The sequence below is a fragment of the Peromyscus maniculatus genome, chromosome 8 (assembly GCF_049852395.1).
Source record: "Peromyscus maniculatus bairdii isolate BWxNUB_F1_BW_parent chromosome 8, HU_Pman_BW_mat_3.1, whole genome shotgun sequence".
In the NCBI taxonomy this organism is placed as follows: domain Eukaryota; kingdom Metazoa; phylum Chordata; class Mammalia; order Rodentia; family Cricetidae; genus Peromyscus; species Peromyscus maniculatus.
Window position 1 is genome coordinate 75,965,646 of NC_134859.1, and position 60,948 is coordinate 76,026,593.

The 60,948-nt window shown below is 44.2% G+C and overlaps 2 protein-coding genes and 1 long non-coding RNA gene across 3 annotated transcripts in view; 2 read left to right on the forward strand and 1 right to left on the reverse strand.

Annotated features, from left to right (window-relative positions):
* Window positions 1–1,427, forward strand: part of Trim25 (tripartite motif containing 25) — a 22,738-nt gene extending 21,311 nt beyond the window's left edge. The window contains exon 9 of the mRNA XM_006972022.4: window positions 1–1,427. This exon is cut by the window's left edge and continues 2,788 nt beyond it. The gene's annotated coding sequence lies outside the window, so the exon portion shown is untranslated.
* Window positions 1,428–10,004: 8,577 nt separating this feature from the next.
* On the forward strand, window positions 10,005–10,920 carry LOC143274486 (uncharacterized). Its single transcript, XR_013053109.1, has 3 exons — window positions 10,005–10,137; window positions 10,410–10,510; window positions 10,624–10,920. It is a non-coding gene; the product is annotated as an uncharacterized LOC143274486 (long non-coding RNA).
* A 21,045-nt stretch (window positions 10,921–31,965) lies between these two features.
* Dgke (diacylglycerol kinase epsilon) lies at window positions 31,966–57,238 on the reverse strand. Its single transcript, XM_006972021.4, has 12 exons — window positions 56,596–57,238; window positions 51,748–51,907; window positions 49,553–49,672; window positions 47,528–47,671; window positions 47,083–47,240; window positions 46,408–46,459; window positions 44,319–44,432; window positions 40,940–41,011; window positions 38,502–38,629; window positions 37,795–37,906; window positions 33,825–37,519; window positions 31,966–33,725 (listed from the first exon to the last, which is right to left on the reverse strand). The coding sequence occupies exons 1-11, from the start codon at window positions 57,051–57,053 to the stop codon at window positions 37,340–37,342; spliced, it is 1,698 nt and encodes a 565-aa protein (XP_006972083.1). The 5' UTR covers window positions 57,054–57,238; the 3' UTR covers window positions 31,966–33,725; window positions 33,825–37,339.
* Window positions 57,239–60,948: the final 3,710 nt, after the last annotated feature.

Genomic DNA, 60,948 nt, shown 5'->3' on the forward strand with positions numbered 1-60,948 from the left:
TTGCACCATCAGGCAGGTGGGAAGATGGAGGATGGCTCTGTTCACCCCTCTTGTCATTCCAGGGTGGAAGAGATGCCTAACACGGGTGACAGGAAAACCCTGGGGCCCTGGGGACATACAGAAATTTCCAGAAACGTTGATGTAAAATCCTATCCTAGACCCAGGTGCTGGGCACTGTCTCAGTCACTCTGGCGTGATAAGCTGAAGGTCAAGTCTTTGTATTATTCGAGACTGGCTGGCTAATCTTTTTAATTACTTGGAGATTGATTTTCAGTCTATCACTAATATCGATATGTTATCTTTTACACCATTTACCTCCCTCTCGATTTTAATCGATTACTAATGTTTTAGCTAATGACTTCTTGGACTTTTTAGAGGTGATTCATTATCAAGATAATCATCATAAACAGGGCAAGGCTGGCTGTTGTACCTTACTTTGAATACAGGGAAGCAGAATTCAGTATGCCCTCTGGATTGAGGTGTGGGTGGAAGATGTCACTCAAGCTGAAATCCACTGATGAGGTACCCACCCCTTGAAAGCTACTGCTCAGGACCTCTGGGTGCTCAGGTTCCACTCCAGACTTACGATCCCTTGAAGTCTACCATAGTGTAGTGACTATTTCAGGGAACTTTGGGTAAAAAATGCTCAGAGAGAGGATGTGTGGACTTAGCTTCAAGGTAGTGCCAGGGCAGAACATTGATGAAAAGTAAGTTCCACTTGAGGATTGAGTAACCAGCAAGCAGAGGTGGGAACCCGGGGCTCATTTTCTTATTCTCCCTACCATTGCATAGGCTTGAACATTTCTATCATGAAAAGTTAAAAAGTGAAATGGAAAAATGGCCCAGACCAGAGATGGGCCCTGTTCATGATCTTTTCTACAAAGGAATAGGTGTCTCAGGAAACGTAGATACTTTGTTAGCTATTGAAGGATTTGGCTGGCCTTTGTTCCTGGTTTGGGGATGTGGAGGGTTGTTAAGTCCTTGGAATTTCCTGAGAGGATGGAGTGTCATTGTTATTTGTCTGCCTTGTGGGTCAGAGTGGAATTTTTGTCAAGAGAGGAGATGACCCAGGATGGCAGCTGGCCACTCTAAAGCCCAGCTTGATAATTGATCGGAGGGTTGGGGCATTGAGCTCCAAGGACCCCTGTAAAGAAGAAGAGAGAACTGGGGTTTGAGGTCAGTCCGAGACCTCTGGGAATCCTGCCAGTAAACGATGGTTCAGTTCCAGCCCCGGTAGAGACCTGATGCAACTTCTCTACAGATGAACACATACGTGCCTGTGCTTCAGGCTGATGCACTCTTGTCCTGGACAGTGAAGGACAAGGAAGCTCTGTGCTTCAGACCCTTCCAGACCTTGCCCTGTGTGTGTTTCTATGTGACTGTTTCTGATTTTTTTTCATTTCAATAAAGTTCAAATCATAAATACAGTACTGTCCTGCCTTCTGTGAATTCTAGCAAATGACCAAGCTGTAGGCAGGTCACAGCCACTCCCAGGATTTACAGTTAGTCAACAATGTGTGGAACCTGAGGCACCAAAGTGATGCTGGTGTCTGAGGCCACGCAAGGGGGCTCGGGAGAACTGTGTCTCTTAACTTGGGGTACCACATCTACCTCTTGGTGGCTGGCGCGGCCCCTGTGTGCAGTAGAGCAGTCACTATTGGAGCAGAGGTGATGGGACCGGCAAGCTTTGAGCAAGTCTCACTGGGCAGGCAGCCTGCCACACAAAACTACAAACTACCTCATCTTAAATTTGTTTCATCACTTAGCCTGGGATGTCAGTTACAGGCTCTTCGGAGACGCCACTTCGTCTGTCCCAGAACACTGACATTTCAGATAAAAGTCAGAGCGGCAATTCAGTCGAAGCAAGCCTTGTGTGTGAGTGTGGGAATGTGCCGTGTGAGTGCAGGTGCCCCTTAAAGCCCAGAAGAGAGCTGGGGTGATTGTGAGCCCCACCACCCAGGTGCTGGGAAGAGGAGGAGGAGGAGGAAGCTTAAGTGCTGAGCTAGTTCCCCAGCCCCAAAGTTGAGGCTCTGTTTGCAACAGAATTTCATTGAACCCAGGCTTAATTCCCGTGAAGCTGAGAGTGACCTTAAATTCCTGATCCCCCGGCTTCCACCTCCCAAATGTGGGGAACAATTTTAAAGTTGTCTGTGGAGTAGCCTCCGGCTGCGATTGTGTGATGGTGAAAATAAATGTGTGTTAAAATGAAGGTTGAAGTCAGCTTTACTCCATCTGGGAACAGAAGAAGGTGAGTGAGAAGGCTTGCAGCTGGGCATGAGACAGCCAAGCTGATCTGATAAAGAGGAAGGACAGGATTTGGGGGAAAAACAACAAGGCCGGTCTTGGCAGGCCCCAGCTGCCTGGGGAAGCCCCACAACATGCACAAGGCACTTTGACCTTTCGTGTATTCTTCTGAGAGATGGAATTGCAACAGACAGAACTGTGCATAAGAACACCTTCGAGGAAAGCCTCCACCTATTCCAGGAAGACCATTCCAGAGAGAAGAGAGATTAGAGAAAACTAAGGAAAACTTACAGCTACCTCTTGGGACCTATGTCCCCTGGTGGTCGGAATGGCCCATGGTAGTTAAGCATCCTTGCGGCCACAGACAGGTTGTTCCTGCTATACTAGGGACTCAGCTTTGTTAGATCATTTACATTTGTGGTTCTGATACCCATTCCCTTCTGTAAAGATCATGGGAAGAAATACCCTTGAGGCCGGGCGGCGGTGGCGCACGCCTTTAATCCCAGCACTCGGGAGGCAGAGGCAGGCGGATCTCTGTGAGTTCGAGGCCAGCCTGGGCTACCAAGTGAGATCCAGGAAAGGCGCAAAGCTACACAAGAGAAACCCTGTCTCGGAAAACCAAAAAAAAAAAAAAAAAAAAAAAAAAGAAATACCCTTGAAAGGGAGACCTGGTTCACCATAATTTCATACAGAAAAAGGGCCACCCACTTCATGAATATTCAAAAACAACTTCTTTAAAGGGCTGGCAGAATGCCGGGCGGTGGTGGCGCATGCCTTTAATCCCAGCACTCGAGAGGCAGAGGCAGGTGGATCTCTCTGAGTTCGAGGCCAGCCTGGGCTACCAAGTGAGTTCCAGGAAAGGCGCAAAGCTACACAGAGAAACCCTGTCTCGAAAAACCAAAAAAAAAAAAAAAAAAAAAAGGGCTGGCAGAATGGCTCAGAGGATAAAGGTGTGCTTTCAAGCCTAAATGGCCTGAGTCCAATCCCTGGAACCCATGAGGCAGAAGGAGAGAACTGTCTCCTGCACGTTTGTGCTCTGACCTTTTACATGTGCAAGCATGTACAAACTGAATAAATAAATGTCACTGATGTCTTTAAAATCCTCAACACTAAGCAGACTAAGCTGCTTCTCTGTCTTTGGGCAGCTCACTCCAGTCTGTCCTTAAAGTATTCACTTAGCTTAGCTTTGCTTGTTCTGTACACAGATTGAAAGAGTTTGCAGAAAACCAGAGTTCAATTCCAGCACTAACAGGGCCTCACAAACACCAATATCTCCAGTTTCAGGGATCCAAGGGTGTCCTGGCCCCCATGGGCCTGTGTAAACACATGGTGCACATACATACACTCAAGTGACCACAAACACACACACACACACACACACTCTAATAAAAAAAAACTTTTTAAAAACAAATAAGTCTTAAGAAGAAAAAAAACTTTTAAGCACAGGCATTAGTAGGGAGAAGGGTGCCTGGAAAAGAACAGGACACACCCAAGACATGGGTGTGAGCTTCTCAGAAGAGCTCTGGGCTTATGTGTCAACAATAGTCAAGTGCATGTTTTTGGTGGCTTCAGAAGCTAGCTTGTTTAAAGTGTTTCTAAGGAACCTATTATTTGTTAGAGCATAGGGTAATCCTGAAGTGCGCTGGGCAGGATTATATCAGAGATAAGACAAAACAGTAAGTCACAGCAAGAAAAGAATCCTTACTATGAGTGTCACAAGGGATTGTAAATGAAGCTTATAATCTTGTTTATGAGAATCTAAGGAAGTTACAGGGCAACTTTTTAGATCAAAACATGCTGGGGTCAGGTGGTGGTGGCACTTGCCTTTAATCTAACACTTGGGAGGCCAAGGAAGGCAGATCTCTATGAGTTCAATGCCAGCCTGGTTTAAAGAGCAGATTTCAGAACAGCCAGGACTACACAGAGAAACCCTGTCTCGAAAAAAACATTAAAAAAGAAAAAAATGTGTTGGGAGGGCCAGTGAAATGGACCAGTAGGTAAAGGTGCTTGCTGCAAGATTGCCAACCTCATTTGGGTCCCTGGGTCCCACATGGCTGGAGGAAACTGACTTTTGTAGTTGGAAGTTTTCCTTTGTTCTGCCTGGTCCCACAACCACTCGGTCCCAAGTAAATACACAGAGGCTTATATTAATTACAAACCGTATGGCCTATGGCTCAGGCTTCTTGCTAGCTAGCTTTTACAACTTAACTCAACCCATTCCTATTAACCTATGTTTTGCCATGTGGCTTCATGGCATCTGTTCTCTCACATCTTGCTGCTCTTCTTGGAGGCTCTCAGCAGCTGCCTGATTCCACTCTTCCTCATCTCTATCGTCAGTTTGAATGTACCACCTAACCTTATTTTGCCTCACCATTGGCCAAACAGCTTTATTTATCAACCAATGAGAGCAACACATATTCACAGTGTACAGAAAGATATCACACAGCACTTTTCTGTCTAATCAAAACAGAAGATTTTTAACTTTAACATAGTAAAATTATATGTAATAAAACAGTTATCAAGCAATAATTACATTTACAATATCTAGTCTATTTGTATTTAGTAAAATTAAATTATAACTATCTAGTCTTCAACTCCATCAAAGACACCAGAAGGATATATTACCTAAGTAAACAGGAAGTACATTGTAAGCAACTTTCAAAATTCTAGAAATGACAGAGACAACTGACTGCCTGGACAGTCACCCAAAGTTCCTCTGCAATGTTAGGGCATCCATCTTCAGCCTATAGGACTAGAGTCTCTGGCAGACTTTTTAGTAAAGCAAGAAATTTGAAGGACTGTCTCACCTATTGGCAAAGTTCATGAGTCAATTTCCTTTTTGTCCTGCAGAATGTCTGGCAGTATCTTCTGTGAAGCAGAAGGACCATCTCTCCTTGTGTTGGCAAAGTTTAGTGGTCAATTTCCTCTGGGTCATGTATGTCTGGTTTCTTGCCCAAATGGCCAGTTTTGCCAAGAAGAAGAGAACCTCCAAATGGAGAGTCTTTGATGCCCATTGGTGTTGCCAGGAACAGACGTGTCTCATTGTCCAGAAAAGTCTTAAGTTTTTAAAACATTTTAAATGCCATATTCTGTAGGTCTTTGAAGTGTTTGAAGATTACCCACCTAACTGAAATATATCTTTGTATACTTAAAAAACTTAACTAACATGACTGTAAGTTTGATTATCATAGATGACTATTAATATGTATTTCTTAATTATATATTACACCTTTAAATGAGTTGCATAAACATAATATCTTAAACAAGAGTAGAAATACACATATAGTATTACAAAATTAACTTTAAATTTGTATCAATACACCAAAATCCATAGTAATGTAAAATATTTCAAACAAGTTGTTGCTTTTTAAAAGTAGATTCAATAATCTACCCTTTTATCCTATCATATTTATATCCTCTTTTCTTCTTTAGAAAGATATTATATTTATAATCAACCCACTTTAAATAAAAATACATTTATAAACAATATTTTGGGAGTTTGGGCATAGCTTTTCATACTACTTCCTGTTGATTAGGGGCACTGGCAATCTTACGGGGATCTTGAGAAAATTCAAGATAATGGTCAAGTCCTATGAAGACTGGCTATAACCTTTGTTGATAGATACCATCTGTCAAGGTTTAGGAGGTCTTGCTTGATCAATCTGATCCATCTTAACTTGGAACAAATCCACAGCCTCTTGCTTCCTGTGGAAACAAAAGCAGAGCCTCCTTTCCAAAGCAACATATCCTTAGATCCAAATTTTGAAGTCAAGATATCTTTTCTTTTTCCTTTTTTTTTTTTTTTTTTTTTTTTTGGTTTTTCAAGACAGGGTTTCTCTGTGTAGCTTTGTGCCTTTCCTGGAACTCACTCTGTAGCCCAGCATGGCCTCGAACTCACAGAGATCCACCTGGCTCTGCCTCCCGAGTGCTGGGATTAAAGGTGTGTGCCACCACCGCCCAGAACAATCAAACATCTTTCTGCAGCTAGCTCATTAACAGTCAAAAATTTTAAAGAAAACACAATATACATAATCCAGGCTCTCTGTATTTTCCATCTTTATGTGGCTATTTCCTTTATATTACTTTTATTGTCTCTTTAAAGACTTTATTTTTTTTAACTTTTTTTTTTATATAACTTCCTATTCTCATTTCGCTCTCTCTTCCGAGCCTACATACATTTTTACACACACTCTAACTATTTAGAGGTTTATTTCATCTGAATCTGTCTTATTGTGTATCTATAATCCTTTTCTGACCTGGAGAGATTTTAAATTGCTAAGCTTCGAGGTGGCTTTGGCTGTTGATTCTGTCCCATTCGGTTTCCCAACATGGCAGAGGTACATTTACCACCAGCTCTGGGAGCCATGCTCATTGCCAACTCTGGGAAGCAATGGGTCAATGCCTCCATCAAGCAGAGTGTAGCCCAGAAACCCTTTTTTTGTCTCTACTAGCAAAAGATAAATCCACCCCACAGTGTGCTGCCCAGATTGGAGATGCCTTTGTGTACAGTGGCGGGAATCCACCATGCTGTGCTCAAGTTCAGATCCTCAGTGTCTCTGTGCTGTGGCCCACATGAGAGACACAAACTAGGAAGCTGCTCTTGGCTCTGTTTTAGGAACCTTTTTAAAAGCTTTCTCAGGTTTTGGGTGGAAATTCTTGCCCCATGTTGGGTGCCAGGTATAATGAGAACTCCAGGGGAATCTGCTTAAAGAATAAAGGAATTTATTAGGAAAGAAAACTCACTAAATCAGAATAGGAGAGTTGCCGCAGAATCCTGGAAGGCTGAGGTGCTGTCCATGCTGTTCTGCCGCTTGAGTCAGTCCCACCATCCAAGCTCACGAGGGAGAGAGCTCTCTGTGTGCCTCTCTGGTCTTAAGGGTAGCCTGAGGCCACAGTTATCTGCTACATCTCTAGGGGCTGTACTTCAAGGTCATAGGTAAAACAGATATTCACTACATCTTCCCCTTTTGTCTAAATAAGAAAATTCTAACCTAATACAAAACTATATACAATAGGAATGATTATCAAGTATTGTCCAGGAAAGGGGAATGGTAATAACATGAACAAAATAGAAATACAACCAACAAGAATGACATCAAGCAAGAAATACATACCAAAATGTTCAGAAATGTCCAGTCTTCTGACTTCCAGGCATATGTCCACCCCCTCCACCACCCCCCACCTCCCCACCCCTGCACTCATCTGTATACACACACAGCCTTGACTGCCAAGCAAGATCTATCAAAAAGAAGATGGGTGAGGGGTTGGGTGTGGGAGAGGGGAAGGGAGGAAGAGAGAGAGGAAGGGAAAAGGAAGAGGAGAGAGAGCTCACATGCAGGCAGACAAGAAAAACAAAACAAGGGTGTGTGTAGCTCATTTAGCAGGAGCCTGCCCAGCTAGTAAGAGGACTAGGATTCAGTCACCGGAACTAATACGATGGTGCCTATATTCCAGGCTTGGGTGGAGCCAATACAATAGCATCCTTGGCTACATAGTGAGTTAGAGGCCAGTCTGGGCAACTTAAACCCTGTCTCAAAAAAAAAAAAAAAAAGACAGTATTGTTGGACCCCAAAGTTTAGGGTCTCAAGTGGGCACCCCAAGAACCCAGACTCCAGTCCAGTTGATGCAATAGCAGGAGGATTTATTAAGCTTCTATATAGAAGGGCAAACCCTGCTCCTAAGAGCAAGAACCGCATCTTACTGCAGCCACATGGGGGTTTTTAAAGGAAAAACCCACAAAAGCCATAATATTACAATTCCCATACAATTCCATTTCACAAGATCATGGTCTGGGTACAGAGTGATCACAGAGGGGGTACAGTTACGTCAACAGGTATATTCTTCCTGAAACCTCAAGGGGGGTATCAGGGCAGGAGTGGAGTTTACACAAAGGTCACAGTGGTCCTTCCTGGAACACCTGCAACTATCCCAGTCACAATTGAGCACATCTCTTAACAGAAATCTCTTTACATTGTTATATGGTTGCAGGGGAGATTGAACAATGGCTAAGTCAGGTTCCCTTGGAACTAGATTTTTAGTTTCTCATTTCCTGGTGCTTAAAGTTTCTCTTTTCCTGAGGCTTGGGGGTATAAGCCTGAAGGGCTAGGGTCTTTCACTATTTAATCTCAAGCTTAATTTTACAAAATCTGGTTTGTACCTAGACATCAGAACTCTCTTATCAGAACAAAGCATGTAGACAGACCCCATACATACATGCACACACACACAATACACAGGCACATATACAGTATTAGGGGTTAATGAAAAGCTTCTGCTATGGGAGTCATTGGTGACATTCATGTAGCCCATGAAAAGTATATTTAATTTTACAATAAACTTTTTACAATAACTTTTTTTTTTAAAGATGGGCTTTCATCTGGATGGTGGTGGCACATGCCTTTAATCCCAGCACTCAGGAGGCAGAGGCAGGTGGGTCTCTGAGCTCAAGGCCAACCTGGTCTACAGAGCAAGATCCAGGACAGTCAGGGCTCACAGTGAAACCCTAACTCAAAAAACAAAACAACAATAAAAAAGCACAGAAACTAAATTCATAAAATACAAAAATTAATCAATGGTTCTTTAACAGAAAAAAAGAATGATCTTTTTGGGCAGCTCACAAAAGCCTGTAACCCTCACACAGCTGTGTATACATAGGTGTACAAACATTGCATATAAATAAAATAAAATCCCTCTAATTTTTTTGTTTTAAATATAAGATTGGGGCTGGATGGTGGTGGCGCATGCCTTTAATTCCAGCACTTGGGAAGTAGAGCCAGGAGGATCTCTGTGAGTTCGAAGAAGTCAGCCTGGGCTACAGAGCAAGATCCAGGATAGGCACCAAAACTACACAGAGAAACCCTGTCTCGAAAAACCAAATAATAATAATAATAATAATAATAATAATAAAAATTAATAAATAAATAAAACATAAGATTGACAGCAATTTCTGCTGTGTTTTCCCCTCGGGATATAAACACGCGTGCGGAAGTAAGAAGTGTCAACTGTGCAGTCTTGCATTGAGTAACACTCCAAGAAATGTAAACAGAAAGTTGGCCTGGTCTTGGAGGGTTGTGACTGCTGTAACTGAACTTCGTCCTATGAACCCAATGGAAACCTGCCAGTTTCTAGTTCCCGATTTCTTTCCCGTTTTGTTTCTAGTGACTCATAATGACTCTGTTTCATAGACCTCATGACAGATTTCTTTAAGGCACACTCTAGCAGCACAGGGTGGTGACCTCTCATCTGTCACCTGTCTGGAAGGCAGCCAACCAATCAGTAGGTCTGGATGCCACTGTTAGGAGCCAGCGGTCTGTACTGGGGAAGAAAAGGGAATTTTAGAACTGGGAGCTCCCAGCCTCTGGAGACTAAAAGTAGGTCAGAAGTCACTGTTAGAGTTCCATTTCATTGCTGTTTGTCATCCCCCCACCCACCTCTCCCCCATCCCCTTGGCTGTATTAGTGTTTGAAACTAGGGGCTTGAACAGGTCAGGCAAGCATGGTCTACTATTGAATGACATCCCCAGGGATATTTTATTTTTGAGACAGAGTCTCACTGATTTTTTTTTTTTTTTTTTTTTTTTTTTTGGTTTTTCGAGACAGGGTTTCTCTGTGCAGCTTTGCGCCTTTCCTAGAACTCACTTGGTAGCCCAGGCTGGCCGCGAACTCACAGAGATCCGCCTGCCTCTGCCTCCCGAGTGCTGGGATTAAAGGCGTGCGCCACCACCGCCCGGCTTTTTTTTTTTTTTTTAGGCAGGACTTGAATCCACTCTGTAGTCCAGGCAGGTCTTGGACTTGTGAACGTCCTGCCTCAGCTTCCAGGATAGCACCCATGACAGGCCTCTGCCATCAGACCTGATTCTTCCTTTTATATTTTTGATTTCTCCCTTCCCATCAGGTAATGCCTTCTCCCTGCTCTTAATGGCTGTGGTGTTTGGAATAAGAATGGACCCCACAGGCTCATATATTTGAATGCTTAGTCGTCAGGGAGTGGCACTATTTGAGAGGATTAGAAAGATCAGGAGTTGTGTGTGTCCTGGTTGGAGGAAGTGTGTCACTGGGGGTGGGCTTTGAGGTTTCAAAAAAGCCCACACTAGTACTATTAGGCTCCCTGCCTCTCCCTCTCCCTTTCTCTCTCTCCTTCTCCCCCCCCCCCCACTCTGTTTTCAGATCGGGATGTAGCTCTCAGCTACTGTTCCAGCCCCATGCTTGGTACCACGCATGCCTCCATGCTCCCTGCCATGATGATCATGGACTGACGCCATGAAACTGTAAGCGAGCCCCCAATTAAATGCTTTCTTTGATAAGAGTTGCCATGGTCATGCTGTCTCTTCACAGCAAGAGAACAGAGACTAAGACAATGGCCCTCTCTTCCTTCTTACAGCAGCAACATCGCTCAGAGGAAACCCCAGCTCCCACAGCTGTCAGCTGCTCTGTTTAGAACAGCTGCTTCTCCATGTCACACTCCATGTCCTGCCTGCCCGGCCAGCCCTCGTGGGTCTCCGTTGTGAACTCTGCCTTCTCCTCTCTTCATACAATGCCACTGCTGCTGCGGGACAGCATCAGAAGAGTGACTTTCTTAGCCAGCAAGTCTGTCTGGAGGATTGCCGTATGCCAGGCATTGTAGCCATTCTCGGGATGCAGGAGTGAAATGGCACCCCAAATAAATGCCTGGGGTGGGATGGGGGCTCTATATCCTATAGGGGAACGTAGGGAAAGGGGGGGCTGTAAAAAAAAAAAAGCAGGCAGGGCAGGCAGGGCTGGAGAGATGGCTCAGTGGTTAAGAGCACTGACTGCTCTTCCAGAGGTCCTGAGTTCAATTCTGTGACTGCTCTTCCAGAGTTCAATTCCCAGCAGCCACATGGTGGCTCACAACCATCTCTAATGAGAGCTAGGTGCCCTCTTCTGGCCTGCAAAGACACATGCAGATAGGACACTGTATACTTACTAAATAAAAATAAATCTTTAAAAAAAAAAAAAAAGGCAGGCAAGACTGTAGCATAACAGACATTGTGTGCTGCTCTAACTAAGGCACTAGGGAAGACCCCTTTGCTGGGGTGAGCCCTTTTGTCCCCAGCAGGCAAAGCTGGGGGAGAACATGAAGGCTTGGCGGTGAAGGTGTGTGTGTGTGTGTGTGTGTGTGTGTGTGTGTGTGTGTGTGTGTGTTTAAAACCTGACTTGTGGGCTGGAGAGATGGTACATCTGTTAAGAGTGCTTCCTGTTCTTGTAGAGGACTGGATGTTTAGTTCCCAGTGCCCACGCTCTGCAGCTCACAACTGCCTGTGACTCCAGCTCCAGGGGATCCATCCTCCTGACACTCTCTTCTGGCTTCCAGGATGACTGGACTCACATACACGTACGCCCTTGTCCCCCTCCACTCCAGTGCAAACATAATAAAAATCATCATCATCATCTTTGAAACTTGAGCTGAGGATGATGCTCCATACCTGAAATCACAGCACCCTTCAGGATGAGACGGGGGTGGGGGGGTGGGGATGGGGTGGGGGTGTGTGTCTTGAGCCAAGGCCAGCCTGAGTTACATGATGAGGTCCTGTTTCAAACACTAACAACCCCCGGATGCTAAATATGACTCTACCCAGAGTCCTAAGGAGAAAAGAGAATTAAGGTCCTCCCTGGAGTCGCCAGCCCACAGCCCAGGCTCTCTGTCTCCAGTGGCTCTGCTGGGGAGAGCATTGCCTTCAGTTTCTTGTGGAGAAAACTCTTTCCTCTCCAGGTGTCTGCACTGCTTTAGCAACAGGGATCATTCTTGCTGAGGATTCACTGTCCTCCACACCATCAAGGCTTTTCCCAAGGCCTCTCCGAGTTCCTGGGAGCAAATTTTCCATTGTTTAGGGTTTTAGTGACTTCTGAACCACCACAGGGGCTGCAGAAGTGACTCTCTCTCCACCCACAGCACCCGCTGATGTCACAGTGTCTGAGAACATCATTTGTGTCCCAGCACATCAGATTCTGTAGTGTCACACATGGCTCCCCTGAGGTCTCTCTCTCTCTCTTTTTTTTTTATTTTTTTATTTTTTATTGGTTTTTCGAGACAGGGTTTCTCTGTGTAGTTTTGGTGCCTTTACTGGCACTCACTCTGTAGCCCAGGCTGGCCTCGAACTCACAGAGATCCGTCTGGCTCTGCCTCCCAAGTGCTGGGATTAAAAGCGTGCGCCACCACCGCCTGGTGGTTTTGCTTTTTTTTTTTTTTTTTAAGATTTATGTATTTATTATGTATACAGCATGTATGACTACAGGCTAGAAGAGGGCACCAGATCTCATTACAGATGGTTGTGAGCTACCATGTGGTTGCTGGGAATTGAACTCAGGACCTCTGGAAGAGCAGTCAGTGCTCTTAACCTCTGAGCCATCTCTCCAGCCCTGGTTTTGCTTTCTTTTATTGGTTGTCATTTTACCTCTGGCGACCTGACCTGTCACCTCCACTGTTTAGGGGGAGTCTTCTCCATGGCTGTTTACACTGTACCACTGTGATTCCCACCTGGTATAATAGCAGTACCTGATAATGCATTTCCTCTTCCTGCTTTTTTTTTTTTTTTTTTTTTGTGGTCTCAGTTACCACCTAGCACTCTGCATAAACATGGCGCCAGGATGCTGCTAATATTATGCCCAGATCGCAGGCACCCCTCAAGAGACCACCACCATGTAAAAGCAAAGAACCTTTATTCAAGCTTGAGCTTGGACTCTACAAATGACTGGAGAGCAGAGAGCCCCAAACCTGGGTGGGGTAGGGTTTTTAATCATAGCAGAGGTTGGGGTGATTTCCAGGGCTCAGGACCCTGATTGGCTGACATTTGTCTAGGAATATAGGTGTGTGCTGGGAATGTTTGGAATGTCAGGTACTTCCCCTTCGGTGTTGACCCTCCTCGGGTGGAGTAGCTTATGGCTTTTCCAGGAGACTGGGTGGTATCTGACAGTGAGCCTGTCACGGCAGCTGTGTCTGGGCTCCTGAGCATGTGGTTAAGATGTTTTGGTCCCTCCCCCCCACAGCTTATGGTAATGAAACTATATTTTTTAAGTTACATTTTCTGTGTATCTATGTTTTAGCTGCATGTCTGTGCACTTCCGTTGCCTGCAGAGACCAGAAGAGGGGTTTGGATCCCCAGAAACTGGAGTTATGGATGGTTGTGAGCCACCACGTAGGTGCTGGGGATCAAATCCAGGTCCTCTGCAAGAGCAGCCAGTGCTTTTGACTGTCATGTCAGCTCTCCAGCCTTTCCCTCCTTAAAAAAGTTTGAACATTTCTTCTGGGTGGTGTGTGTATGCATATACACTGAGTACGTATGAAGGTCAGAGGACAACTTATCCTATTTTTTGAAATTACATTAATATGTGTTGGAAGGGCGTGATGCCAGGGCACACATGTGGTCAGGGGACAACTTATGGAAAATAGTTCTCTCCTTCCACCTGATTGGTCCTGGGAATCAAACTCAGGTCACCAGGCTTAGTATCAAGGGCCCGTTCTAAGGATTCTGTAAACGCACAGCTGGCGTCTTATTGCATCATCAGCGGGCGACTGCGTCCCAGGCTAAAAGCCCGCTGTGCATCCTCACGCTCTCTCTCTGCGCTTCTCTTTCTGTTTCCTCTCTGCCAGGCCTGACTTCTCCTGTCCTATCCCCTCTTCTCTCTAATAAAGCCCATTCTAACTCTGGTAACCATGGCTCGTGACTCCCGTCCCCGACCAAACCAGCGCCCCTTACCCACTGAGCCATTTTTGCCAATCTGGGTTTTGTTTTGTTTGTTTGGGGCCCAGAACAGCTTGGCCACACTGCTGCTTGATAAAAAACAGCTAAAAAGTAGGCCTAAGTTTTGGCAGGCAACACCTGGTTCCCAAAAAAGCCATAAAGTGGCCCCACTCAGGAATGGGCCAATCAGCATCCAAGGGCAAAATACCCAACATTCCAACCTAAGGGAAAGTACCTGACATTCCAAACATTTCCGACCATTATCACCAGATGTCTCTAAGCCCAGCATGCACCTATCCCCTTTCACCAAGACACCTCTAGACAAATGTCAGTCAGTCAGGGGTCCTGAACCTCAGAAATCCCCTCACCCCAACCTCTGTTATGATAAAAAACCCTATCCCAATCTCTCTGCTCTCACCACTGTGTCAGACAGATGGAGAGCCGAGGCTTGAATAAAGGCTCTTTGCTTTTTTTTTTTTTTTTTTTTTTTGTTTCTCGAGACAGGGTTTCTCTGTGTAGCTTTGCGCCTTTCCTGGAACTCGCTTTGTAGACCAGGCTGGCCTCGAACTCACAGAGATCCGCCTGCCTCTGCCTCCCGAGTGCTGGGATTAAAGGCATGCGCCACCACTGCCCGGCAGGCTCTTTGCTTTTGCATACAGTTTCGGTCTCTGTGGGGGTCTTTGAGGGGTCCCCAAGATCTGGGCATAACTGTTTGTTTGTTTGTTTGTTTTTCAAGACAGAGTTTTCTGTGTAGTTCTGGCTATTCTGGAACTCACTCTGTAGAGCAGGCTGGCCTCAAACTCAAGAGATCTTCCTGCCTCTGCTTTCCCAGTGCTGGGATTAAAAGCATTCGTCACCACTCCCCTTGAGATAGTGTTTTACCCAGTAGTCCTAGCTGGTTTTGAACTGTAATTTAAGACAACCCTCCTGCCTTAGTCTCCCGATTGCTGGAAAACTCAACTTTTAAAAATGAGGAAATGTTTCATCTCAAGAACTCTCAGTCTCGAGGCGGGGCGTTTCTGGGTTGATTCAGCCTGCATCAACTCTATGTAACAAACACAGCAAACCTTGGAGAATAAAAACAGGTGCATTCTGTTCCTGAATCTTTGATGTGTGCACAGTTTGGGAGGGACAGCTCATTTCTGTTCCGCCTGACATCTGTTGGGGTAGCTTGAAGGCTGGAGGCTTAACCTGCTCCCTTGCACCGGCCATTAACATGAACTGGGACTCGCCCAGGCATCTGTTTGCCCTCCTTGCAGCAGGGAGATTTTGTCTGAGTGAGACGGAAGAAAGGGGTGGGATCCAAGGGCAGCTGTCTCAGCAGAACCAGGCAGAAGCTGAGATGGAACCTCAGGAGCCTTTCTCTGTGCCACACTGGCTGCATTCTCCTACAGCATAAGACCGGCAAGGAAGTACAAACCTGTAACCCTAGTGATTTGGAGTAGAAGCAGGAGGATTGGAAGTTCAAATTCATTCTCAGCTACATGGCTAGTTTGAAACCAGCTTGGGTTGTGTGAGACCCTGCCAAGAAAGAAAGAAAAGGTAAGAAAGGTCAGTGTACCTATTCATAGAGAGGGGATTAGATTCACTTTTGATGGGAGTTGTATCAACACCATGCGAGGTAGGTTCTGTTACCCCACTTTGTAGATAATGAAACAGTCTCAAGAGGTCTTTTGAAAATATTATGCCAGTTATGAAAGGACAGAAACTGGATGGTCCCTGTATTCATTATTTTTCTTCCTCTCTTCCTTCCTTCCTTCCTTCCTTCCTTCCTTCCTTCCTTCCTTCCTTCCTTCCTTCCTTCCTTCCTTCCTTCCTACCTTCCTTCCTTCCTTTCTATGGTTTAGTGAGACAAGGTTTCTCTGTATAACAGCCATAGTTGTCCTGGAACTCACTTTGTAGACCAGTCTGGCCTCGAACTCACAGAGATTTGTCTGCCTCTGCCTCCCAAGAGCTGGGATTAACTGTGTGCGTCACTACCGCCCAGTGCTGTGGGCATCACTACCGCCCAGTGCTGTGGGCTGTCTTTCTGTATGCTGTGAATATATGTTGCTCCCATTGGTTAATAAACCTGCTTTGGTCTATGGCAAGGCAGCTTAGAGGCAGGCAGGAAATCCGAGTGGAGATACAAGGAGGAGAGAGATAGTCAGGGCAGATGCTGCAAACTGCCATCCAAGGAGCAATACATAATGGGACGCAAGTAAAGCCACGGAACACATGGCCATACATAGATACATAGATTAATAGTTATGGGTTGAGTTAAGTTATAAAGAGCTAGCTGGCAGGAGGCCTTCCACAGGCCATACAGTTGATAATTAATATTAAGCCTCTAAATGATTATCTTATAAGTGGCTGCGTGACTGAGGGGCTAGGCGGGACCTGAAAAAACTTACGGCTACAGCCTGGTTTCAGTATTTTTCTAATTGCTGTGACAAAATGGCAGACAGATGAAACTTCCAAGAAAGGGGGCTTATTTAGGCCCACGATTCTAGAAGTTTACTTCATTATGGTGGTATGAGGTTTGGCAGCTGCTCCCACACGGCAGGAGAGTATCACTGTAGCGCCTCATACCTTTGTAGACAGAACTCTGGGAGCTCAGGTGTGAAGCAGGGCTGGGTTACCATGCTCTACAAAGTCCCTACCCACAGTGACCCACAGTGACCCACCGCCACCAGCTACGCCATCTTCCCCAAAGGTGCCATCATCTCCAAGAACAGCCAGAAGTGGGGGGACAGGTCACATTCAAACCCTTTAGATGAGGTACCTGGAATAGCAACTCATACAGCTGGAAAGCAGAATGGTAGATCCAGGGAAGAGTGGGACTGGGGAGGGGAGAGCCATTGTTTGATGGGTACTGGAGTCCTGATTGGGATGTTGGGAAAGTTCCGGAAATGGATGGTGGTGATATTTGCCCAACTTTGTGGACTTACTGCAAGCAAATGTTTCATACATCTTGAAATAATTAAAACAGCCAGTGAGAGGTAAAGGCACTGGCTGCCAACCCTGAGGACCTGAGTTCGATCCCCAGAACATACAAGGTGGAAGGAGAGAACTGACTCCTGCATGATGTCTTCCCACCTCCACACGTGCCGGCACGCATGTGCAGGAACTAACTGCAGTAACTAAACGTAAAGCCATGCTGTGGGCCGCAGGAATATATCATAAGAACTCAGCTGGTTATGGCAAAGTCACTACCTGGAGGAATCAGGGAATTCCTCCAGAGGAAGCCAAATCCCAAGGAGTTTTTGGTGTTACTTGGCTTGTTATATATCAGCTGTATTCTGTTATGAAAATCATGTGTGCCTTCATAGTTTTTCCAATTGACTTCCCCCTAAGAAGGACTAACAGTGTAGACTGATCACTCTCTGGACATACACATTCCAGGTATTTGGAGAACAGCCTCAGGAAAGGCTTTCTTTGGAATCAGATTATCTCCCTTGGCCACTTTCAAGGACTACAGGAAACACCACCCAGGTGGGCGCCTATTGTTAGTCCCAGGTGGACTAACAATGATAACAACCCACATGCAAGTCTCCTGATTTATGATAAATTCCACAAGAAGACGCCACCTAGGAGAGGTGGACATTAAGTAATAGCTTTACACAATTTGGCTTGGACCCTCCCTTTTATATACCGGGACTTCCAGGGCACAAGAGAGAGAAGAGAAAAGAGAATGGAAGAACTAGATGGGTAAGAACTTGAGAGGGGCCTGGAGAGATGGCTCAGAGGTTAAGAGCACTGGCTGTTCTTCCAGTGGTCTTGAGTTCAATTCCCAGCAACCACATGGTGGCTCACAACCATCTGTAATGAGATCTGGTGCCTTCTTCTGGCCTGCAGGAACACATGCAGGCAGAATACTGTATACATAATAAATAAATAAATCTTAAAAAAAAAAAAAGGAACTTGAGAGGAACAAACTGAGATGGGGAAGAACTAGATTGAAGGGCTAAAAGAGAGGACTAGAGGAATGAGATGGAAGATGAGGAAGAGCCAGATGGGGAAGAACAAGATGAGGAAGAACCAGATGAGCGAGAAGGAGACGGGAGAGGAGCTGATAGGGGAAAGAACTAGATAGATGAGAACCTAGAAGGGACAGAACTAGATGAAGGAATTAAGATAGAACCTAGAGGGGGCAGTAGATAAATATAGAGAAATCAGGCAAGAAAGGAGCTAGACATGAGAACAGAACTGAAGCTGTGTATAAAGGATGTTATGCCAGAGGAATTAAAGCAAGTGGACTATAGAGCTCGGTGTGCTGAGATTCTATTTCCTGAAAATAGTCCTCTCCGTTAGTAGTTCTCTCTTGAGCCCCTGGGATGTATAATATTGAGGCTGGTTCCTCTAATATTATACAAGAAAGCCAGTCTATTAAAATATCACTAAAATGACGTGTTTCCTTACGTATACTTTGTCACAACAACAACAACAACAAGAATGACAGATACTATTCATAATGTTACACATGCATTTTTTAAAAAATGGCCAGTGCCTCTCTCTGGTCCCATGAGCTGAGCTTCTCACCTTTCCACATCTCCATGAAGAGGCTGAGGCTACCTCCTCCTTGGGGAGTCTGGGTGGGCCTTTTGTAATGATGCCACCATCATTTCTGAAGCTGTCACCTCAGGAGACAGGATTTCCCCTTGCAGCTTGCCTTCTCCAAATGCTTTCCTTGGAACTGGGATCCCATGCTATGAGGAAGCTAAAGCGGCCTGGCAGAGAGGTCAGAGGAGGTCGTATCACCTACCTGAACCCCAGCCTTTGGGTGGAGCTGGGAGAGAAAGTGTCACCTGAAAAGCATCTTGCCTCCCTCCCCCAAGAAATATATAACTACTAAGTTTTCAGGTTATTAGTAACACAATCATTGTATCTGTTACTTTGGTGTCGCTGTGACCGAAATACCCAGTTTCAGAGGGGCTCAGTTCAAGAAAGCCAGGAAGGCACGGTGGAATTCATCATGGATGGAGTCTGGGGGAGACACCTCCCATCATGGCGGAGAAGGAGGCAGAGTGAGCTGGACTTCAAAGCCTCACCTCTGGTGACTTTCTTTAACCAGCGAGGTCTCCTGTCCTTATGGTTTCACAGCTTCCCAAAATAGTGACACCAGCTAGAGAATAACCATTCAAAGCAGGAGTCTTGTGGGGGACAATCTCAGACTGGAAACCACAACAGGTGTGGTGGAGGCAAGACCTCAGGACTCGGGATGGTTCTCCAACAGGCAGTCATCACCACCAACTGCTCAGGACACACAGGCCTACACTTTCAGTTCTGCCCAGCCCCAGGCACTTCCCCTTAAATGTCCCCATTATCTCTGGTCAGTCTCTCTATCTAAAACCAAGCTTATCTGCCGTTTCCAGCTCCCATGTGTGGGGAGAGCGTCACCATGGCTTCATGGTGACCTTGCACGTACTCAGGTGAACTGGAAAGGCAGCCTATCCGAGTCTTGGCAGAACATCCTGTGACCTTCCTGGATGTGGGAGGCTGGGAGGCCTTCAAGGAACTGCCAGGAGTCCTTCTGCTAGCTGTCTGATCTGTCTGGAGAAGCTATCAAACAGGCTCTCATTTCTCAGGGCTGCTGGGGAGGTGGGAGGAAGTGGGGGAGTTTCCTGCCCAGTCCCCTCACAACAGAGCTTTTGAAGACCCAAAGCCCAGATGCAGCTTCTTAACCCACTGCTCAACCACATTCACTGTGGTCTTCAGGCCCCTTGAATTTTCAGTGCTGCACTTTCTGGTGTGTGTGTGTGTGTGTGTGTGTGTGTGTGTGTGTGTGTGTGTGTGTGTGACAGAAATGAAGGGAACCTGCCACATCCGGTTTAGTTTTGTGTAGGTAGAGTCTCTCACAAAGCCTAATCTGGCCTCAAACTCCGTAAATAGGTGAGGATGACCTTGAACTTCTGATTCTCCCGCCTCCAGCCTTCACTGCTGGATTATAGGTGTGTCACCACAGTTGGCATACTCATCAACTAAGCTACACCCCAGTAGCAGTATATTTTTATCATTAAAATTTTTTATTGCAATGCTTTATTTACTGTGCATGTATGAGCTTATGCATTCATGTGGAAGTCATCGGACAACTTTTGGGAGCTGGTTCTCACCTTTGTTTTGCTTTTGTTTTTAGAGACAGGGTTTCTGTGTGTACCCCTAGCCATCCTGGAACTCGATCTGTAGGCCAGGCTGACCTCAGACTCAATAGATCTGCCTGCCTCTGCCTCCCAAGTGCTGGGATTAAAGGTGTGTGCCACCACCGCTCAGTTTATGTGGGTCCTTGGGATCGAATTCAGGTCATTAGGCTTGGTGGCAAGCACCTTCACTTGCTGAGCTGTGTCACCAGCCCATCAGTGATGGTTTAAAACTCAGAGTGGCTCCTTGTAAGCCTACTGATTCCATCAGCCAGGCCTTGGCCTTGGCTGTGTTTGTGTGAGTTGGCATTCTGTGCTTCTGTTTCTACGACCCACTTAAGAGTGTGCACAAGAGTTATTGCGTAGATTCATTCTTCCAAGGCTCAAGCCCCGCACTGACTCCCCCTTGGAGACGAGGTCTCCTGGAGCCAAAGGTCTTCAAAGTTACTATGTGGGTGAGGATGACATTGAACTTCTGATGTTCTTGCCTCTATCTCCCCAGTGCTGAGATTACAGGCGCTGTAGCATACATGTCCTCCTCAATGAATACATGGATGAATGATAAGTGACTGAATGAGTGATTGTGTCGGAGGCCATGCAAGGGGACCAACAGGCAGCATTGGAACTCATGGAACATGGCTTGGCTGACAGCAAAGCTTTGTCAAGTGAGCCTTGGAGAGGCAGAGCCCTGAGGACTACCTGTGGTGGCATTTCTGCTGAGCTGCACCTGGCCTGGCTCCAGAGAGCAGCACCTAGCCCTAATCCACCTTTTGTTTAGCAGACACTTTTGGTTTCCCTTGTTGCCCTCCATCTGAATCCTGTTTCCCAAGGATACAAAGGCCTATGCACAACTTGATTCAGGAAACCTGGAAAACGGTGGTACCTGACAAATCGAGGAAGTTGCACTTGGCTTTGTATTGTTGGGAGCTCCTTTCAGGTTGTTTTGAGCATATAGAAATTAACTGGCTAAACTGTAATGGAGAGAAGTTAAAATGCCTGAGGCCAAGGGAAGATGCTTCAGTCCTTCGAGGCTGGAACCCCCTGCAGCCATGAAAGGCTAGATTCATTCTTAAGACGCCTCTGAATCTTCATTCCACGGATCCGTGTGAACCCATACACCTGTGTCGTGACCACACAGCTGCAACTACCTGTCCTGAGGACCTCATGCTGTTATTGAGCACAGCTCTGCTTACCGCCCTCACGGTCACGTCCCTCATAACCTATGGGTTGTATGAAAACTCGAGGGGGTCCTAGGCCCTCACTGGGCAGTGTCACTGGTACTTACAATAATAGAGATTGCCTTTTTCCAAGCATTGATGCTGGAGCAGATGAATGATTCAACCCCCACCCTTAGAAAGAATTTAGACATGTAGATTGTTAGCAAAGTTAGGTTAAGATGACTTTGAGGTAGAAAATCTTGGGGAACAATAAAGTCTAGAAAGGCACACGTTTGTTAGTTGAGCGAGGGACTCGTTGAGGTCAAGGAACAAGAACAAAGGCGGCCTGGTTATTACTAGCTGACATGCCTTTCTTGCTGAAGGTGGGTTTGGTGACCAAAGGCAATGATTAATTCCTTGTACCCGTTTCTGCCCTCAACTTCCTGATATGATTTAATAAGAAACTGTTGATGAGTGGGTATGCACCCCAAGGATTAAAAGTAGAAATGACTGATTGTTTTTCATACATAAAAGTTTAGATTTGTGATTTTTTAAAAAGACTTATTTATTATGTATACAGTGTTCTGCCTGCAAGTCAGAAGATCTCATTGCAGATGGTTGTGAGCCACCATGTGGTTGCTGGGAATTGAACTCAGGACCTCTAGAAGAGCAATCAGGGCTCTTAACTTCTGAGCCATCTCTCCAGCCCCTGATTTGCATTTTTTTTGTTTGTTTTTTGAGACCAGGTTTCTCCGTGTAGTTTTTGTGCCTGTCCTGGATCTTGCTCTGCAGACCAGGCTGGCCTTGAACTCACAGACATCCGCCTGGTTCTGCCTCCCGAGTGCTGGGATTGAAGGTGTGTGCCACCACTGCCCAGCTCTGATCTGTGATTTTTTTTTTGAAAGATTTTTTAAAATAAGATTACCTTTTGGGATAAATAAAATGATTGATCCTTTCTTTGTAACCACAAAATGCAGCCTGCCAGTAAAAGAACTGGCTAAGAAAAATACCTTGCTTGCTTACACTTTGTTAATCTATAACAAGTTGCTTAGCCATGAATTTATGTGAGTCCTTAAGAATAATTTTTCACCTGTAATATATAAAATGTTTAAGCATGTAAGAGAAATGAGAAACATGATGTTTTTTACTTGTATTCATTATAATCATTTACTTGAAAAATAGAATGTAACCACATTGTGATTTTTATACTGCTTGAAAGATTCTGGTCGAGTACATAAGCTGTAAGGGAAAAATAAAAATAGAAGGTAGACTCCAAAGGGGTGTGTTGATAGGGATTCACAATGTGCCCCCATAGTTGCGTATACCCGGCGGACCTAGACACTTCCACTTAGCCATTTCCGGGTCAAAATAGCCATTTCCAGGTCAAAATGTCTCATGTGACCAGGACCCCGTGGCTTTGTGTGGTTGTGTAAAGTGCACAGTGCAACCATGTGATCTACGCACATGCATGGAATAGCCACATGGCCCTGTGTGTGCAGGCGCAGCCCAGCCTTTAAGCCAGCGCCATATTCCCGGCTCCATCTCTTTATTCACGTGTGTTTTCACAGGCCTGTCATGTCTGTCTCTCTTTCTTATCTTAATAAAACTTTTTTTTAATTTATTTATTTATTATGTACATAGAAGAGGTGCCAGATCTCATTACAGATGGTTGTGAGCCACCAGGTGGGTGCTGGGAACTGAACTCAGGACCTCTTGAAGAGTAGTCGGTGCTCTTAACCTCTGAGCCATCTCTCCAGCTTAATAAAACTTTTGTTAGTGGATTCTGTTGTGTTTCGTAACATTTCCTCGCAGGGTAAGAGCGCCACGAATAATTAACATTTGTGTGTGTGTGTGTGTGTGTGTGTGTGTGTGTGTGTGTGTGTGTGTTTCCCTTTTTGGCCGGCCCCAGAGAATTAAGTTTATTCCCTCAGATAAAAAAAGTCAATTGAGTGATTAGTCCCCTGATTCCTCGTCTCTTCAGTTCTTGAGCTGCTGAAAGCTGGTCTTTACAGCACCATGAATGGTAAAAAAAAAATCTCTTCCTTAGTTATTTGCCATGTCTCCAAATTCATCTCCTGTTGGTCCTCCGCTAGCACCCCTCTCTTTCTGCTGTCTTGTCCAGCAGGACATCTTTGAATTTATTAGGCTGTCGTTTCCTTCTGTGCTCAGGTTAAGTATCACTTTCCTTTTCCTGCACTCTTTGGAACCTGTAGGCTCGCTCACCAGCTGTCTCTGTGGGCCTGTAGGTGAGTCAGAGCGAATGGCTGGAGACAGCAGCAGCAGCAGCTGCCCAGTGCTGCCCAGTGAGAACAAGCTCTCTGCACTGCCAGCATATAGTGACGCGTGTGGCACCTCTACCAGGAACTGCTGGGGTTTTCTTGGTTATTTTTGAGACAGGGTTTCAAAATTATTTTGAGACAGAGTTCAGCTGCCTGGCGTGAACTTGCTATATAGACCAGGTGACCTCAAATTCACAGAGATTCATCTGCCTCTGGGTGTGGTGGGATTAAAGGTGTGCACTATCATCACTCCAAGCTATGAAAAATCTGTGTTTTGTTGTTTTGTTTTTCAAGACAGGGTTTCTGTGTGTAGCTTTTGGAGCCTGTCCTAGATCTTGCTCTGTAGACCAGGTTGGCCTCGAACTCACAGAGATCCACTTGCTTCTATCTTCCAAGAGCTGAGATTAAAGGCGTGCACCACCACTGAATACAGGTGAAAATCTGTATTTTTTTATTTATTTATCTAGCACTCGTGTGTATGTGTGTGTGTGTGTGTGTGTGTGTGTGTGTGTGTGAACCACAGCACACATGTGGAAATCAGAGGACAATTTATGGGAGCTGCTTTCTTATTCTATCTTGTGCGCCCTGGGGATTAAACTCAGGCCATCAGGCTTGGCAGCAGGTGGCTTTCACCTGCTGAGTCATCATGCCAGGCCAGTTCCAATGAGGTTCCTACAAAACTTTGCTTTCTGTTCTGGGGAGATAATCCCAGTTGGTGAGGTGCCTGCCTTGTGAACCTGAAGATGTGAGTTCCATTCCATTCCCAAAAGCCATCTAAATAAAAAAGTTGGGTGTGGTGGCGTAGTTATAACCCAGCAGCGGGGGAGTGGAGACAACAGATCCCTCCGGCTTGCTGGCTGCCCAGCCTAGCCTACCTGGTGAGTCCCCCGCGTTAGTGAGAGGCCCTGTCTCAAAAGACAAGTGGACTGCACCTGAAGAAGGATACCTGAGTCTGAGGTTACCCTTTGGCCTACACACACACACACACACACACACACACACTCACACACTGTCTTAGGGGTGTTATTTTGATTATTAATTGATGTAGGAGGGTCCAGCGGTTCCACCCCCCAGATAGGTAATCCTGAATAGAAATAGACTGCATAATGCTCTATTAACTTTCAATTTTCTCAGTGCCAATGAGAAAGGAACAACAGCTGCAGAGAGACATTGGATAATAGAAAAAAACTACAGAATTAAATCAGCCTATATACTTTAAGGATGTGCTGACCTAAGAATCGAAACCAGGATATGTGTTACATTGGGGAGGAGGTTTTGCTTTTGTTTCTACAGAAGATAAGCTGTGGGTACCATCAGAATTGATAAAGGTTTGATTTGAACAAGAGAAACCTCTTAATTAGAGGAGGTTCATCAACCAGAATGAACATCCAATTTAAACTAACTTATACCAATAACACATGCCTTTTCATTGAATCAGATAATAACTTATCAAAAAGGAACATCCCCAAAATTAGTCTTGGGGAAAGGTTTTTGTTTTTGTCTTTTAGGAGAATGGAGGTTAAGGAATCTGAAGAACACTGGACAAATGAGACAACTGAAGAAAAGGGACAAATCATCTATCCCAGGATACAGAGTGAAATGGCGTATGGGTATATCATCTAAAAAATTTTATGTCTTCCTAAATGTTTGTTTCTGCTTTTCTCTAAAGATTTAACACTATTGGTCTTCTAATAGTCCCAGTTCAATTAAAATTTAAAGCTGACTTTGGAGTTGGAGAATGGCTCTCTCCCTCTTTAAACTCAAGCATGTTGTTAAAAGGAAAATGCAAACTCCCTGTTGTGGTGGTATTCTAATTGTACTGAAATGTGATTTTGATTGTATGTTAATAAATAAAGTTGCCTGGGGGTCAGAGCTGTTAGAGCCATAGACAGAGTGTGGTGGTGGTGGCGGCGGCGGCGGCGGCGGCAGCAGCAGCAGCAGCAGCGGCGGCGGCGTACGCCTTTAATCCCATAGATCTCTGTGTGTTCAGGGATACAGTCAGCATTGGAGACATATGCCTTTAAGACCTGGGGGGCTGTACATACAGACAGTGACGAGGCAGTCACATGTTTGGGTTTACAACCAATGAGAAGGCAGAATGACTATGAAACGACTTAGACACAGGGAAATAGCTCTCTTTCGGGAAGCTGGGACACCGCAGGAGGAAGGGTGAGATTTTAGCTCTGAGCTCTGACCTCTTGGCTTTCTTTTTTACATTGTTTCTGTGTTTCTTATTTAATAAGACGGTTGGTTACATCTACACCCTGTATCATGCCAGAAGAAAAGCGCCATCTTCTGCTATGGGACAGGAGAAAAGCCAAATTAATTAAGGAACTATTTTATTACTAATCTCAACTCTTTGATTCTATTCTGATTCTTTAAACTTTTCTTAAAGTATAAATTTTATATCAAAATTTACAAGATTTATATATATATATTTAAACTTTGTTAAGATATGAATGGTCATATAGAGTACTAACTAATTCTAGAAAAAAGGCTTCAATTAGCTGCATATATATGTCTTTGTGTTCGAGTCTCTTATCAGTTTTCTGCAGGAAATCACGGCCAGGCCTAACATCAACTGAAGTCTCCAGAAAGAAGATGGGGCCCCACAACAACAACAATTCCACATGGACAATAATAATATCACTAAGCTGACAAACATCATCTACAAATCAGCTTTGAACTACAAGGTGCTCTGAGCAATTTTGAGATGACTAGCTGAGATGATCCAGTCTCAAAGACTACTTGAATAAGGACTTGAGATAAACCCTGAACTTTGGCATTATACACAGACTGGATAACGAAGGATATAGTTACCTTTGACAATTACCTTTGACAATTAACCTAAAATTTTTCTTTCAGGATAAAGATAACTTTGCCCATACCCAGCAAGAAGCAATTTTAAGAATACGACGCCCACATTCCCAAAGAGGTGGTGTGGGGTGGGTGGTTTTTGGTCTTTTTAATGGGTTTTGGGTCTGGGATAATTTTCATTGTTTAGGCGGGTTGGTTACAAGTTGTTGTCAAGGGTTAGGAAAAAGGCTAAGCAAAGGAGATTAGATTTAAGGTTCTTGTTTTAAAAAACAAAAAAGAAAAGAAGAAAAAGACAATTACTAGTTTTAAGTACTTTACATTGGATTGGATTGTTTTATATTGTATACAAATTTGAAATTGATATTGTTAGAAAATGCTATATGTATATTTCTAATTGTACTTATACCGTTCATTTAACAATGTAATGCAATTTTCTGATCCTTGAATGTTATTATTACCAACTATTAGGATATAAAGAAATGAAAGTTAGTAGTTAGACATTACAATAGAACTTGTAGTCATATTAGATATGTTTTAAAAATTGAGCAGATATATTTTAGATAGACAGGTCATCTTCAAACCCTTCAGAGATCTACAGAATATGGCATTTAAAATGTTTTAATAACTTCAAAAATTTTCTTTTTTGTTATGACTATGAGACATGTTGGCTCCTGGTAGTACCAATCTACTTCAGAGAAAATATGGGCATTGAAGAAACTGCATATGGAGCTAACTTTCATTGTGGCAAAAGTTAGCCACTGGACAACAAAGTATCCTCGAATCAAGTGTTGACAAACAGGACAGACAGGACACGAAACAAAGGACTACTGATTCTTGCCAAAACAAGTGTGGTTATGGCTTTATCAAAAGGCATCTTCTGAGGCCAGGACGATATGGCACCATCCCTGAAGTGGCCTTCGCAATCCGGAAAAGGTACAGTGCCTTTTTCTTCGAAGGCAGCCGAACAGGCAGTGGGCTGATGGCTTCTGATGTGTAATGGAACAGCAGCTGAAACAGTTATTCTTGAAGAGTAACTAAGCTCACACCTCTCAATATAGACTGGCATTTAATAGAGGGATGTGGAGAAGAAGGGGATGCTGAGATGAAGCCATATATACACAGCCAAGAAGAATGGACAGCTGAATTAAAAAACCATCAACAGAGCCGGGCGGTGGTGGCGCACGCCTTTAATCCCAGCACTCGGGAGGCAGAGGCAGGCGGATCTCTGTGAGTTCGAGGCCAGCCTGGGCTACCAAGTGAGTTCCAGGAAAGGCGCAAAGCTACACAGAGAAACCCTGTCTCGAAAAAAAAAGAAAAAAAAAAAAAAAAACCATCAACAATTTCCAGAATTTAAAATCCTGAATCATGACATGACACTAGTGGAATTCAGGTGTTTCTGGTACATGGACTGCTCTCACCCAATGTGAGGTTGAACTGTTGACCTTGTGTACATCCTACTTCACAAATGAGTCTGTCAGATACGCTAAGCCTATAGGCTGAAGATGATGCCCCAACACTGCGGAGAAACCTCAGGTGACTGTCCAGGCAGCTGGCTGTTTCTGTCAATTCACAAATTTTTGGAAGTTGCTTGCATGCACTTCCTGTTTTTATTTTTGTTAGGTAATATTATTTCCTTCTTGGGTCTCTGAGGGAGTTGAAGATTAGTTATAGTTGAAGATTAGTTATAGTTGAAGACTAGTTAGGATAGAAAGTGAATCAGGTACATTTTGGACTTACCAAAATAGGATAGATAATGGAATTATTTTCTCTGATTTTGTCAAATACAAATGGATTAGACATTGTTTAGGTGTTTATTACTTGTATATATTGTATATAGTTATTGTACTTTTGTATATAGTTTTTCTTGTTAGTTATAACCTTCTTCCTTTTTTCTTTTTATTAAAATAGAAAAGGGGAAATATGGTGATATTTTAATTGTACTGAAATGTGATTTTATTTGTATGTTAATAAATAAAGTTGCCTGGGGGTCAGAGCTAGGCGTTCTTGGCGCACGCCTTTAATCCCAGCACTTGGTAGGCAGAGCTGGGTAGATTTCTGTGTGGTCAAGGATACAGCCAGCATGGAGACACACACCTTTAATCTCAATACCATAGAAGACCTGGAGAGTTGTACATACAGGCAGTGACAAGGCAGTCATGTGGTTGGGTTTACAACCAATGAGAAGGCAGAACAGAAAGTCTATATAAAGACAAACAGACAGGAAGTAGCTCTCTTTGAGAGAGGTCTCTTGGCTGAAGGGGCTAGCTGCAGCAGGCAGGTACGGCTCTTAGCTCTGATCTCCTGGCTTTCTTCTTTGCATTGGTTCTGTGTTTCTTATTTAATAAGACGGTTGGTTACATCTACATAGGAAAGCTAAGATGGCCTGTGAGCAAGCTAGCAAGAATCTCTTCTCCCTTCCATGATCTCTGCTGTACTTGTTTGGCTATGAAGTGAGTTCCTTGACTGGATGTGATGCTGTGTAAAACAGCAAGCAGGCTACCTCCAAGTTCTTGCTAAGTTCTCTCTCTTTTTTTAAAAGATTTGTTTTTATTTTATGTAACTTGGTGTTTGTACATGTATGTCTGTGTGAGAATGTTGAAACCCTGGAACTGGAGTTACAGATAGTTGTGAGCTGCCATGTAGGTGCTGGGAATTGAACCTGGGTCCATAGAAAAGCAGCCAGCACTCCCTTCCCCAACAGAGTTTCTCTGTGTAGTTTTGGAGCCTGTCCTGGATCTCACTCTGTAGACCAGACTGGGCTTGAACTCACAGAGATCCACCTGGCTCTGCCTCCTGAGTGCTGAGATTAAAGGTGTGCGCCACCACTGCCTGGCAGCAGCCAGCACTCTTTTTATTTTTTATTTTTTTAAATTTTATTTATTTTACATCATCATTCAGTTCTACATATCAGCCACGGGTTCCCCTATACTCCCCCCTCCCACCCCCTCCCCTTACTCCCCCGCACACCCCCCATTCCCACCTCCTCCAGGGCAAATCCTCCCCCGAGGACTGTGATCAACCTGGTAGACTCAGTCCAGGCAGGTCCAGTCCCCTCCTCCCAGCCTGAGCCAAGTGTCCCTGCATAAGCTCCAGGTTTCAAACAGCCAACTCATGCAATGAGCACAGGACTTGGTCCCACTGCCTAGTTGCCTTCCAAACTGATCAAGCCAATCAACTGTCTCACCCATTCAGAGGGCCTGATCCAGCTGGGGGCCCCTCAGCCTTTGGTTCATAGTTCATGTGTTTCCATTCATTTAGCTACTTTTTTTTCAATAATTGAGTAAAACCGAAATTTATTATAAGCCACAGTCATCCTAGGAACCTCCATGCTATATATATAGCTTTCATGGTTCTATGGGTTGTGGTCTGATTGTTCTTTATTTTATATCTAGAATCTACTTATGAGTGAGTACATACCATGACTGTCTTTCTGGGTTTGGACTCAGGATGATTTTTTCTAGTTCCATCCATTTGCCTGCAAACTTCATGCTTTCATTGTTTTTCTCTGCTGAGTAGTACTCCATTGTGTATATGTACCACATTTTTTCATCCATTCTTCCGTTGACGGGCATCTAGGTTGTTTACAGGTTCTGGCTATTACAAATAGTGCTGCTATGAACATAGCTGAGCATGTATCTTTATGGTATGAATCAGCATTCCTTGGGTATATGCCCAAGAGTGGGATGGCTGGGTCTTGAGGTAGTTCAATTCCTAATTTTCTGAGAAACCGCCATACTGATTTCCACAGTGGTTGTACAAGTTTACATTCCCACCAACAGTGGAGGAATGTTCCCTTTGCTCCACATCCTCTCCAACATTGACTGTCATTGGTGTTTTTGATCGTAGCCATTCTGACAGGTGTAAGGTGGTATCTGAGAGTCGTTTTGATTTGCATTTCTCTGATGATTAAGGATGTTGAGCATTTCTTTAAATGTCTTTCAGCCATTTGTATTTCTTGTTTTGTGAATTCTCTGTTTAGCTCTTTAGCCCATTTTTTTTAATTGGAGTCCAGTTCAGTATTTTGATGTCTAGTTTCTTGAGTTCTTTATATACTGTGGAGATCAATCCTCTGTCAGATGTGGGGTTGGTGAAGATCTTTTCCCATTCTGTTGGTTGTCTTTTTGTCTTATTGACTGTGTCTTTTGCCCTGCAAAAGCTTCTCAGTTTCGAGAGGTCCCATTTATTAATTGTTGTGCTCAGGGTCTGTGCAGCCAGCACTCTTAACCACTGAGCCATCTCCTAAGTTCTTGCCCCTAATTCCACAATGAATTCCATCGTGTGAGTGGAAACTCTGTCCTTGCTTCTGGTCACAACAAACAGAATGAAACTAAAAGCTACAATAGCCAATTGCATAGGGAAGTCTGCCTATGATCCAGTGAAAGCTAGAAACTCCTCACCGACCAGAAGATGGTCTAACTTAGTTGGGGAAAGGGAGGCCTAAACCCACTGAATTTCAGAGTCATAAGACTGTGGGTTGGGGCCCTTAATCTATGCAACACTGGCATTGAAATAAAGCCACATGAGAAAGATATGGACCACCACTCCAATCAAGCCAATAATCTCAAGACTGAGTCCTTTACATTTTTGGCCTGTGACTAAGAGCGGGCTAATACCTCAGTGTCTCTTGGTGTTGAAGCTCCAGGGCAGTGTTTTTAAAAGCAAGAAAGCACAATTACAACATCAATTACATCAATCTTAGATGAGGGTCAGACTAACCCTGCAACATTTTTTTTTTGATAGAACCTAATTATTTCAGACACATGACAATTTTGATTTATACCTTTTCCTGTTATTTTAGTTTATGTTTTGTTTGTATAATCATTACTTATTTTGGTTAATACATCTGGACCATGGTCAGGGTCATGGAAATCACCAATGTGTTGCTAAGGGAGACCTGGCTGGCAGGGGGTAGGGAGTAGAGGGCCGAGAAGTGTCTAAAGCAGTCTCAAAAATGGAGTCAGGACAAGTCAGCATGTCATTAACCTTTCTAAATGTCATGATTCAGGAAACAGATTTTATCTGTTCTGTTGATTTAATTGAATTTTTTGAAAGGAACAAATAACATACTTGATTGAAATTGCTTTATGAATGACAGATGCTCTGTGGATATTATTGTGCCACTTAACTGGGATGTATGCAGTGTTTTATATACTTACCTGGGTATAACAGATTTTTTTTTTTTTTTTTGAGATAGGGTATCACTTTGTAGCCCTGGCTGGCCTGGAACACATAGAGACCCCTGCCTCTGCTTCTTAAACGCTAGGATTAAAGGCGTGCACCACCATTTGTGGCCCTGTGGTAGGTAGTCAGTCAACTCCAGGATCCCTCCGTCTCCTGAACATTGACTAAGGTTTCAGGAATTTGAGAGACCAGACCAAACTGTTATGTGGGTGCCAGGATTTGAACTCAGCTTCTCATGGTTGTGCAGTAAGTGCTCTTAACCTATTGTGGCCATCCTCACTCAGACCACCATAAGATGTATGTCACCATAACCACAGGCATTATGAATTTTCCATTTTCCTTCGCATTCAAAATACAGGACTTAGAACTTGCTACAAAGTATGTTTGCCCTGCGGAAGACCAATGACGATTTGCTGTAGACTCACAGCTTCTTTTATATTATTGTCTGACAATCACACACCCACCACAAGATCAACTTTTAAGTGCTGAACTTTACATTTTATTTGAAAACAAGCAAACGTATTTTCAACATGTTGTATGCTCTCATTTATATTTCTGTTTGTAGGCAGTGACCACAGGGTGCAGACCCAACTCAACCAAAGCTGCAATGGACGCAGTAATTAACAGCGGCAGATGTTAGTACTGTGGTTAGTGTGGGGACAAGGTGAGAGAAGCCGGCTGGCTGCTCTGATGCAGGCACCTTATCCTCAGTGCCGAGGGTTCAGAGGGAAGTTCTCTCGTGAGAGAGCACTGAGGACCTAGCTAGGCTGCTCTGAACTTGCACAGAACACACTCACAGAACAGAGGGCCAATCTATTCACAGGGATCATTCAAGCGGATCAAGTTGTGAGGAGTACTAGTGGAACCCTGAATTTACGAGAAGATGTACGAGGCAGTTGCCATCCAAGACATGCGGTGCCGTATCTAGCCCTGCATTTTTCTTAGTCTGTCAAATCCGTCCATTCAATCGGAGAGCTATCTTGCTTGGACAATGCCAGAAAAAACTAGGAAAACAATCTAACATCCCAGCTCTCCCTGTTTCAACATTCTATGTCAGTCACCAAAGAGATCAGGGCTCCTTTCTTGTTGAATGTGTTCTGTGCTGGCATCTCCTCTGATGGGAGTATCCTTAACATCCAGGTTATCTTTATGGGGACTGAGGAAACGCCCTTGGTCTAGCATTAGTACCACCATTACATACTTCCTGGGCAGACTATAATCTATATTTGAAGAGTGCTAAATCTTGCCGATGTTTGTATTAAAACTTGACTTTTTAACATGCTTTCCTTGGAATTTTGGGATAAACCCTTTTGAGACCAGTAAACCTCATCCTCACTACACAGCTCGGGGCATCGGAGTAAACGTGCGTGTACGTACATAGAGTAACTGAATACACAGATAATTTCCACACTACAGTCACAACACAAGGAGCAGAGGCTGTTTGGATTTTATGTGCAACAAAAGTGCCACTGAAAGCTGGGACCCGGCCAAGCGACTATCCCAAGTGGCAACTGAGTCCCCCAAAAGAGTATTTTCAGAAAAATATGAAAGTGTAAGTGCATAAAAAAAATTAGAAAATCAACCATGTGACCAAGTCTTCAAAGAAAGTACTTTCCAAATCCTTTAAAAAAATAAAATAAAAAAATAAAAATCTTGAGCTGGAGAGATGGCTCAGCGGTGAAGGGCACTGGCTGCTCTTCCAGAGGCCCTGGGTTCAACTCCTAGTACTCACATTGCAGCTCATCACACACCCTCTTCTGGCCTCCCTGGCACTATCACTGTGTAGACATACATGCAGACAAAACATCTACACACACACACACACACACACACACACACACACACACACACACACACACACACACCTGTTTAAAAAAAAAAACCTTGTTTTTTGAGGCAGGGTTTATGTAGCTTTGACTGGCTGGCTGGCCTTGAACCCAGAGATCTTCCTGCCTGTCTCTAAGATGACTGACACTGTTACCACACCCAACTGAGAACTGTTTTGTAAACAGTGTAAATGCTTTCCATGCTGAAGTCCTATGAGTCACTCAATACAGTGCAGGGGTGGGGTGGGGGGGTGTCAGTGCAGGAAGAGGGGGAGGTCAGTGCAGGGGAGGGTAGTGGGGGGGTGTCAGTGCGGGGAGGTCAGTGCGGGGGCGGTCAGTGGGGTGTGTGTGTCAGTGCAGGGAGGTCAGTGCAGGGGGGAGGTCAGTGCGGGGAGGTCAGTAGTCTCCTGCGAGGCACTGACTGAGGTGGAGAGCAGGCGCTCACTGCCCCACCAGCTCCCCCTCCTCCAAGACTCCACACAGCAGTCTCAAGACTGCACTCACACCAGGAACCACCAATTTTCATGTTAACAGCCAGGTCACCAACTGGATTAGAATGCAAACCATTATTTATTTATTTTTTTGAGATTCTACTTGAGGCCAGGCTGGGCTAGAACTCCACCTCCAGGTGTTGGGATTATAACAGCATACACTACCTACCCAGTACAAACAAGGGTGGTGTTAACAAAAAGAGGCTCCTCTGTCCCATGACCATGCCTGGGCGGAGAATTCACCCCTCACCCCCACTCCTGCCTGGCCTTCCTGGCCAGAGAATACCTGAGATAGAGTGGCTAGGTCTGAGGCTTCTAGAAATACAGGGCATGCTTTGTAAAGGTGAGCCAAAGCAAGAGCATGTACTGTTGCTGAGTGTGACTTCACGATTGGGATGAAGCAACAAAACTATTTTTCTTTTAAAATATGACTAAAAAAACCCAAGTTAACCCAAACAAGAAAATTCTAAATAATAAACAAATCTACTTAACATTCCCTATCCTAAACTGTACAGAAGTTAAAAAAAGAAAGTCACAAAAACCAAATTAGCCCCCCCAACACACACACACACACACACACACACACACACACACACACACACACACACACACACACACAACCCAGCACAGCATTTCTGAATACAAAGTGCATCAGTATTACCATTTTGAACAAAAGTAACACAAACCATCATCTAATCTGTTGCCCTTTCTGGTCAGATTATATATTTAGGTCCACACTGATGTGCAAATTAACATAACCTTTCAAGTTTTCTAGTCAGTGCAAATTGAAAACCCTACAGTGTACATTAGAAATATCTGACTTCCTATCACAGATGAAAATGGTTCTTTCTTACATGCTGGTGGAAGTACTCAGTTTACAGCACAAATAAGAACTTTTCTGAGTCAGTCTATGTTACAACCAGGTACACAAATGTTCAAAAGGCAACTATTACAGATTTTCATACCCTAAAAAAATAAAATAAATAGTTTCACTATCAAATTTTTTATAAATACCAGCTACATTATAGGTTCACAGCTAAGAGTTACAGAAAATCTAAAACACAGAAATTCAGTTAGTTACTTTCCTCCTGGACAACTTCTATTCTAGACAGAAGTGCCTCTGACTCTATGAACTGTAACAAGCACTGGAAGCTACCTGTCTAAGGACCTAGAGGAGCTGCCGGGTATTTGGTGTTTAAGCCACTAAACTCATGAGGTGTCAGGAATGTATTAGGGGAGAAAAAGACAAGAGATGTGAAAATAGATGTTCATAGTTTTTCCTGAGAACATGTAAGTTATGTTGCTACTGAGACAACTTTAAACGGAACAGAGGATCTCATGGTGAACCAGTGTGTGAAGTACAGACCCCTGGTAAGGTAAGCTACCACTACCTAATATATAACTTGCAAACACCAAGTCTTACAAATTGTATTCAAACAAGGCACATGCCTATACATTTATCGGAATGCTGGGTGAACTAGTGTCTAAAAGTGTGAGCTGTAGTAAAACAGTACTGGTGTGTGTTGTGATACGGTACTGGGAAAGCTACACAATGAAATCTGAGTGACTAAGGCTTCAGAAAAACAACACGGTGTGTCATGGGAAGGGGACACAAGGCTGCTCTAACTAGAGTTCCCTAATGATTTCGATTGATAGCCCCAAATTAACGATTTGTTTCCACTACAAATGAGCACTATGAATTACAGGTAAATTCAAGAGTGTGCCTCCGAGGGAGGGTGACATCTTAACAGTCCTGACCATGAATCTAAGGATGAATTTCATTACACTCCAAACAGGATCAGTTCACAGGGGGAAGCTGCAAACCCTCAGTCCACACCCATGACTGGCTGCAGTTAGCCAGTGTGAAGGAGGTGCCTGAGCAAGCGGGGATAGACTTGTGGAACATCTCTCAACGATAGAATTTGGCATCACCTGGGAACAGGTGGAAGAGGTTAATTTAGTAGTGCAAAATTACTTTAGATAATGTACTCACTAATAGACATTACTAAGCTGTCCTTCCAAAAACATGGTCTAGGCCTAAGGTGACTCAGATCAAAGTTTATGGCAATTCACTGACTGTAGATCTATAATAAACCATTAAAAGGGAGATGGAGGTTTTGGGAATAGATTCTAGTCTTTTAGAAATTAATTCATGCAGGACCACCAAGTGCAAGCATGCCATTTGTCAGAAACCCATGGGACTAGATGCTCACTGGGTGTGGCTAGCTGCAGACGCAGTTCACTGTCAACAGCAGAAGAGCACCCTCTAATGGGGAGCCCGTGGAGCTGCAATGAAGCAAAGCTTCGTCACCTCAAGTTCTTCATCACGTGCCCTCCCTTTAGCGGCTGAGGAATGAGCATGGTGAGTATATATGCCATGGAAACCAAGGGAGAGTTCTATGTGGCTGTGACCAGGACGTATGTGACCACACACTAAATAAAGCTGTACAGTCCAGTGTAAATGCTAAACACAAGGATCATGCCTCAAGGTTAATAATAAATTAAGTTAAAAATATATATATATATCTTTCTCACTTGGAAATAAATATGATAAAAGCATCTTAACAGAGCTTCCCTCTCCGAGGGCAATGCTGCTGAAGCCCTACAGTATTTCACAACATAAGACCACTCACTCAATGTGAAGGCAGTCAGTCTGGAATTTTTTTTTTTGACTAAGTAATCTAACTCAGAAGTTTCCCTTATACGTATTTTTTCCCCATTGTCAACACCATCTTTTAATCAATAGAGAAGCTGGTGAATGATAGAGCTTCCAATCCAAAGTGCTCTAAATCTTACCTTAGATTCATCCACCTAATATATGTATACGTGCTAGGAGTGTAGCTCCATGGTAAAGCATTTGTCTAGACTTCCTTCTAGAGGACCCAGGTTCAATCCCCAGTACTGTCCAAACAAACAAAAACAATTAAAAAAAAAAAAAGATTTTTTCATTTCAGCTCAGTATGGTCATTAATACCCAGAGGCCTAAAAATGATGATAGAAAATACACTACTGTGAAAATTCTAAGTATCATCTCTCTTTCCCTTTTCTCCTCAGGGGCTCCTAGAGATCAGAAGGTAGGGTCCATTTGGTGTGGGGTGTGGGAAATCTCAGGAAGCACACTGCAGGGAAAGCCCAGTGTTAACCACGACAGTTCGAAAAGCGAGTTCATTTCTCCCAGGCTGTGTTGTCAGCGTATCAGAAACTAAGGGGGGAAGGATCTTTTCACCCACACCCTGTCTATCAAACATGTCACTCTGACAGTGCATCCTGCAGAGCAAGCCCGTCTTAAAACATCCAGTCAGGCGGAACATTTCATCTTCGTGCAACTTTGTGTTTTTTTTTCAGTTAGTAATAAACGACCAGAGTGTCTCGCAGATGAGTATGTGTTTGTGACACTCAGGTCTAGCTGTGGAAATGCTCTTTACACACCCACTACACTAGGAAGGAAACGAAGACTGGAGTGCTGACAGTACTTCCTGTGGCCGACACGTGTCTCCTGGTTTGAGCAGATGCTGCTTCAGCTCATCCTTCTACTCGGCTTCCTTTCCGTCCTCTTGATCGGAAGTGCTGGAGATGTCATCATCCGACTGCTCTCCAGAGAAGTAGAGCATCAAAGCATGTGTCTTATGTGTGATGGTGACAGTACAGGGTCCCTGGGCCCACGGCTCCCCATCTACCTGCATCGGCATCATTGAACACTTCAGAATCAGCTGAAACCAGGAAGTGATTAGGAAAATGTCAGTTCTAGAGACTACATGCAAGTTTTCCCATCTCCCACTATCTCCTACAGGTCCTCAACCTTTGACTTAAACAAAAATTCATCTGAATCTCCCAAAATACTGTCTGGGGATTTGTTTCCAGTGGGCATTTTCTTTCTTTAGCTGGCCGGCTCCTGCACACCCTGCTACAGTCTCTAGAGGTTAGAGGAAGTGACAGATTCATGCTGTCTTCTCCACATCCGGGCTTGGAAACAGCGGTTACCTACCCGCACTGTATGTGCTTGTCCGATTCGAAAAGGGTTGGCCAGTTTCACTTGGATTTGAGCACAGTGGAAAGACCCATACACTCCAACTACTTCCAGTAAACCATCATCATGCCTAACATTGGAATAAGAAGATATGGATTACAGAGTGCAATCAAATCAAATCATCCACAGAAAGCAGTTACTCTTTTAATAAGGTGGGCCATCAACTTATCTATTTATTTATTGGATTAAAGGCATGCGGCACCAGCACACGCACTCCATCAACTTATTAATGTCTACATTAACATATACAGAAATGAAAGCCTGAGGGAAACGTAAAAGTTTACAAAACAAAATGAAAAACCCAAAAAATCAACCAAACAAAAACCAGAAGGCTGGGTGTAGTGACTCACACCTTTAATCCCAGCACTTGGGATGCAGAGGCTGTGAGTTCAAGGCCAGCCTGGTCTACAGAGTGAGTGCTAGGACATCAGAGCTACACAGTGAGATCCTGTCTAGAAAAGAACAAAACTAAAACAAAAAATAACAAAAATCGGATCACTTCGAAGCAGAGTGAGGAACCCAGACTACAACTGGCTGTAGTGCTTAACAACTGTAATCCAGCTCTAGGGAGGCTGCCTCGGGAAGACTGAGTTCGAGAGTAACATGATTTACACAGGGAGACCTTGTCAAAACCAAACATTCCCAAACCAATCAAATGGACATACCTGGCTAGAGGGTAAGTCTCATCTCCCATTCCTTCCCACAGTCTGCAGCCACCGCCCCAGTATCCAATGTTCAGAACAATAATACCTTCCAAGTTAGGCAGTTCAACTCGCTCACCATCCAGTTCTAGCTTTAAAGAAATGTAAGTAGTTAGTTACTACAGGGCACCCTATTTCCACACCTGTCTACGTGGAACTTAATATGCATATTCACAGATGTGCGGCATGCCTGAGGGTAAGATAACCCCTCAAATTGAAGGCAACCTGCCTGTTCCTTCTCTTTATACAATGAAATGAATTTTTTTTTCTTTCTCCCAGACAGGGTTTCTCTGTGTAGCTTTGTGCCTTTCCTGGAACTCGCCTTGTAGACCAGGCTGGCCTTGAAGTCACAGAGATCCGCCTGCCTCTGCCTCCCAAGTGCTGGGATTAAAGGTGTGTGCCACCACTGCCCGGCGAAATGAATTCTTTTTAAAAAAGACTTATTTACTCATATATTTTATGTACTTGAGTGCTGTCTTTATATATACCAGAAGAGGGCATCAGATCTCATTATAGACAGTTGTTGTGAGCTACCATGTGGGTGCTAGGAACTGAATTCAAGACCTCTGCAAGATCAGTCAAGTGCTCTTAACTTCTCAGCAATCTCTCCAGCCCATGGAATCACTTCTTAATTAGTTTATTCCTGGTGTGTGCGCACACACGTGTGTGGAGGTCAATCTCAGGTGTCACTCCCCAGGTGCTATCCACGTTGGTTTCTGGGAGTGTCACTGCCTGGCTCGTATTTAACTTGGGTTCTGGGGACTGAATTATGGTCCTCACTTGCACTACAAGCCCTTTACCAACTGAGCTATCCATTCAGTCCCAAGTGGAACAGTTTTTAATCATGTTATCAACAACGTTCTTTTTTTCCCAATCCCTACTACCCTGCCATTATTTTAAAGATTTATGCTGGGTAGTGGCGGCGCATGCCTTTAATCCCAGCACTCAGGAGGCAGAGGCAGATGGATCTCTGTGAGTTTGAGGCCAGCCTAATCTACAAAGTGAGTTCCAGGACAGGCTCCAAAAGCTACACAGAGAAACCCTGTCTTGAAAATGGAAAAAAAGATTTATATATTTAAACATTTTATGTGTTGTGTGAATACCTACAAATATGTCTGTGTTCCACCTGCATGCCTGGTGCCGAGGGAGGTCAGAAGAGGGCTTCAGATCCCCCTGGGACGAGTTACTTGGGCACCTTGCTCTGTACAAAACAGAGAAAGCAGTATGGCACCTTACATTCCTAAACCAGGAGCCTGGCACTATCTATGTGTGTTCTCCACTGCCAATCAGTAGGAAACCAGATGACACTCCTCTGTCTTGCACTGCTGACAGTATTCTGTGGAACCCACTACCTCCTCTGTAAATCTTTCTAACAGGCTGTGTACTCCGTCCTCATTCCCCTCTCATTACATCAGCTGGCACAAAGCAAGACATCACTCCCTCATTACAAGCCTTCACCGGCTTACCCTGGCACCCGAGGCAGAACTCAAGTTCCAAACAGGCTGGTATGACACCCCATGGCTGGCCTCTGTCTGTCTGTCTTTAGCCTTGGCTCTTGCTCTCTCCCTTCCTGCAAGCCATGTTCTGCATTGAAGCTCTCTTACAAGCATCTGGGCTCTGTAGGCTCTGGGTTTGACCCCCAGAACCATACTCAATAAAACTTTCATGGAGAATCTTGCAATTCCTTCCCTGCTGGGTAGCTTTTCGGAGGCTTTCAGCTAAGGGTTTGCTGGATGGCCGCAGCTTTCTGGGGCCAGTGTATTAGGCTCCCTACTGCAGGCTCATGTGGTCCATTCTTTTCCCAAGATGTTTATCATTCCTCCCCTTATTTGACAATAGCTTTCGGTTTCTCTAATTAATGTCTTTGTTGTTGTTATTAACTATTACAGACTTTTTCTAGAAGCAAACAAGATACACAAGACTGCTATATGTGATATTAGGGGTGTGTAGCAATACACAATCAACAATGTCCTATTTTTACTGTTTATACATTTTTACTTGCTCTAATATGTAAGAGGTATCATTTAAAACATGAATTCATGTTGAGGAGGCCATCAAGACATGGCTCATTGGTTAAGGGTACCTGCTACTCCCACAGAAGACCTAGGTTCAGTTCCCAGGCACCCACATGGCAGCTTACAACTGTCCTGCATTCTACCTCAGGGGATCTGGTGCCCCCCTCTTTGAGCCACCAGGAACACAAGTGGTACACTTAAATATATGCAGGGGAAACACTCAAATACATAACGAACAAACACAGACCTTAGCCAAGTGTCTGGCACTTGATATCCATGAACACTCAATATCCATGAATGAAGTATGTTTACAGAAAACAGCATTTGTTAAAGAACTTAAGAATCCAGACAACACCCAAGCCTCTAGAAAAGACATTAGTAGCTTACCTCAATTTTTTTATTCAGATCTTTACATTCTTGCACTAAACAATCTTTAGTTCCATAGAATAAATAAACAGCCTACGAAAATGGACAAAATACAGCATTAAAGCATCGAGAAGACACTGTAGCAAAGCTCCTGCTACGCCATAAGCCACTGTTTCCCATTCTGGCCTGGACACTGAGGGACAGAAAAACAGAGATGCCTCGGACAGGCACCCCGATTTCACACCCTTTAACACCCATTCAACATTGCACTTTATCATGCAGCTGTGGTAGGAGAAGTCTAGGTGAACTGTGGCCATGACACATGCGATGTTAATTGTCTCTCTCTTTGGAGATAGGGTCTCATGTAGCCCAGGCTGGCCTAGAATTTGATACTAAGTTTGAATCCTCTTGGGGGCTGAGACTGCAGATGGTTGGTTGTCACCACACCGGGGCTCATGAGGTGCTGGGGGTTACACCCAGGGCTACACGCAAACCATATAAGGGCTCTTCCAACTGAGCAACGTGCCCAGGCCCTCCTTTTTTCCTCTGGTAGGTCTTGCTATGTAGTCGACTGGCCTTCAACTTGTGATTCTCCTGCCTCAGGCCTCTTACTCTGTTAGAATTACAGAATCACCCTTCTCTTTAGAAGGTGACAATAAAGCCCATTATTTTTTGTTTAACTAGTCTGTTTTCAGAGGGAATGTGGGATATGGTTGGGATGCTTTGTGTTTAAACAGCATTGCCTCCTGAGTTATCCAAAAAGTGTATTTTATAAGATTATGTTGAAGTAAGAAAATTCTTTTTTTCCTAGTTCTCCAAATTATTTAAGGAAAATGCATATAAATCTAGCAAACACTGTATAAACACTTTTGAACATAGAAGGGTTGATAGAAGATCTGAAGTTGCCAACTGTATAAAGAGCAACCTTTATTGTCTTAGTAACATTACTTTTAAAAAGATTTTATGTTCTGTGGATGGGTGTGTTGCCTGAATTTATGTCTATGCACCACATGTGTGCTTAGTTCCTGTGGAAATCAAAAGAGGACACCTGATTCCCTGGAACTAGAGTTAGAGAGGGTTGTGAGCTGTCATGTGGGTGCTGGGAATCAATCCCTGGTCCTCTGCAAGAGCACCCAGTGCCCTTAACCACTGAGCCATCTCAACTACCCCCTTGGTGGCGGGGCTGCTGCTGCTGCTGCTGCTGCTTCTTCTGCTTTTGCTTCTTCTTCTTCTTCTTCTTCTTCTTCTTCTTCTTCTTCTTCTTATTATTATTATTATTATTATTATTATTATTATTATTATTACTATCATCAAAAGGGAACTAGTGTCTGTGAAAGAGAGCTCTCCTGGAAATTGTGATGATTTTTTGCATCTATTGGATCCTGTAAGGGCTGCTGCTACAATGTCTGTTTTTATTACCAGTCCCAGGAGTGATTACTGGAATACTAAGAGAGATTTCAAAAATGGCCTGTATGATTTATAAAACTATAATACAACAGCAAAAATATTAGCAGAAGTTAACAAAATACAGCTGCCATAGATTATTTTTGCTCAAGTATAATCTTGGTGCCTGCCAATAATTTCCAGGCACGTGTTGCTTAATGTGTCAGATTTCTCTCATAATATCAATGGTCGAATTGATGACCTGTATAAACAATGATGGGTGGTGACGCACGCCTTTGATCCTAGCCCTCAGGAGGCAGAGGCAGGCAAATCTCTAAGAATTTGAGGCCAGGATTACCACTACACAGAAAAATCCTGTCTTGAAAAAACAAATGTCAAAGAGAGAGAGAGAAACAGAATATCTCAAGTGACCTCTGAATGACCATCACGGTTAAGATGGCAGTTTTCCTTTTCTTGGTCCTCTGCTAGCTAATCTTACAGTTCTGTTATGCTTGTCCATAATAGCTAGACTAGCCACGTACACACTGCATTCAGCCTTGGCCTCTATTACAACCACACTTTATTCTCTTTAAAAAATAAAAAGAGAGGAGCTTTAGGGGCATGGAGATCTTTGTGTTCACAGACATTCACACAGGGTTGTTCCTTCAGGGAACAAGTGAATGCAAAACTTGTTCTTTGCCCAGAAGGCTAAAGCTTTCTAGCCTGGTGACCTTTGTACTACCGTGTGGCCAGAGATTTTTCTGGCACCAGATCCTCCCCCAGACCCTATCATAAGCTTGTTCTTCTCAGTCAATCTACAGAACCCATCTTTATGGACTTTACAAAGAGTTTTGATGGAGTCACGTCTGGTGTGTGTTTAGCTTACCTTGTTCCTCAAGGAGATGTATGTATGCTTTGTTGTACCTGAGGGATTGAGTTAATTATCAGCAGAATAGTTTGCACCAAATTGTCCTGGGCTTAAATATGTTTAAAATAAACCACTTGGGCTCAGACTCCTGAAGTTTGAACCAACACCGGCTCCTGAGTCATGCTGTGCAGAACTGCCTTCTTGTCTCCCGAAGCTCATCTCTCTGCTGTCCATGAAGGTCACAAAGACACCCCCACCCCCCAACCTAGTATGAAATTTCAACTATTTCTAAAACAGAAATAAGGAAACAACTAATTTGCATTATTTTTAACAGTCAAAAGTCACTTTAAAAACAGTGACCAGGTATGGTGGAGCACACCTTTAATCCCAGCAAAGGGCAGGTGGGTCCCTGTAAGTTTAAGGCCAGTCTAGACTACATAGTGAGTTCCAGAACTACACAGAGAGACTCTGTCTCAAAAAAAAAAAAAAAAAAAAAGTAAAGTAAATAAGTAAAAAATCCAGAATCAATAACAACAAACCAAACAAAAACAAAAACAGCCAAGCGTGGATGGCCAATACCTTTAATCCCAGCACTTGGGAGGCAGAGGCAGGTGGATCTCTGAGTTTTAGGACAGTCAGATCTGTTATACAGAGAAACCCTGTGCCCAGAAACCAAAGCAAAGCAAAGCAAAGCAAACCAAACAATACTACTATCAAAGGGATCAGCTATGCTAGGAACTGGAGTGATGACTTCCGCTAAGAGCCATGGGAACAAATGCTCCTTTTCTTACCTCATCTGCCTCGTGGAGCTTTCCTAAGCCAACAGAATGTACTTCTCTATTAGTGACTTAACCAAAAACTTATTTTCCCTAGAATTTCTTTTAGTTCTTTAAGATATACTTTAACATATTCCAATTAACTTCCATCTAAGTAAACTATCCCAACTTTTAATTTTAAAACTCTCGTTATAGTTAACAAAATATATTTATGGATCTTAATTAGAAATCCTATACAAAACAGAGCACGTAAATGTTTCCATGAGTCAGTCTGATCTGAGTCTAAGAGCTGAACTAAGAGTCTAAGAATTGAACTATTGATTTTTACTGTACCTTCGGTGATAAGCAGGAAATGCTATTTTATCCCACACACCTTGTTAAGAATTCTGCTGGAAAACAGAGACGGCGCCTTCTCACGATGAGCGTGAAAATTGAGAGCCATGAGGGCATCGGGTCCAATAGAGAAGTAGTTGTTCATTGTGAACTCCTGGGAGAGAGGAACCGACAGTGACGCTACCAGCTGTGCCACCCACAGTCAACCTTAGTCCCAACTCTTGTTGAAAATGGATACTTTCTGTAGTTACTTTTCAGACTATCATGAACTGCCAGTGAAGCTGTGGGCTAATAACTACAGACATGACTCCCACCTTCCATTTCTACTCAGCATGCCGTATCTCAGACCTCCCAATTTGGAATGGCTCTGCATTTTCTTTTTTGAGACAGGATTTCTCTATATAACAGCCCTGGCTGTCCTGGAACTGATCTGTAGTCCAGGCTGGCCTTGAACTCACAGAGATCCGCCTGCCTCTGCCTCCGGAGTGCTGGGATTAACACATGTGCCACCACCGCCCAGCTGCTCTGCATTTTCTTTTTTTTTTTTTTTTTTTTTCAATAATTGAGTAAAACTGAAATTTATTATATGCCACAGTCGTCCTAGGGACCTCCATGCTATATATATAGCCTCTATGGTTCTATGGGTTGTGGTCTGATTGTTCATTTTATATCTAGAATCCACCAATGAGTGAGTACATACCATAACTGTCTTTCTGGGTTTGGGTTACCTCACTCAGGATGATTTTTTCTAGTTCCATCCATTTGCCTGCAAATTTCATGCTTTCATTGTTTTTCTCTGCTGAGTAGTACTCCATTGTGTATATGTACCACATTTTTTTCATCTATTCTTCCGTTGATGGGCATCTAGGTTGTTTCCAGGTTCTGGCTATTACAAATAGTGCTGCTATGAACATAGCTGAGCATGTATCTTTATGGTATGTATCAGCATTCTTTGGGTATATGCCCAAGAGTGGGATGGCTGGGTCTTGAGGTAGTTCGATTCCTAATTTTCTGAGAAACCGCCATACTGATTTCCACAGTGGTTGTACAAGTTTACATTCCCACCAACAGTGGAGGAGTGTTCCCTTTGCTCCACATCCTCTCCAACATTGGTTGTCATTGGTGTTTTTGATCTGCTGCTCTGCATTTTCTATGCAGGATGTTTTTAATAATGTGTTTTCACAGTACTTGTTCTGTACCTTCTCTGTAACTTTCAGATTCTTTGGGTCTTAACTGTTTATTCTCTTAGTTTGTTTTTTCCCAATTCAGCCTGAATTCTTCAGTCTACATGTCTAGCTCTGATCTCACACCTGAGCAAAAAGTACAAACCTCCAGTCTCTTACTCAATACCCCAGTCATTTGAGTCACCATGACAAACAACTCATTTCATTTCACGCCAAGCCCCAGACTCCTTATTTTACTGGTTAACATCATTTCCACATATCTAATCATAAAAACTAGAAATCTAGAGCTATGTATCTGCTTTCTTCCTCTTGTGGCCATCAGTTGCCAAGTCTTGCTTGGTTGGTCTGACTTTAAAATGCCTTTAAACTGAAAATAAAGTCTCTGAATTGTCCTCAAGGCTCTCCTTGTGTCTGTAAGCTTTGGTCACATCATCTCAGAATATTTTCTTAAAATACAGATTGGGTTTACGGGTACCTCAGTAGCAGAATGCTTGGGCAGCATGCATGAGATCCTGACTTTGATCCTCAGTAAATACATACTTCTCTATTATCGCTGTAATGTTTGCTCTTTACAGACATGCCTCACCTGTGTGTGGGAAATCCTGTGTGCCTTTGCTGGTCTAAATTAACCTGATCTGCCAGGGCAGAACTAAGTGCACCTGGGCAATGTTCTTTTCCACAGCACATTTTCTAGTCCAGCTTGGGGGTGGGGATGTGGTTCAGTGGCAGAGTATTCATTTAGCACCTCCCAAATACAAGCCAACAGAAACCAAACCAAACAACCAGAACCAGCAGTCCAGCGAGCAAGGCAGGCACTGGGGGTTCTGCTCCGAACCCAGCTCCCTTTAGATACCAGGTCTCTCCGTCCTACCCGCCTGGAATGGTGGGCCACAGACACTGTGTGCATTTGCCAAACTGCTCACAACCGAAGCACTAAAAACGTACCTTGGGTTTTCTTAAATTGTAGTATCCTTTGTTTGTTACCTGCACTTTCCATCTAAAAAACAGAAGTTAAAAAAAAAAAAAAAGAGTACTTTTAACCAAAGCCTATATTCTAGATAAGCTGACATGAAAATTTCAATGCCATTTTAAAGCATCTGAGGACGTACCCACATCTAAGTGTGCAAATTTATAACTGAACTATTTACAATACCAAGAACAAGACATCAAAATCTGTTATAAGTAGTTAGTTCTTTCCACTTAAATTACATTTAAATTGTTTTTGGTTTCTTTCTTTTTTTTTAAGATTTATTTATTTATTAAGCACACAGTGTCTGTCTGCATGAATGCCTGCACGACAGAGGAGGGCATCAAATCCCATTATAGATGTCACCATGTGGGTGCTGGAAATTGAACTCAGGACCTATGGAAGAGCAGCCAGTGCTCTTAACCACTGAGCCATCTCTCCAGCCCATGTTTTTGGTTTCTTGAGACAGGTTCTTAACTGGATGGCCCAGGTTGGCCTCAAATTCATGGCAATTCTCTCCTGCTTCAATCTCCCAAATGCTGGCCTTACAGGTATGAGTTAGCATGCCTGTCCAACATCAGTGAATTTTATAGCTACGCAAGTCTTCATTTCAACAAATCAAGTGACAGACTTGCCAGCACAGTGTAACTTACCGGTCTAGTTTGACTCCGTCTGCTTCCATTACATTCCTTAAGACCTGTGCAACCGGGATTTCTCCAGCATAGCCTGTACCCCAGCCCAGGGTATTGGACAGATCGTTGCCTGTTCCCAGGGGTAAGACTGCAACCTGTGGAATGTACTTTTCTTGTCCCTAGAACAGAGAAGATGTACTGCAGATTTTTCTCGTTAGATTATTTGTAGCACAATGGTATTTCGTAAAATTTAAAGACTAAAGCAACAAAGACAAAAATAAAACAACTGTAGGTTGTAGTAACTCCTGAATCTCAGTGTTTCATTCCTAACTGGCTTCATCTTCTAGTAGTCACCTGCTCCTTTCATTCTTTCTGGGGGTGGTGCTAGGAACTGAACCTACACATGCTAGGCAAGTGCTCTACTGCATCATCAGCCCCCATTAGAGTAGTTCTTAAAGACAGATACCTTAATCTTCATTTCATCAACTGCATCGAGGACCCAGCCCACAGTGCCGTCCCCTCCACAGACAAGGACTCGAACTGAGTGATAAGGAAGAAGAGTGCACAGCTGTAGGGCTTTGATCGGGGGCGTCTTAGTTACATCAAACACCTGAGAATAAGAGAACAAGAGAAAGACCATGTTCACTCCACGCTGTCCTTCCTGCAGATGAACAGAGCAGCAGCTGAGCAGTAGTGCTGGCTATTAGCTGTCTCCTCTGACAGCTCCCGAGACAGGCCAGATCCCCTATAGGAATATTCCTATTCCCATCCAGTCCACTGACCTACAAAGGAGGAACTGGCCTCATTGTACTGACTAGGACACAGGCCCAGGAGGGTAAGTCAGCTGCCCGTGATTCTGCAGAGAGTCTAAGTCTACAATACCATTTGATTCCTTTCTATTCACATCAAACTAGAGCGTGGTAAGCTCACCTTTAGCTAGTATTCTGTACTTTATGCTTTAAAAACAAAACTAGTGCAAATTTCTAGAAACTAATTAATTTTGAAAAATACACTATGACCTGAAATGTAAGGACTCCGAATATCTGTAAATATTTACTGACACACGAAAATACTTAAGAGACTAATGCCCTCTGTACAGGTGACTTCTGTGGTATAGTTTAGAGTAATCCAAATGCAGGGACAATCTCTCAACTAGATAAATCACCAAGTTACCTGTTAAGCTACTTTCGTCCCTGGGTTTGGAATTATGAGGCTATATTCCAAAGGGAGAAAATATTTACATCTTTGAGGAAATGCAAATTTGTGCATCTTACTGTTAATGGTATTTTCCCTTTTTGGTGCTAGGGACTGGATCTGGGGTCTTGCATGTTAGGCAGTTACTTTATCATTGGGTTACTACTTCAATATGAAAATGTTCTTTACATTTTACACTTACAGAAGGAAAAGCAATTACATTTTTGATCACTACAAAATGGATTGTTACCTGCTAGCATAGTCACACAATCTTTTTCTAAAAAAATGTGTTTTTGAGCCGGGCGGTGGTGGTGTACTCTGTTAATCCCAGCACTCAGGAGGCAGAGGCAGGCAGATGTCTCTGAGTTCGATGTCAGCCTGGTCTACAGAGTGAGTTCCAGGACAGCCAGGGCTGTTACACAGAGAAACCCTGTCTCGAAAAATCAAAAAGTAAATAAATAAATAAATAAATAAATGTTTTTGAGAGAGGATCTTACTGTGTAGACTGGACTGGCCTTGAAATTAAAAATCCACCTGCTTCTGCCTCCTGTGTACTGGGATTATAGGAACATGCCATTATCCCTGGATCATGTATATTCAGTTCTCATGGCATGCCTCCCCTCATTTTAAAAATCAAGGTATAATTTACTTATCAAAAAAAAAATTCCTCTGTAAAAATGAAAAAGTAGTTGATTTTGGTTTGTGCAACTACTATAATAATCCAGTTTACAACATTTTTTTTTTTTTTTAAATAAGATGTCTCAAGGTCCCTTTATAATCATTTCCCATTTCTGTCCCCAGGCAGTTAAGTTTACCCCCACTCTATTGATTTGTCCTTCTGGATAGGTCACATGAATAAAATAATACAGTGTGACTGATCCCTTCAGCCTTGACTGATTTAGCAGTGCCGTTTTAAAGTTCACTTGTTATCATGCACAGTTTGTCTCTCATTCACTGAAAAGTATTCCACTTTATGAATACACAAGTTGTTTATCCACTCACCAGCCGAGCGGTCGAGCTGTTCCATTTTTAGGCAATTATGAATAACACTGCCATCTAACATCTGGACCCAAATCTCTGTGGGACATAAGGTTTCATGTCCCTTGAATGGGATTGCTAGGTGATATGGTTTTTGTTTTATTATATATTTACTCTATATAAAGACTTGAATCTTTTATAATTATTATTCTTTCCTGTGACTAGGTAGTGACTTCAGGCATCAATAACCATTGCCTTTCAGGAAAAGTAACAGCTGAAAATAAGGAGACCCAGGAAGCAAGGTTTTCTCTGTAGTTACCTGGACTGGATTTAACAGGATCCTAAACTCTCCCAAAAGTCCTTCTCCCATGTTGGTTCCGCTCCGAGAGTTGGCCAGGATTATTAATGGGGTCCACTGCTTTCCAAACTTAGAAGCTAGCTAAAAAATGAACATGAACAAAACGGGGTTAGTGTCTGAGAGATGGCAAACAGAAAACTTCCCTTAGTAGCAATGCTGCTATAATTCGCTGAAATAAGAATTATACCAGTACTATCAACACAATAATGAGAAACAAGCCCAAGAATGGCAGAGGACCTTATAGCTTGACCTTTTACTCAATGTAGACTTCTTGTGTGCATACGTCTCCACGTAACGGTGAGACCCCCCCCCTCGGATATTTTCCTCAGGAGCCCCCTCCTCTCCTTCCTCTCTTTTGAGACAGTCTCACTACATAGCCTTGGTTGGCCTGGAACTCACAGAGATCAACCTACCCCTGCCTCCCAAGTGCTGGGATGAAAGGTGTTGGTCACATACCCACCAGGAGAGGCTATCTTCTTTCTTGAAATAAGGTATCTCGATAGGTCATGGGAATTGTCAGTTATGTAGGCTGGCTAGCCACCAAGCCCCAGGAGTACTGTGTTCCTCAGGCAGGGATTACAAAGAGATGCTGAGGACTGAGCTCAGGTCCTCAGGCTTGCATGGCAAGTGTTTACTGACCGAGCCACTTTCCCAGGCTCCAGTATTCTTTCCACATCATCATTCTGAAGAAATTAAATTAAATGTAATCAATCTGCCATGTATGCATGTATCCTCAGAAGCCAGAGGGTGCCAGATAATCTGGACCTGGAGTTACAGACAGGTGTGAGCTGCTATGTGGGTGCTGGGAATTGAACTCGGGTCCTCTGGAAAAGCAGCCAGTGCTCTTACTGCTGAGCCATCTCTCCAGCCCCTTTATCATTCTTTAAGCAATATTTTCATGAGTCTCTTGAAGAGGATTGGAATGTGGTTCCCAGAACCCACTTCAGGTGGATCACAACAGCCTAGCAGAAGTCCTTTTGAATATGAATATCCAAGCATATCTAAATGACTTCCGACTAATACTGTGGGGGCTGGCAAGATGGCTTATCAGGTAGAAGCTTATCGCCAAGCCTGACACCCGAGTTCAATCTCTGGGGCTCACTGGGAGAAAGAAAGAACCAATTCCCAAAGTTATGGCACATGTACACCCCACCCCCATGAAATAAATAAATGTAATTAACATTTTAAAAACATTTTATTTTCATTTTCAGTTTTGTGTGTGTGTGTGTGTGTGTGTGTGTGTGTGTGTGTGTGTAAGTGTAATGTGTATGTGTGAGAGCAGGTATCCATGGAGTCACACATGTGCTTATAGTACACGAGTATACACGAAATGAATAAAAAACTTTAAAAGAACTCATTAATAAAGCAGTCCATGCTACTGCTAAATCAGATTAGTATAAAATTAAGATGAAAATGGTGTTCTTAACCATTTTCATTGATTTTTCTAATTTTGCTTCTAAAACAATCACACTCATCACATAATTTTCAACACAATTGCTACGTTCAAATACTTGAAACATTACATAGGTTGAGTGTCCTTTATCTGAAATGCTTGAACCAGAAGTGTCTGTCTGTCTGTCTGTCTTTTTTTTTTTTTTTTTCTGAGAGAGTTTCTGTGTGGCCTTGGATATCCTGGAACTAGCTCTGTAGAACAGGCTGGCCTCAAACTCATAGATCCACCTGCCTCTGCCTCCTGAGTGATGGGACTAAAGGTAAGTGCCACCATGCCTCGCCAGAAGTCTTTCTTTCTTTTTCTTTTTTGGTTTTTTGAGACAGGGTTTCTTTGTGTAGCCTTGGCTGTCTTGGAACTCACTCTATAACCCTGGTCCTATGAAAGAACAGCCAGTACTCTTAACTGCTGAGCCATCTCTCCAGCCCCTGGTCCTTAGTTTCTGCTCTGCATTCCAGAACTTGCTATCTAGACTAAGCTGACCATGAACTTTTGGTCCTACTGCCTTGACCTCCTGAGTGCTGCTTTAAAGTTGTTTGCAGTCATGATGGACTGTGGGCAAGGTTTTATGGCTTACCGTAATGACCTTTTAAACCCCTTAACCTCTTATTTACTTAATTCCCCTTTTTCCCCTCAAATACAAAGAATTAACTATCTTACATACCAACTTTAAGTGAATAAATTTGTAAGAAAATAAATTAATTACCGCTTCATAATCGGTCTTTTTGTCTTTACGCATCTGGTTAATGGAAGTTAAATAACCTGGTGGGATGATGAGATTCTTGAATTCTCCAAAATCACACTTTTCATTCTTTAAGCTGCTCTTCATGCACTCATCATGGACTGTTTTCTGGCACCAAACGCACCTGAGGAAAGAAGAAACAGCTGTCAATTTATTTTAAACCGGCGTTCCTAGTCCACAAACCACACTTGTGTCAAAAGTTAAAACAGTGTATCCACACACAAATAAATGTAGTAAAAACACTGCACAAACATATACTCCCTATGACCATACTTTTAAAAATGCACAAATAATTTCTCAGGGCAATTTTGTAACATGGTAGACACCTGCAGGTACAAGCCCCTAACAAGGTCAATCTAAAACAACAGCTGTACGTGTTAGAAATGTGTGTGCTTTAGTGTAAACCTGTTCATGACATCTGTAGTTCCTCAGATGTGGTTTGGCAATTTTCTCCTTGTGTGTAGAAAGTAGAGCATCCTACTTTTAGGAGCTGACAAACAGTTCCATGTCTGCCTCTGAAACAAAGATAGAACTCGTGTATCCAGATTTGCCTCTGTGTTGGGTACCAGTGCCAACGACAGGCAGGAACAGTGTTGGCAAGACTCAGGCTTTCTATTATTAATCTGCTAAGCTATTTAATCCACTCACAGATAAGACAGATCTGACTGAGCAAATGCAGGCCACCAGAGAAGGACAGAATTAACTCATTTAAAAAGGAGGGAATAAACACTTTTCTGTCAGATGTGAACTCTTGGCGTTTGATTTTAAAAGTGTTTTTTTTTTTTTTTCCTTTTGGATGTTGAGATTTGTCAAGTAATTACTGTTTACTCAAGAGTTCTATTGATGGCTAAAAATAGATACCTGTACCATGTGTTGGAGACAATGACAACACAACTTGCTCATGCCATTTATAAATACCGGCTTTCAACGTCAGAAACTGTAATAGGTGGTTATACAGTTGATGTGAACACACCCATCTACCGGTGGCGTTCAGCTAACTACTATTGTATATGGCATTATTGTTTTGAGATAAAATGCTGCTATTTGATCCTCTCCAGCCTTGAACTCTTAATTCTAATGCCTCAGGTTCCAGAGTGCTGGGATTATAGGCAAGTGTCACCAAGCCTAACTTGGGTAATTTTTTATTTTCCTCCAGTGCTGGGGATGGACCTCAGAACTTATTCACGATATTCAAATGTTCTATTACCTTCCTACCTACATCTCCAGCTCAGCTAACTCTAACCTACTATATTTTATTTATTTTTCCTTGAACATCACATTTATTTATGGGGAAAAGGGTCAAATTTCACTACCAATTTTTTAAGCTAGGTAAGACTGAGACACTGATCTACTTAACTATTTAACTTCCTATTCAGGAGTGCTGTTCTGGTATAAGACAAACCACCCCCCCCCCCACACTCCAAAACAAAAACCTATAGTGCTAAAAAAAAACAAGGGGCTGGGGAGATGGCTCAGCAATTAAGAGCATTTGTTACCAGGTGGTGGTGGTGTATGCCTTTAATCCCAGCACTTGGGGGGCAGAGGCAGGCGGATCTCTGTGAGTTCGAGGCCAGCCTGGTCTACAAAGCGAGTTCCAGGACACCTAGGACTGTTACACAGAGAAAGCTTGTCGGGGGGGGGGGGGGGGGGGGGAACCAAACCAAACCAAACAAATGAGAGGGGGGGGCATTTGTTATTCTTGCAGAGGACCTGGGTTAGATTCCCAGCAACTACATTATCAAACCTGGGGCTTCATACATGCTAGGAAGGCATTCTACCAACTAAGCTACATTCCCAGCCCCTAAACACATTTTTTTTTTTTAAGTACTATTCATTAGTGCCTAAAAACTTGCCTTGATGGTAAAAAAGAAACCCTACTGTTTTAATCTAGAGGTCTCTGATAATTAGGTCAACTGGTTTTGCTTTTTTTGTGAACTTAGTTATGGGCTATATCCATTTTTTTTCTTTTCTTTGAGACAAGGTCTTACCATGTAGCCTTGGCCACATCCATCTTTCTTTAGTTTTTAGAGACTTCCATATATATTCATCTACCCACCTATCTATTTATCTTCTAATGCATCACTTATGTGTTAGAGAGGCATTTGTGGAGGTTAGAGGAACACTTCTGGGAGTGTTTTTCCTTCCTCCGTGTGGGCCCTGGAGACTGAACTCAGGTTGTAAGACTTGGTGGCAAGAGTCTACCCACTGAGCCAGCTGATGACCCTTCCATTAGGTTCTGATAACTGCATACACATTCATGGACCCAGAAATCTTCTTTGTCATAGTTATTAAAAATGTGTCAGTTTGTCTTTAATTTATTTATTTATTGAGACAGTCCCATGTATCCCAGGCTGGCCTTGAACTCTGTAGCCAAGGATGACCCTGAACTTCTGAGCCTCCCAACGTGGGAGCTTCGAACTGAACCTGGGTCCTCTGGAAAAACAACCAGTGCAATCACTGAGCACCACTCCAGCCCAAATATAAGGAATTCTTTTTTGTTTGCTTTGTCTTTTGAGACAGGGTCTCACTATGTAGCACTGGCTGTCCTGCAACTCACTATGTAGCCTAGGCTGGCCTTGAACTCACAGAGAGCCTCCGGTCTCTGCCTCCCAAGTGCTGGGACTGAAGGCATGCACCACCACGCCTGGCTAATGAATTTTTAAATGCAATCCAACCCCTTACTTCCATGAGAAAAGAAGTGAGAAGAGCAAAAGGCAGGCTGGGGAAGGACAGACAGTGGTTGGGGTAGACGCAGGACTCTACGAAAACTCACGGAGAGTGGCTTCCAGAGGAGAGCAAGCAGGATGAAAGAGTAGTTACATGTATGCGTGAAAATACCAAAGAGACACTATTTTGTATATTAATCCAACACATTTTTGAAAAGTTAAACGTGAGACTAGAGAGATGACTCAGTGGTTAAGAGCAGTGGCTGCTCTTGAGGACCCAGGTTTGATCCCAGCACCCATCTGGCAGCTCACAACCCTCTGTAACTCTAGTTCCAGATCAGATGCCTTCTTCTGGCCTCCCTGGGTACTAAGCACAGTGTGATGCGCAGACATACACACAGGCAAAAGACTCACAACACACACAATTAAAATTAAGTCAGATTTAGGAATATGGTGACCATATGCTTGGCTTGGAATATCTTGATTTAAGCTTATTTTTTGGGCATAATTATTAATATTGCTCTTTTCTGCTCTCAATGTGTTTTAGTGTGGACAATAAATTCATAGATAACAAGAATTTTAGCCAGGCAGTGATGACACATGCCTTTAATGCCAGCACTCAGAAGGCAGAGGCAGGTGGATCTCTGAGTTTGAGGCCAGTGTGGGCTACATAGCAAGTTCTAGGACAGCCAGGGCTACACAAAGAAACCCTGTCTTGAAGTTTTTTTTTTTTTTTTTAAGAGAGGATGGAGAGATGGATCAACAGTAAAGAGTGTGTACTGATCTGGAAAAGGACCCGAGTTTGATTCCCAGTACCATGCTGGGACGCTTACAACCTACAACTTCAGCTCTGGTGTATGTGTTCGTGTGCCACCCTCTGTGGTCTCTGTATCCACACTCATGTGTACATACCCCCCCACACAGACACACAGCAACTCCACAGCTAGGGTCACCTTTGTGCTTCAGCACCTCAAAATACGGGTGGGACTTTCTATGTGTTGGGAATAAAACCCCTTACATGGTGGGATCCAGACCAGGCTCTGACCCAGGGCTGGGTGTCAGAAGTCGTGGGAACCAGTCCCAGATTATCTTTAACTGCTCAACAAGCCGGAGGAAATGATCTGCAGGGCAGCACTGCTTTCCACCAACCCCCAACACAGACGCCTGTTTAAGACAGCATTCCACACGCAAAATGCACTCTTCACTGTATATGCTGAAGCCATAAAAATATTCTCAGTTTAACTCAGGTGACTCATCTGAGACACTAGTCCTGGAAGATGCGACAAAAGAAACATTCCTTTCGGAGCTGGTGAGGCCCAACAGCCGGATGACTTGAGCCGGAGTCACAGGACTCACGTGGTGGAAAGGGAACTCCACAGAGTTGTTTTCTGACCTCCACATAATGCAACTCCATTGCCAATGTGCACCCCTCTCATAAGCATTACTAATAGAAGATGCAGAAATATTCTTTTTTTTTTTTTTTTGCCTTGTGTCAAATTCTTGACTCTGACACCAAGAGCCGTGTTAGGAAAAAGAAATGTAAAGCGCTGCTTTGGGATGACCCTCGTTTTCACTGTTCCAAACCAAGAACCAGTTGGTTTGTGACGAGCAGAAAGGTACTTCGTGTGCCCTTCATTTTCCCTGATATAAAATGGGGTGCTACTGAGTAGCCACAAGGCAGGCGGCAATGAAGAGGTCTCTGATGAACATTAAGAGCCCTGGCAGGGGTGGGAAGGTAGGGGTGGGTTGGTGGTGGAGTCCAGATGGCAGAGTGCATGAGTAACATGTTCAGGGCCTTTGAGTTGGAACCCCAGCCCCCCACGAACTGGCCTGTAATCTCAGCACTGGAGAGGTGAAAGGCAGAAGGATCAAAAGTTCGAGGTCCTCCTCTGCTCTCCAGTGACTCTGAGGCCAGCCTGGGCTGTGGGAGACCCCGTCTCATAAACGGGGTGGGGTGGGGTGGGTGGGTGGGTGGTGCTGGGGAAGCAACATCTATCTAAATGGAACTGCCATGAACGCCAGGGATGCTTGTGAGCGATTCAGGCCATTCGCTGCGTTGAATTTAGGTCTCTTGACCCCGTGTTTGCAAACCTGCCCCCCTCCCTCCCCCTCACAATCCCCCCCTACCCTCTCACAAAGGCCATACCTGTAATCGCAGAGCTTAGGCTGGCTGCCGCACAGCTGCTTGCAGACGACACAGGAAGAGCACAGGGGCACGTTGCCGCGGATCCAGTGGTGAGGCATGGCATCTGCGGCCCGGCTGTCGTTCTTGAGCATGATCTCCTTGCACTGGAAGCGCTTGTCCGCCTTCTTGAGACAGCCCTCGTCCACGCGGAGCCCACAGCAGTCGCAGAAGGCTCCCTGCAGGATGTGCTGCGCGCACACGCAGCAGTAGGTGGGGTGGCTGAACAGGTCGGTGTCACGCCAGCCGTGCTTGCTCTTGCGGAAGATGTCCCTGCGATGCAGCTGCCGGCGCGAGCGCTGAAGGCTACACCACAAGGTGATCAGCACCGGCAGCAGCACGGAGCACAGCGTCCACAGGACCAAGTGGCCGTCGGGAAGCAGGCCCCGGGTGGGCGGACTGGTCCGCTGGTCTCCCTCCATCTTCCCAGGCTGGGGCGTGGCCTAGAGGGAGCGGCCGGGTCCCGCGGGCTCGCCTTTAGGACTCGCAGCGTGGGGTGGCGGCTCGCCCTCGCGGCGCGCGGCCTCGGCCCCCGGGCCCGCACCCCGCGGGCTCGGTCCAGCGCAAGGCCAGGCCCGCAACACTGAGCTCACAACGGCCGTCCCGCGGGGGTCTCGCCCGCGCCCCTCTCGCGAGGTCTCCGGGGAGCTGAGCCCGCTCGCGCGGCCCCGGGGTTCTACCTGCGGCCAAGCCCGCGGGCGCCGTCCCACCCGCACGCTGCGAGACCTGCGTGGGGGGGAGGAGGCCGCGCTTGTGGCGCGCACCTGCGCAGTCCGCACGCTGGCCCTCCGCGGCGATGGGTGGGCGGGGCCTGACGCTCCCAGAGCATGGGCGGGGTCGGATAGGACCCAGGCCTATGATGGCGCATTCCGCTGGTGGGGCGGGGTTAGAAGGAGGCGTGGCCTGCGCAAACGAAACCCGTTTATAGGCGGGACGAGATGTGGGGCGGGGCCCGCGGTGGCGCTCCCCTTGAGTGGGAGGGGTCCAGGTATGAGGGCGGGGCCAGATCTGGGGGCGAGGTGGGGGCTGGAGGTGGTCGGGAATGTGGAGAAAACGTGACTGATCTGAAGCCTAGGAAAGGATGGGCACCCTCATTAGTGTGGAATGAGGCGTGGTTTAGGGAAATAAGGGGCGGAGCAACATTGAGGATGTTAATATACATGGTTGACCGGCTAAAGGAAGTTCTACTATAAACGACTTGGAGTATTTGATCTTCAGCCTGACCCACTTCCTCACCGGTGGAGGTGGGGTTGACGTGGTTATGATTGTTGGAGTGGAGAAAACTCTCTTTTGAAAGTATAACGTCAAAGATTGCCAAAAGTCACCAGTGCTCTTGCTCTCTCTGTATTTACTTATTTATATATTGGTGCTGGGGATCGAACTCAGAGGTATCACATGCTAGACAGCATTGTACTGAGCTACTCTAGACTTCTTACTGGTATTATTACGCACATACTGGGTGATTGCTAGGTGCCAATTACTATGTGGCAAATCCCAGCTCTCAGAGGGCATCAGGCCTGTAGAAACCTGTCTAGCAAGAATTATTAAGGGGGCCAAGTGGTGGCGGCTCATGTCTTTAATCCATGCAGTGGAGAGGCAGAGGCAGACAGATCTCTGAGTTTGAGGCCAGCCTGCTCTACAGAGTGAGTTTCAGCATGGCCAGGACTACACAGAGAAACCCTATCTCGAAGAACCAAAAAAGAAAGAAAGAGAAAGAAAGAAAGAAAGAAAGAAAGAAAGCAAAACAGAAAAAACAGGAAAAGGAGAAAAAAAAAAACAACCCGATTATTAAAGGCTGGAGAGATGGTTCAGAGGTTAAGAGCTCTTCCAGATGAACTGAATTTGGTTCTCAGCACCGGTGTCTGTTAGCAGTTCAACTCAAGCTCCAAAAGATCAGACGCCCTCTTCTGGCCTCCTCTGGAACTTGCATGCACATGACACAAAATAAAATAGTATCTGTCTCAGGGAGAGTGCCATCAGACCTTAGCTGCAAGGGAGTCTAGGAAGTACAGGTATTATGATTGTCATTGGTGGCTTTTCTTTTGTTCCAGATGAACAGGCATTCTAGCTATAGTTCAGAACTCTATAAGTGAGTAAAAATTGGGAGTCGAAAATCCACTTGGTAATACTGTTAGTTTACCATTCAACTAGAAACAGAACATCAGATCCCTGTTTATTTTTTCATAGTGACAGCACAACTTTACCAAAATAAAATTGTTGTTATTTTGAAAGAAAAAAAAAAAAGCTGGGCATGGTGGCCTGCAGAGGAGGATGGATCTCTGTGAGTTCAGGGCTTGCCTGAACTACACAGCAAGGTCAATCCCATCCATAACAGCTTACCACACCCCAAATCACTCTGTTTTACTTTGGCCGTCCATGAGCCCGTGACAGGGTTCAGCAGGCAGAGGTGCCTACTGCTTAGCCTAACAACCTCAGTTTGATTCTTGGGACCCACAGGTGGAAGAAGAGAACTGACTTCCAAGTTGTCTGTGGGGATCTGGAAAAAAAATGGCCCCCAAAGGGTGTGGCATTGTTAGGAGGAGTGGCCTTGTTGGAGTGGGTGTGGTCTTGTTGGAGGAAGTGTGTCACTGTGGGGGTGGGCTTTGAGGTCTCATATATATATATATATTCAAGCTCCACCCAGTGAGAGAGAGACCACTTCCTATTGCCTGTGAGTCAAGATGTAAGAATTCTCGGCTCCTTCTCCAGCACCATGTCTGCCTGCATGCTGCCTTGCTTCCCGATATGACAATAATGGACTAAACCTCTGAAACTTTAAGCCAGCCACCACAGTGTTTTTCCTTTATAAGAGTTGTCTACAGAGTGAGATCCAGGAAAGGCGCAGAGAAACCCTGTCTTGAAAATCAAAAAAAAAAAAAAAAAAAAAAAAAAAAAGTTGTCGTGGGCATGGTGTTTCTTCAGAGCAATAGAAACCCTAACTAAGACATTGTCCTTTGACCTCCAGATACTCTCTGTGCCCTGTGAGGACCCACACACATACACACAAACATAGATAAGTAAATAAAATAAAAATAATTACTTTGGTCATCCCGGTCAGCTTCAGTCTAAGCCATGTAAGAGTTTCTGTAATTTGTTGTTGCTGTGGGAACCTTGCCCTGATTCCCCTTTTCTCGGGGAAAAAGGCCTGAGATTCTTATCACTTTGAGACAGTTTCACTATATAAACCAGGCTCGCCTCAAATTTGTGTCAGTCGTTGTTGTGGGATATTTGATCGTACAGTGAAACCTGAGACTGTGTTCATAAAATCAACCTCGGATCAGGGGGCAGAGCCAGCAACTAGTTGACAGGAATTAGCCATAGAGAGCATGGAGGAGGCAGGAAGATGAGTAGACTTAGAGTTTTGTCAGTTGTTTGTTTGGGACAGCTGGAGAGATACTCTCTTTCTTGCTAGGTCTCCTACCAAAAAGGAAGGTCAGCTGGTTGCTTCTTGGCTTCTCTGAGCTAGCAGGCTTTCACCCCAGCATCTGACTCCTGAGTCTTTATTGGTAGAATGATACTTAGTTAAAAACTACATTTGGCAGCAGCAGAGTACCGACCCAACCGGTGGGGCTGCAGGGCTGCAGACAGTAGTTAAAATATCAGTAGACTCAGGTGTAGCCGCGAAGCCAACGGTAAAACAAATATCCTGCCTCTGACTCTCGAGTGCTGGGAATACAGGCAAGTACCACTTTGCCTGGCTGTGGGAGTCTGCATTTACAATAGCTACCAGCTGATGAGCTAGCCCAGCACCACATTGTGAGTCCGAGTCTGGCATACCTAACAGTCTGGAACTGGAAGATGGAGGTGATACTGGTAAATGGGAAGATGATCAAGCGGCTGGCGAGTGCTGGGAATAGAGCCCTGCCCCGCCCAGGTGGAAGTCCTGCCTCCCAGGCTCATCATTCCACCGCTGGGTCTTACATCCTCATCTGTAACAGGAGTGAGTGTGGGAAGACCTCTACAGCGCTCCTTCTGCTCTGTCCACTGGCACTGTGTGTGTGCAAAGTCACCATTTTCTATAAATCCCTCTGGGTGCAGAACCCTTACATTTTTGAAGAGGCAACAGAAGAACATACTCTTAGAAAAAAAAAATGACGGTTTCTCTCCATTCTTTCCATTGTCGAATATTTGGAAAACACACACACACACACACACACACACACACACACACACACACACACGTGCCCAAGTGTCTTACCAGGGACAACTGGTGTTTAAACATTTTGACCTGTTTTCCTTCTGTTGTCGTCTTTTTTTCCTTTTGAAAAAGGCTCTCATTTATCCAGAGTTGTTCTAGAACTCACTATGTAGCTGAGG

Excerpts from the sequence above, each read along its gene's own strand:
- Dgke (XM_006972021.4), bottom strand. The coding sequence starts at position 57,053 with ATGGAGGGAGACCAGCGGACCAGTCCGCCCACCCGGGGCCTGCTTCCC. Across the intron at positions 51,908-56,595 it reads CCTAAGCTCTGCGATTACAG|GTGCGTTTGGTGCCAGAAAA; the intron begins GTATGGCCTTTG and ends TTCTTTCCTCAG. Across the intron at positions 44,433-46,407 it reads ACAATTTAAGAAAACCCAAG|GAGTTCACAATGAACAACTA; the intron begins GTACGTTTTTAG and ends CCTCTCTCCCAG.